The sequence below is a fragment of the Mustela putorius genome, unplaced genomic scaffold (genome assembly GCF_011764305.1).
Source record: "Mustela putorius furo isolate JIRA1106 unplaced genomic scaffold, ASM1176430v1.1 tig00000407_pilon_pilon_pilon, whole genome shotgun sequence".
NCBI classification, from domain to species: domain Eukaryota; kingdom Metazoa; phylum Chordata; class Mammalia; order Carnivora; family Mustelidae; genus Mustela; species Mustela putorius.
This window is the reverse complement of record NW_025421373.1, coordinates 4,525,813-4,597,901: the sequence shown is the minus strand read 5'-3', so window position 1 is coordinate 4,597,901 and position 72,089 is coordinate 4,525,813. Positions and strand designations below refer to the sequence as shown.

At 34.9% G+C, this 72,089-nt stretch overlaps 2 pseudogenes; one reads left to right on the top strand and one right to left on the bottom strand.

Moving 5' to 3' along the window:
• Window positions 1–18,165: 18,165 nt before the first annotated feature.
• LOC123391958 lies at window positions 18,166–18,270 on the top strand (annotated as a pseudogene).
• A 23,265-nt stretch (window positions 18,271–41,535) lies between these two features.
• On the bottom strand, window positions 41,536–61,187 carry LOC101674538 (annotated as a pseudogene).
• Window positions 61,188–72,089: the final 10,902 nt, after the last annotated feature.

The window sequence follows — 72,089 nt, the reverse complement described above, 5'->3', positions numbered from 1 at the left end:
TTTATTTTGTTTATTTAAGATTATTTCTTTGCTTATTGAAGTAGACCTGTATTGCTGTAAAATTCCATTTTAGAACAGCTGTTGTTACATCTCAAAGATTTTGGGCATTATATTTTCATTTTCATGTGTGTGTGTATGTGTGTTTATTTCTTTTTGATTTCCTGGTTGACCTATTCATTGTTTAGTAGCATGCTATTTAACCTTCATGTGTTTATACTATGTCCATATTTTTTCTTGTGGTTGGCTTCCAGTTTCATAACATTGTGGTCATAGAAGATGAATGGTATGACTTCACTCTTTTAAAATTTGTTGAGACTTGTGTTTGGCCTAATATGTGATATGTTCTTGAGACTCTTCTATTTGGACTTGAAAAGAATGTTTATTCTGCTATTTTATTATGGAATATTCTGAATGTATCTGTTAAATCCATCTGGTTCAGAGTGTCATTTAAAGTCATTGTTTCATTGTTGATTTTGTTTGGATGATTGTCTATTGATGTAAGTGGGCTGTTAAATTCCCCTACTATTATTGCATTGCTATTGATCACTTCCTTTATGTTTGTTATTAACTGCTTTAAGTATTTTGGTGCTCCCATACTGGCTGCATACATATTTACAATCACTATACTTTCTTGTTGGATTGTTTCCCTTTAATTACATAGTGTTCTTTGTCTCTAGTTACCATCTTTGTTTTAATGTCTATTTTGTGTGATATGAGTATTACTACCTGCACTTTCTTTTAACATCCATTGCATGATAAATATTCTCCATCCCTTCCCTTTTAATCTGCATCCTTCTTTAGGTCTGAAACGAATCTCTTGTAGGCAGCGTATAGATAGGTCTTGCTTTTTAATTCATTCCATCACCCTATGTCTTTTGATTAGAGCATTTAGTCCATTTACAATAAGGTAATTATTGATATGAATGTATTTATTGTCATTTTGTTACCTGGTTTATGGTTGTTTTGTAGTTTTTCTTTGTTTCTTTTCTTACTCTCCTTTCATGATTAGTTGGCTTCACATTCTTGGATTCCGCTCTTAAATTATTTTTGGCTCTCTATTACTGGTTTTTGATTTATGGTTATCATTCAGTTTGTATGTCACCTTCTGCATATAGAAGTCTACATTAAGTTGATGGCTGCTTAAGTTTGAATCCAGATTTTACTTCTCTTGCTTTCACATTTTAGATATATTTTGTATCCTTTATTTTGTGAGTTCCTTGACTGATTTTTACAGATATACGTATTTTTACTGCTTTTGTACTTCCTACTTTCCTTACTCTTGCTTATGGTCTTTCCTTTCCACTCAGAATCCCCTACAAAAGGCAGTTTTTATTATAATTATCATTCTTTATACCACTTTATATTTCTGCACATGTAAGGGAAATAATTCATCCTTTAGCATGATATCACCAAATCATTAGGAGCTACATCTAAACATGTTAAAGAGGACTGAACACTAACCACAGATCTTGTACTTCAGGTTTAACGCGGTAATTAACTTTGGATTCTCTCTACTTGAACAACCACTGAGACATATTTTATGTGGGTTTGAATATTTTAAAAAATATATTTGTAGAGGGACTTCTGGGTGGGCTTAGTCATTAAGCATCAGCCTTCCGCTCAGGTCATGATCCCAGGGTCTTGGGATCAAGCCACACATCAGGCTCCCTGATCAGCAGGAAGCCTGCTTCTCCCTCTTCCACTCCCCCTGCTTGTGTTCCCTCTCTCACTGTGTCTCTCTCTCTCTCTCTGTAAAACAAATGAATAAAATCCTAAAAAATATATATGTATTTATAGAATAAGTTCTTGGATAGCCAAAGAAATTTTAATATTGGATTTTGATTGTTGTTCGTCCATCCATATTCCATATCCCTCCTTTCCATTTTCCTACTAAAAACTGAACCATTTCCCCCAAATATCCACCTGTTTCTATGAAGCTTATATAACTTAGTAGAGACTTAATAGGCTGTGTTTAGCCTAAATTAGTCACAATATTTATGTTCCCACTTGTCAGTGATTGGTTAGAATAAAGACATGGGATTTATTCAGAATCAAAAGAATTGAGAAGTCCACTAAGGACTTTTGAAAAAGTTCTTCTTTGCTCTTCAACAAAGAACCTAGAAATAGGAGGAAGCTTCTAACACTGATTGCTGCTCTCAACCACCTTGTGACCCTAAGGGCAACCGATCTTAGCAGGAAGCCAACCCAGAGGACAAGTGTCAAAAGGCAGATAATATTAATGACTCTGATGACCTCATTAAGTCATCTATTCAGTAAGTTTAGAAATCTGCTGTAACTTCCAGTCCTATGAGATAATAAATGTTCTCATTATTTTAACAAGTTTATATAAGACTTCTAGTAATTAAGCCAAACACCTCCAAATACTGTAATCATGTTCCCCAATTATTCCTCTAAGGAAACGTAGAGGGTGCCTGTGAAGAGATTCTATATAGAATGATTTTCTAGGAGTGTTCACAGTTGTCCCACATGTCAAGCATCTGTGTGGTCTGTTCTTCCAGAAAACTAAGTGTTTTTTACTTTATTCTGTCCCCTTTGCTGATGACCCCCTATAAACAGGAAGATATGTACATGTCTGAACCTCACTTCTGAACTACTCAAATTTTAGCCATGTGACTTTAGGTTTCCTTGGAGAGTAAACCTTTAGATGGGAAATATATTTCATTGATTGGACCTCTTATGAGAGAATATTCTACTTTATTTTGTTTTGTCAGTAGGGAGGGCTCTGTGTTCAGAGAAATATAACCAAAAGAGTATAACATTTTCACATGGTTGATAATAATAATGCTGCTAAATATTTCTTTTAAAACATTGTATAATAAATAACTGGAATTCAATCCTCTGTGTTAACTTTATATTTCCCTAATTTTTATACTTTGATTTTTTTTTTTAAAATTGTCTTTTGCTACAGTAAGCAATGCTTGTGTTAATATTTTTATACAAAATCAGTATCATTTACTAACAATATCATTCAAATGTCTATTTTGAGCAAGATGCTTATGTATATCAGGTTTAGTATTGAGTATTCATTAAGGATTTGTTTCCTGTTATCATGAAACATACACTATTGAAGAGAGAAACATAAAATCTCACAATGACATATTTTTATAATAAAAACAGTATTTAATAAGAGAATAAAAGCTAGGGAACAAATGTAGTTTCCATTAAGATAAAAAAAGTCAGTTCTAATGAACTAATGTTTATACTGAAGTTTGACTGTGTTGTAGAGAAGAGTAGGCCTTTCAGGGAGAGGATACGTCTTACATGAATGACTAAACGTGGGAAAGAACTTTCTTTCCTACAGAAACTGAAAGAAAGGTACTGTGCTTAGAGGCAAGAAAATACACAAGATAAGGTGAAAAAGAAAGGAGGAACTAGAATGTGCAAAATCATGGATTATATCATAATGTAATGGTGACAGTTAAGATTTGGTTAGGAATAAATAACCACTTAACATATTGAAAAAAAGTGTTTGATATAGAGAATTAGAGTTTTACACAATGTTATTCTTGGTTACCAAAACACAGTGTGACTCAACATCACTTGTTTAATAAATTCATAAATAATGGATTGGCTGGATATTGACTACTTTGATAAGAGGTTGATATCCAAAATATGTAAGCAACTTATAAAACTCAATAACAAAACAAAATCAATAATAATAATTCAATTTAAAAATGGACAAAGGGCCTGATTAGACATTTCTCAAAAGAAGACATAAAGATGTCCAAAAGGTGTATAAAACAGTACTCAACATCACTAATCTTTAGGAAATTCAGATTAAAACAACAATGAGATATTACCTCATACCTGTTAGAAGGTAACAAGTGTGAAAGATAACAGGTGTGGACAGGACTATAGAAAAAAAAAGGACCTTTGAATACTATTGGTTGGAATGTAAATTTATATAGCTATTATGGAAAAGAGTATGGAGGTTCCTCAAAAATTAAAAATAGAAGTGTCTCATGAAACAGCAATCTCACTTTTGAATATATATCCAAAAGAAATGAAATCAGTTTCTTAAAAGGATACCTTCACTTTTATGTTCATTGCAGTATTATTCATAATAGCCACGATGAATACATAATATGTGGCTTTGTAAAATGGAATATAACTCAGTTTTTAAAAAGAAAGGAATCCTGATGTTTGTGACAACATAGGTAAACCTGGAGAACATTATGTTAAGAGAAAAAAGCCAGACATAGAAAGACACAGGAAGTATGATCTCACCTATGTATGAATCTAAAATAGTCAGACTCATAGAAGTAGAGAGTGGAATGGTGGTTTTGAGAGGTAGATCTGGAGAAGGAAGCAGGAAGATGTTCAAAGAGTACATAATTTCAGTTATGCAAAATGAAATAATATTTGGAGATCTAATATATAGCAGAGAAACTATACTGTCCTGTATGCTTGAAATTTGCTGACAGATTAAATCTTAAATGTTCTTATCATGAACACTCAAGCACAAAAGCAAATGGTACCTGTGTGAGGTGGTAGATCCATTAATTAGCTTGATTGTGGTGATTATTCCACAAAGTTTTCATACATAAAAATATCAATTTGTATTCCTGTAAGTATATGTAATTTTTACTTATCAGTTATGCCTCAATAAATAAGAACAAAATTTTAAAAAGATAGGTAAAGATATTTGTATAGTTAATTTCCCTATAATCCTTAAATAATAAGTAATTTTAATGATATCTAACCCAGTCCAGCCATGGAGTAAAATATAAAACTTCTTGATTTATTTTGCAAAATAAAAATATAACAAAGTGAAAAGGTTATGGTTAAAGCCCAGTCCTATATCATATATAACTGATATGTCTGTATATACTATATCATGCTATAATTGCATTGAGAGCATAGTGTGTTATGGCAAAGTAGGATTTATTGCAAAATTGCGAAGTTAGCTTAATAACATGAACACTATCAATATATCTCATTATATCCATAAAATAATACATCAATACTTTAATATGTAGGCAAATATTTTGGTATGATTTAAAAATAATTTGTGATAAAGTGTCTAAGCAAAGTAGTAATTGTAATCAAAATCATTTATCAAATTTTAATAGGAAGCACCATTTTAGATAATGAAACCTTAAAATCTTCACCAAGGAAAAATCAGGATTAAGACAGAGAGGAATGACATCCACATTATTATGCATTATCATTATAAGTTTTGTTATAATTAATAAGGTAACATGAAATAGTCTTTATAATTGTAAAAAATGAAGAGACAAAATATATATCCCTTTGATAACATGATTTTTATACCTAAAAAGCTAAAAGGCTCAGATAAATTCTTAGAAAATATAATGAAGGATCTAGAGAAATTGAACAGGTGCAAAAATAATTTATTACTCGGTTTCTCCTATTAGAAATAGTAATAGAATTTTAAAAAATCCATTAACATAGTAGAAAAGCTATAAGATTCTTTGGAATAAACCTAAAGGAAAAGTACCTGACTTTTATGAATAAACCGATACAGTTTTATTGAAGAATATATAACAAGACAAGATTGAAAGGAAGGAGCAAACTGTAGTATTTGATGGAAACATACCTGTTTATAAACATGTTAATATTTTCCATAGTTATATTAAAAATTCAATGGGATTCCAACTTGAAATCAATTTTTAGAATTATGCTGTAACCTTAAACCAATGGAAGAGTTTTCTTTCTTTGTTTTGTTTGTTTGTTTACAAACTGGGAACTGTTTATTTTCTGTGATGAGAAGCTTATGTACAAAAAGGTATGAGGAGAGGAAGGAATTACCGACTGCCAGCGCAGGTAGTGGTGGGCTGGAGAGTGAGCCTGATAAAGAGTCAAGAGAAGTTGTTCAAAAATTGGCTCAACTTTTACAATGTGCTTCATGGAAATTAGCCTCTGGGACACATGGGTAGAGCTGCAGACAAGGTTGGCTGTAAAAGTCAAAGACTTTACCTGCACACTCCCTGTCTTTAGTCTTTTCACTGGGGTCTGACCAGATTTGCTAGGGACCTATCTTCTGTGATCTATATTCAAGCATTGCTTACTCTGCGATCTTATATGGGTCGTGCAGTTCCTTGTTTGAGACCAGGATGTTGGTGGTAGGTCAGAGTGTCTACTGGCCACACAATTATTCTAAAAGAATGATTAGTTGGGAATTTTCTAGATTTTAACACGTAATACAGCTTTAAACAACTCACAAAGCTCAGAAAGCTATAGACAGAGAAAGTATCCAGTCATAATGAGGATAAATTAGAAATACATTCAGAAAAATAGAAACAGAGACTTTCTTGCCAGTGGAACTGTATTAAAGGAAATACTAAAGGTTATTCTTCAGATGGATGAGAAACACCACCCACTGGCACTCACATGTAAAGGAAGGAATGAGAGAAATAGAAATTATAATTATTTAAGTAAACATGCAAAAAAAATTTTTTCGTGCTCTTAATTTAGATGAAAACAACTGCTTGTATTAAGCCAAAATAATTACAGTATACTGTATAACTGTCCCCAGACAATAAAGAAATACTAAACAGTAGGAGTCAAAATATTGAAATAAACATATTCAATATAAATATAATTAACAAATGCTTTTTTGTGTGGAAAAGTTAACAAAATTGGTAGATTTTTAACATGAGTATTTAAGAAAAGGGAAGGGGGGGGACACCTGGGTGACTCAGTCTCTGACTCTTAATTGTGGCTCAGGTCATGATCTCAGAGTCTTGAGATCAAGCCCATTATTGGGCTTTACACCATGGAGACTGCTCAGGCTTCTGTCTCCCTATTCTACTGCCCCTCCACACTGTTCTCTCTCTCTCCAAAAAAAAAAAAAAAGGAAAGAGAATGGGAGTGTGAGTATGAGAACTCCGTAACTAGGAAGTAAAAGGATTTATTACTACAATTCTTCAGGCTGTTAGAGGGACGAGTAGTGTAGTTTGAGAAAGGTCAAGCAGTGAGATTTCTGATAAGGTATTTTCAGTGACATACTTGATCCTTAGATTGACAATGCAAGGTTTGTTGGGGTCCCAAACTTTTAGGAAAACAAGAGGAGCAATGCCAGATTGTAGTTAATTAGTTAAATGAACTGTCGTGCCGTGTCGATGGTTTGAAAAAGAAATTATATGCAGATAGCTTATTCATGAAGTTTGGCTCTGGAGTGGATGAGTTCAGTCTACCAGGAAAGGGATATATATAGTCCATATGAATTGTTTATCTCTTCCTTTTTTAAATTATTTTTTAATTGAAAAGTAGAGTGTGTACACACATCTGCAAAGAAATTGACTGGCCCATAGGACAATAGAACATTATTTCCCAGCTCTTTAAATAATACATGGAGATAAATGAAATGACATCAGTTTTTTTTAATCATCTGAAAACCTGGATGCGAAGAACCAAAATCTTGGTTAAATGTAAAATATAATGTTATTTTGTTTGTTTATGTTCACCTTCCTTTTAATAATAAGAGCTCTCATAAGGATTTATAATTGTGGCTTATTGAATATAGCATTCACAATGAAACTGACAGCCAGTTAGTCAAGGATCTGTCGAATTAAGTAAAACTGCAATTTCCATGTTATAAACAAAATGAAAGGGGGAAAAAAACCAGCATTAGTTATGAGATAAAAAGATTAGAAAATCTTGTAGGCTGCTGACCTTTGTTTCAGATGAATGCATTTATGGACATACAGATACATTTAAGAGTAGAAAATGTATCCCGAATTCAATGGATAAAATGGCCAAAAGTCTGTAATTATGTTGTTCATTGTGTTAGGCAATTATTGTCAGTTTTAATGCTTTGCCACTGTATCATGCCTTAGGCAAATACTCTCCGTGTTCATGAATATTGGAGAGAGCAAGTCATAAATCTGTAAACTGAACATAAGCATCTTTCAAGCTGTCTGGCCTCTTGCAGTGTTTGCAAAGCTTAACATATATTTTAATCTGTGCACTGCTGTTTTTATTTGCTGCCTTCCATCTTTCTGTCCATCTTCTTGCCTCCTGTCTTTCCATCGATCCATCATTTTTTCCAATTAAGGGCAAGCTAGATGATAGACATGACAGGCCCTCACGGTCCAATGCCACACACTCTAAGTAGAAGTAATTACTGTGCATGAGACGGAAGCAGTGCACCGTGCTGCCACCCTGGGTCCCCGTGACGGTAGCTGACTTGTTTGAGTAATAGGCATGTCGAAGGACTGAAGGGTGGGGAATTCTGAACGAGATCTCAGAAGTGATCCTGTAAGATTAATTCCTTTTGATTTGACCAACTGAACATAAAATTTAGGTTTCACTGAATTTATAATTGAGGAAATCATTTAATAATGGATGCTGGTATACTCTGAACAATTTAGCCCTGGAGGGAAAGATTTTTGGAAAAATGCTACAGGCTTTATGTGCAGAAATACCCTTGATTTTCTCTCGCTATAGGACTTGTCATTAGAAATAAGGAAACTGTAACTTGAGGCTGAGCCATAACAAAGATCTCTATTTTTTCAGCCATGAGTATGGAGTGAATTGTGTAGAAAACATTAGACAGATGATATACATCATTTGCTTATAATCACCATGTGTGATATATGTATTTTTAGTAAGCTTAGAAGATATTTTTCAGTTTGTAACCGTATTATAAAAGATGTATCAGCTTTTGAACCAATGTATTAATCCGTGGTTCTTTTAAATGAAAATACTGAGTTAGGTATCCAGTTAGAAATGTAAGATTTGTGAGATTCAGAAGAAAAATACATCCAAATTGTATTTGATAAAATAATACTTGAATAGACTATACACGATCATTTTATTTGTTATGGTATGATATAGTTCGAGATGTAATTTTTGTAAAAAAGCAGGAGATGTCAATTTCTTCCTACAATGATATAAAAACTGTCCCAATGCCAAAATGGTTGTCTTTAATACAATTTACCCAATTAAGGGGATTGAATTTGTCTTGGGGAAACAACTGGTTCTGTGCTTGGAGTATAAAAAGTATAAGATGAATCTGGCACATACTATTAACACTGGGGAGGGGTGTGGGAGGGGAGAATTGTCTGCTCAAAACTAACAGTCATGTCAAGAGGATTCAAGAGTCAGCTTTAACAGAATTTTATAGGCCAATATAAGATAGTTTGAAAAAAATTTCTTAAATGACTATATAATTGATTAAATCTCTTCAAATTGTAGAAAATGAGTTCATAAAGACTTTCATGAAGAGAAATAAGTAACACTAGAATGAGAGAAATAATTAGCATTTGCTAAAGCATCAACTCTTTACTCTGAAAATAGATAACAGTAAAGAAATACACATTTTACCATCTTTCTGGTAGAAGCTGCATTTTAGGATTATCAAAAAGCTATGAGAGTCCCTGTCCTTACATATGAAATCTACTTCAGAAATGAAGAAGAAATGATCAAATTTAAATATTTTTTTTGCATTTGTATTGAAATAACTGACTTGAGCAACAGCCATGATGGTTGATACCATTGTGTGAAGTATTAAAACAGAGGAGCTATGTCTGTATGGGAAAGCATTACTCAGTCCTAGTATCAGAAGCAGGTCAGCATGAAAGTAACAGCCTTAGCTTCAAATTCTCTTATTTGTGTTTATCCCTTCCAAGCTCTATGAGAAACCAGAACAATGTGCGATGTTTGAAGTAGTTAGGTGTTTTTGCATTTTAATTGTTTTGTGTGTGATTTCTTTACTATTTCTAACTGAATACTTATGTTAATTATTTTTTTAATAATTTTTATTTTGTGTTTGTTTGTTTGTTTGTTTGTTTGTAAACGAGGAGATTTCAGAGGGCACCTGGGTAGCTCAGTCAGTTTAGTGTTGGCCTTCTACTCCCATCATGATCTCAGGGTCTGGGTCCTAGAATAGAGTCCCTGCTGAGAGGGGAGTCTGCTTCTCCATCTCTCTCTGCTCCTCTCTCCACCCATGTGCACACACTCTCTCTCAAGTAAATAAATAAAATCTTAAAAAAGAGGAAATTTCAAGTTGTAAAAGCCTCAGGCCTCACACCATCTGGACTTATTCCTGCTTAGAGTCACTAGATTAATACAAACATGGTTCGCCATGTCATGCAATGAAACCATCTGAAACTCCAAAATTCTTGCCAACGTTTTTGAAGCTCAATATGCTGAAACCCTTTATATCTAAACAATGTTCAGAAACATTCAGAAAATATGGAGACAAAAGAGAAAATTAAACTATCCCATAAGGAAGCGATTCATAAAGTTAAATATGTGGAGTATGCTATAAAATAGTTGAGTACATTAAAAAAAATATCGATGGGATAAAAAAACGAAAAAGTAGATTGGAGAATTTTGCATGTTTTTATTTTATTCTGCTGTAGCAAACAAAAAAAAAACACAAAAATTTTTTTTAAGGGAATTAGGTAAATTTGTTATAGATTAAGTATTATATAATATCAATAAATCATTAAATGTATAACGTGATAACATGATTGTGTTTATGTAAGAAAGAAATGTTTTTATTATTATTTTTGAGATTCATCCTAATTTTAAAATTTTCTGGTTTGAAAAACAACTATTTGGGCATAGATTTAAAACATGTAGAAAAATGTGTTTGTTAAAGCTGAATGACAAATTCCTAAGAGTAACTGATCTTTCTTCTTTTGTGACTATTTGGAAATTTTTGTAATTTAAAAATATTTAAAACTTTTCCCACAAACGTTCTATCTCCTTTACACCATTACTGAGTGGTATTTACTTCTGGTATACAAGGATGGTTCTGCATATTAAAAAATGCAGGCAACAAGAGAAAAAAATAGATAAATCAGATTGCATCAACATTAAAATCTTTGGTGCATCCAAGGACGCTGTTAGAGTGAAAATGCAATCCACAGAATGGAAGAAAAATATTTGTAAATTATATAACCAATAAGGGATGGATATCCATGATACATGAAGATCTTCTACACCTCAATAATACAAATACAGGAAACCCAATTGAAGTATAAAGTACTCGAGTGGACACTTCTCCAGGGAGGATATACAGGTAGCTCATGAGCACATGAGATGTTACACATCACTAATCTTGGGGGAAATGTGGATCAAGACTGTGAAGGGACATACCACTTCAAACCCTGGAATGGCTGTTAGGACACATACAAACAACAAATGAAAAAAACAACCAAAACCAAACAAAGTGAGACAAAACAAAACAACACAGCAGGTGTAGACAAAGATATGGAGAGGTTGGAATGTGCTTTGCTGATGGGAACATGAAATTATGCAGTGACTCTGGAGGAAAGTAAGTCTATTCCTTAGAAAGTAAGTCTATTCCTTAGAAACTGTGTGATCCAGCAATTCAAGTCCTATGTATGTACCCAAAAGAGGTGGGAGTGATGACTTGAAAAGATGCTTGGACAGTTATGTTCACAGCAGCATTTTTTATAGTAGCCAGGGGATAGAGTCAACACAGACATGCATCCAAGGATAAGAAGGTAAACAAAATGCAGTCTACACGTACTGCAGACTATTGTTCAGACTTGGAACATCATGGACAAACCTTGCAGATGTTACACTGAATGGAATAGGCCAGTCACAGAAGGAGAAGGATTGTGTGATTCTATTTGTTTGGGACGGCTTATGGTGATTAGTTTCATAGAGACAGATAGACCGATGGTAGTAGAACAGTAGTTACTAGATAGGGGTTGCAGGGAGGGGGAAATCAGTTTGTATTTAATGGGTACAGAATCTCAGTTGAGGAGAATGGAGAGGTTCTAGAGGTTCTAGAGATGGACGTGATGGCTACACTGCAGTGTGGGTGTGCTTGATGCCACAAAGCTGTACACTTGGAAATGATGAGAAAGGTGGATTTTACATAGTGTATATTTTGTCACAATAGAAAAAAATCTAAAAAGTCTAATAAAATAAATTCTAAAAAAATTAAAATACACCAAATGTATATTAAAATGCTATGTTTCCAAGAAAAACACATTGGCATACATGGCTTCATATTTATCTTTTCACAGGAACTTTTGGTGGTAAATATGTAAATATGGGTTGCTGCTTTTCACACTCATTAATCAATAACATGGACTTCTTTGGCCCTCTTTGAATTTTCTCCTGCCCAATACTACATCAGAAATAAACACTACTAAAAGAAAAAAAATTTTTTAAAGAAACAGAAATAGAATTTATATCTGTCATGTATGCACTTTCGATAGTCAGCAAACTTTTTCTTTAAAATGCAAAAGTAAGTATTTTAGACTTCGCAGGCCATACGGACTTTGTTGCAACTATATAACTCTTCTGTGGAAGTATGACAGCAACCATAAACAACACATCAGTGAATAGGCATAGCTGATCCCAATAAAACTTTATTTATAGGAACAGTCACTGGCCAGCCCTGGATAATTTGCCGACTATCATCTTTACCATCTGGTATATTTGATTTTCAAGAGTTTCAGCTTTCCTTTTGCACTTAATTGAAGATAGTGGCTTGACTGTGTTTAACATAAGTGGGCGTGTGAAGTACACTGGGCCAGACTTCTCAGTGAATGGAGCACTCATGACTGGTGTTGGAAATCATTCCAGGTCAATTCCTCGTCCCTTATCTTATCTTTAAACTGAGCATTTTTAGGGCACCTGACTGGCTCAGTCAGAAGGACCATTGACTCTTGGTCTTGGGGTCGTGAGCTCGAACCTGATGTTAGCTGTAGAGATTCCTTAAATAAATAAAACTTTAAATTAAACATTGTCATGTGACTTGCTTTGGCCGGTAAAATGTGATCAGAGGCAGTATATGGATTTCACCTGGAGATTTTTGAAATCTAGGTGCGATCTTCCGTTTAGCCTTCTCCCTACTGCAATGACTGTAGAAATATATGTCACGATTGAGTCCCTATCACCTGAGATATCTGAATGACAGTTAAAAACAGGAAGTTCCTGCAATACCACAATAGACATGTGTAATTGGCTGCCAAAATCTGAAGCATGTTTAAAGGACTTATCTATTAAAAGGTTGTATCTGCATAAGTTTAGTGATGAAACATTTTGGAAATGTATGAAGTCTTTAAGAAGTGGGCGGTAAGCATTATGGCATAGGCTTTCTTTGCTCACATAACCCAAACTTGATTTTTATTTGGAGTACCATAAATCTATATCAATGTAATTCCTGTAAGCCCTATTTCAGTCTGAAACCATCTACTCTGAAAATTATGGATTGCAATGTATATTTTGTAATGCTGATTTTGATACAGAGGCATGTAAAAATAAAGTGATTTTCTTGTATGCAAGAAAACGAAAGATTAAAGAAAACAGAGGATCATAGGGGAAGAGAGGAAAAATGAAATAAGATGAAACCAGAGAGGGAGACAAACCCTAAGAGACTCAATCATAGGAAACAAACTGAGGGTTGGGGGAGGGAAAAGGGGAATAGGGTTGAGGTCGCTGGGTGACAGACAGTGGATATGTGTTGTAATGAGTACCGGGTATTAGAGAAGACTGAAGAATCACAGTCCTGTACCTCTGAAACCAATAATACATATATGTTAATTAAATGAATTTAAATAAAAAATGTTATTAAAAAAAGATAGAAAAAGAAAATGAAAGATGAGTCAAAGTCACTTTCCTTCTCTTTGCCTATATAGAAAGCTCGTCTTAATTTTAAAACAGTATTTTTTACTATAGCACTATTTAATTTTAACTTTATTCTGATAGAAAAGACCCCAAACTCATGTATAAATCTATAAACATAAAATGAATTCCAAAAAAAGTCAGGATAAAAAAAACAACTGTGTGGTACACATTGCTTATTCATGTAGTTCATTTCATTATACTGCATACTTGACTTTACAATATTTAACTTAAAGCCCTTTACCATTAACATTCTTTTAAAATATAATCCAAGCGTACTATTGAATATCCACAGCATGTCAGTTGGGTCTCTGAGTTTTGTGAATCTGATCATTCTGGGAAACACAGCATTCATCATTTTAGTCTATGTGTGAAAAGTGCTGGGAGGATCTTATTACGCATTCCCTGCCACCGGTGTAGACAAATGATGATGACAAGCTGTGAACCCGAAAACTGTATTTAACGGTCTATTAGAATAGGTTGTACATTGACAGTGAAAACATTTATTGGTAAAATTTCTAACTCACGCTGTGTGGGGAAGGGATGACAGAGGGAACGGACTCCTGACAATCACACACCGGGAAAATAGAGGCGACGAATGTCTCTGCAAACCTCCGTTGCCTCCGATGTGCTTTACATCTGCCATTGGTTTTAATGAACAAGAGGTCCGACAGACCTCTGCAGGGTTCCTCCGCTTCTCTCTGCTCTGCACTTCTGCAGCTCACCCATCTGCTGGAACCCATCAGCTAGGATACGTGCATGTTTTGAGTCTTAGCAGGATCTGCAGCTTGGGCACGGGCAAGACTGAAGCGGGGAACTTCCACAGTTTAAGACATTTTTCAAATCCCATTTTAGGGAAAATCTGTCCTTGAGAGCAGCGGATGCAGGGTCTTTAGAAAAGCCTGAAACATCTGCTTGAGACACTGGTGTTTCACAGACTTCAAAGGCAACAGATGTGACAATGGGGGGTTGGGGATGGGGGGTGGCATTGAGCCCTCCTGGAGTGAGAAGCCAGGCGATGGGTAATGCTGTGCTTTAGGTCAAGCGGATACGTTATCTGAGTTATTTTTTCTCAGTGAAGTGTCTGCTTATTAATTTTTAATTAATAAAAATTAATTTTTATTAATGCTCATTAGAGTTTATTTTGGCCTTCATTTTATAGTCTCCTTTCATTTCCAGAGTTACTTAGGTCAACACCTTTTTCTCCCTGGGCCCTTGTGAGATTGTTTCGTACATGTGCAGTATGGCTAGATTGGTCACATTCTGTATTCCATCGTGGGATTCTCCTGACATTCCAGATGATTTTTTTATTTGCATATGTTAAGGTTCACCCTTGATGCTATAAATTTCTATGGTTTTTACAAATGTGTAGTATCAGATGTTCACTAGAATAATATTATACAGAAAAGTTTCACTGCCCTAAAAAAATTCCCTAAAAAAAATTCCCTGTACTTTTCCAGAATGTCCTACAATTTTTTTTTTTTTTTTTTTTTTTTTTTTTTTTTATTTTTTATAAACATATATTTTTTATATACATATATTTTTATCCCCAGGTCCGTGAATCACCAGGTTTACACACTTCACAGCACTCACCAAAGCACATACCCTCCCCAATGTCCACAATCCCACCCCCTTCTCCATATGTTTTTGTGGCTTGCTATCTCATTCATTTTTATCACTGAATAACATCCCACCTTTTGGATATACCACAGATGGCTATTCACACCTGTTGAAGGAGATCTTGAAGGAGATTCTGGTTTTTGACCTTTGTGAGTAAGCAGGTATGTTTATTTGCATATAGTTCTTCTTCTTTTTTTTTTTTAAAGATTTTATTTATTTATTTGACAGACAGAGATCACAAGTAGGCAGAGAGGCAGGCAGAGAGAGAGAGAGGAGGACGCAGGCTCCCTGCGGAGCAGAGAGCCCGATGCGGGGCTCGATCCCAGGACTCTGGGATCATGACCCAAGCGAAGGCAGCGGCTTAACCACTGAGCCACCCAGGTGCCCCCGTTTTTCTTCTTTTTAGAATTGTTTCTTTATCTTTGACTTTCTGTAATTTCTATGACCTGCCTACATGTCGTCTTTTGGCATTTATTCTGCTTCATGTTCCCTGAGCTTCCTGGATCTGTGATTTGGGGTCTGACATTAATTGGGGCAGGGGGGGGGATTCTCGGTTATTATTGTTTTGAATATTTCTTCCGTTCCTTTCTCTCTTCTCCTGGTATTCTCATACATATGCTACTTTTGTGCTTGTCCCACAGTCTTGAGATATTCTCCTTTTTATTTTTTTTAACTTTGCTTTTCCATCTTGAAGGTTGTTTCTGAGATAGCTCAAGCTCAGAGATTTTTTTCTCAGCTGTGCCTCATCTTCTCATTATTCCATCAACGCAATAAGGCAATCTTCATTCTTGCTAGTGCTTTTGATCTCTAGCATTTCTTTTTGGTTCTTTCTTGGGATTTCTCTCTCTCTGCTTCCATTGTCCATCTGTTTCTGCACGCTAACTATTCTACAATTATGGCCCTTAGCATATTAATGTTCCTTAAAATCCTGGTATGATTATTCCCCCTCCCTTGTTGTATCTGGTTTTGATGCTTCCTCTGTCCCTTCAAATTAGGTGTTTTTTTTTTTTTTTCAGCATTTTAGTATGCCTTAGAATTTTTTTTTTCTTGATAGCTAGACATGAATATGGAACTTCTGTAAATTGGTTTATAGTAATGTGTTGGTAAGATCTTGGGTGAATGGAAGTATTCTCTGGTTCTATGGTTAGATCACAGTTTTTTTAAGTGAGCCTGAACTGTGAGCTTTACACGTATTTCTCATTTTGTGCCCCCTCTCCTCTTGGTGGATAAGGATGGCTAAATGAGCCAGAGCGATACTTCTCCCAGGTGAATTAGGGGCTGCTAACAACCAACAAATTAATCTATGGTTAATTTGTTTCTGCTGAGGGCAGGCTTCATTAAGGACAGAATGCTCTGGCATTTTTCAAAATGGTTCTGTCTCTGCTCCTGATGCTGGAAGCATGAAGGGATTTTCCCCCTCTTATGTACTGTGAGAATTTTGTTGAGCTCCTAGAGGAAATATTCACAACACTGTGGGAACCCCTGTGACAAGGTCCCCCTGGAGTTTTTAACTGTTGGTGTCCACACTGAGTCTCCAGTCCTTTATTGACTGTAGTTCGTGTTTTACTGATCTAGCACTGGTTCCCTCGGCATGTCCTGCTTCTGAGTCTCTGCTCAGGTTAAGTCCTGGCTCCTGTATTCACTTATCTGACTCTCCAATTTTGATGGGGGGTTTGGTTTGTGCTATGTCCTCTACTCTTTTATGGATTCAAGAAACGTAGTTGGTTTTTGTTTTTGTGTTTGTGGTTTTTTTAAAACTTAATTTTGTTTTCCAGTGTTGCAAGACTCATTGTTTATGTGCCACACCCAGTGCTCCATGCAATACATGCCCTCCTTAATGCCCACCACCAGGCTCGCCTGTCCCCCCCCAAACCCCTCTCCTCTCCCAAACCCTCAGTTTGTTTCTCAGAGTCCACAGTCTCTCATGCTTCGTCTCCCCCTCTGATTTCCCCCAATTCACATTTCATTTCCTTCTTCTAATGTCCTCTTTATTATTCCGTATGCTCCACAAGTAAGTGGGTTTTGTTTTGTTTTAAAGTATGTTCAGGTTTTTTCGTGTTAGGGTGGAACAGTAATTTCCAAACTCCTTACATGTAGAACCCAAACCCTAAAGCCTACAGGGTTTTTGTGAATATAAGTTTTTAGAAAGTTGGGTAAATAGCCAAGAACATGATTGCTAGATTGTATGATTAAGAGTATATATAGCTTTGTGAGAAATTGCCAAACTATGTTCCAAAGTGACTGAAATATTTTGCATCCCTATAATCAGTGAATGAGAGTTCCTCGTTCTCTGCATACATGCCAGCAATTGCAATTCAATTTCTGGGTTTTAGCCATTCTAATTGTGCACAGCAGTGTTCTTACTTGTTTTTATTTTCGACTTCCAAATGATAAATGCTTTTCAGCATATTTTCATATACTTATTTGCCATCTGTATGTCCCATTTGTAAGATATTCAGACATTTTACCCATTAAAAGTTTGTTTTTTAATTGCTGAATTTTTAAATTCCTCCTTATATTTAGCATACAAAATATGTTGGGTTTGTGTTCTTTAAAAAAGTTTATCTCAGTCTGTGGCTTGTATTTCTATTCTCCTAAAAGTTTCATGTAAATTTTTAGTTTTAATAAATCCCAACTGAAGTTTTTCTCTCATCAAAAGTGATTTGATGTTTTATCTCAAAACTTATCACCAAATTCAAGGTCACCTAAATTTTCCCTTTCTTTACTTTTGTAGTGATACATTTCAGCATCTTCTTTTTGCTAACTTTCTTTCTAATGATTGCAATTTACTAAAGCTTCATAATCTGTATCTTAGTTTCCTAGTTTAGTCTTCAGTTACTGATTTATCTGTCTGAACAAGAGAAAATCTAAATGTAAAGGACTTTCTAACAGCAAATTGCATGTATTTTAAAGACAAGTTGTCTTCAAGACTATACTTTCTTCAAGACTATACTTTCAGGGATCATTTCTATAGTTTGTTACAGAGGTTTTCTTCAAATGCGAAAGTATTTGACCCACAGTAACAGAGAAATTCATACACCATGTGGGAGCTCTTTCATTCTTTTTTCTTCTGCTGTTTTGTTTTCACATTAGTTTTGTTGCAAGAATTTATAGTCCATTTTAGTATATGTATAAAATATTTGTACATTTCAAGAACTCCATTTATTTTTTCCTCAGTTTTATTGAGAAATAATTGCCATACCTCAGTGTATACATTTAAGGTGTACAGCGTAATATAATGGTTTGATACACATATGTTGTGAAACGATCACAAGAGGATCAGCTAACTTCATTTTTCTCATATAGATACAATAAAAATAAAAGAAGAAAAGAAAGAAAGAGGTTTCTTCTTGTGATAAGAACTTAGTACTTGCTCTCTTAATTTCCTATATATTACACAGCATTGTTAACCTTTATTATTTATTATGCATTTGTCAACTGAGATAAAATTTTACAACTTCCTGAACACGAGGATATAACTTGGAATCCAGGTATATTTTACATGACCTCTCATTTACAAAGGGGTGTAGGATATGAACACATTCATATTTTTTGGTTTTGATATATATTGCTTTCAACATAGGTCACACACAATGTCACATTAGTTTCAGGAGTACAACACTGATTCAACAACTATATACATTATGCTCATAAGTATATCTACCATCTACCACCATGCATCCCTGTTTAATACCACTGACTGTATTCCCTATGCTGTACTTTTTACTCTCCTGACTTATACGGGAAACACATATCTCCCCGTTCCCTTCACCCATTTTGTCCATTCCTCCACTTCCTCCTCTCTGACAACCATCAGTTTCTTGTGTGTAGTTATAGGTTTGATTCTACCTTTTGTTTATTTATTCATTTGTATATGTGTGTTTTATAAGAGTCTGCATATAACTGAAACCCTATAATATTTGGGTTTTTCTGTATGACTTGTTTCACTTAGCATAATACCCTCCAGGTCCATCCATGTTGTCTCAGATGGCAGGATCTCATTCTTTTTTTTATGGCTGAGTAATATTCTGTTGGCTGTGTGTATCATCTTCTTTATTCATCTTCTTTATTTATCTATTGATGGACACTTAGGTTGATTCCATATCTTGGTTATTGTAGATAATACAGCAATAAACATAGAGGTGCATATATCTTTTTGAATTACTGTTTTCATTTTCTTGAGTACTCCACAGTGGAATTATTGGATCCTATGATATTTTTATTTTTAATATTTTGAAGAACCTCCATACTGTTTGCATAGTGGTTGTACCAATTTACCTTCCCACTAACTTTGTATGAGAGTTCCTTTTCCCCCCACATCCCTGACAATACTTGTTTCTCATGTTTTTTATTTTAGCCATTCTGACAGATGGGAGGTGATATTTCGCTGTGGTTTTGATTTGTATTTCCCTAATGATTGCTGATGTTGAACACCTTTTCATGTGTCTGTTGGCCATCTATAGGTCTTCTTTGGAAAAATGTCTATCTGCCCATTTTAATCAGATCATTTGTGGGTTTTTGTGGGGTTTTTTTTTTTTTTTTTTTTTTGGTATTGTTTTTGGTGTTGAGTTGAATAAGTTCTTATGTTTTGGTTATTAAATCCCTATTGAATGGTTTTGATATTTTTAATACATAAATTACCAAAAAATAGATGTAGTAGATATTTTTTATAAAAATTGAAGAATCAAAGAAACGGGTTTGTTCAGTATGTTAGAAATCGCAAACTAAAAGGAAATAGTGAACATGACCACAAAGAGAGTTAATATGAAGGAAAACACAGATATTTGTTAATAGTCCTAGAATCATCTCCTCTTACACCTTTAATTTTAATATCATCTTATCTATATATATCAGCTTTTTTCAGTAATTATAGAAAATACTATAAGTGATTTAGGATTCAAATTTACTAATCTGGATAAGAGTTTTTATTTATATAACAGGATAGTTCCATGTGAAATAATCTAAGTTAAGAGGAGAAAATGTGGGAAGATCCTACCATGTAGAAACCTGGCACAATGAATTTAAAATGTTTGTTGAATTAAGTGATAAAATGATTATGAAAAGTTGGCGCAGCAAAAGATGAATAGATTAGATCAATATTTTTTTTCCATTGTGAAGTTAATTTATTTCAGCATGGAGGCATATAATTTAATATTGCTTTTTTTAACACCTTAATTTAGTTTTTTTTTTTTTCCAATGTTCCAAGATACCAATGTACCACACCCAGTACTCCATGCAATATGTGCCCTCCTTAATACCCATGACCAGGCTCACCTAACCTCCCTCACTCCTCCCCTCTAAAACCTTCAGTTTCTCAGAGTCCATAGTCTCTCAGGTTCATCTCCTCCCTTCAATATCCCCCAACTCACTTCTCCTATCCTCCTCCCAATGTCCTCCACGTCATTCCATAGGCTCCACAAGTAAGTGAAACCATATGACAATTGACACTCTCAGTTTGGCTTATTTCACTCAGCATAATATCTTCTAATCTTGCCCATGTTGACACAAAAGTTGGTTATTAATCCTTTCTGATGGCTGCGTAATATTCCATTCTATATATGTACCATCTTTTCTTTATCCATTCATCTGTTGAAGAGCATCTTGGCTCTTTTCACAGTTTGGCAATTGTGGCCATTGCTATGAACATTGGGGTACAGGTGGCCCTTCTTTTCACTACATCTGTATCTTTGTGGTAAATACTCAGTAGTACAATTGCAGGGTCATAGGGTCACTCGATTTTTAACTTTTTGAGGAATCTCCACACTGTTTTCCAAAGTGGCTGCACCAACTTGCATTCCCATCAATAGTGTAAGAGGGTTCCCCTTTCTCATATCCTCTCCAACACATGTTGTTTACTGTCTTATTAATTTTGGCCATTGCAGCTGGTATAAGGTGGTATCTCAGTGTGGTTTTGATTTGGATTTCCCTGATAGCTAATGATGATGAACTTTTTTCATGTGACTGTTATCCATTTATATATCTTCTTTGAAGAAGTGTCTGTTTATGTCTTCTGCCCATTTTTTGACGTGATTATCTGTTTTGTGTGTGTTGAGTTTGAGGGGTTCTTTACAGAACTTGGATATCAGCCATTTGTCTGTAGTGTCATTTGGGAATATCTTCTCCCATTCTGTGGGTTGCCTCTCTGTTTTGTTGACTGTTTCCTTTGCTGTGCAGAAGCTTTTGATCTTGATGAAGTCCCAAAAGTTCATTTTCACTTTTGTTTCCTTTGCCTTTGGAGATCTGTCTTGAAAAAAGTTTCTCTGGCCGATGTTGAAGAGGTTACTGCCTATGTTCTTCTCTAGGATTTTGATAGATTCCTGCCTCACATTGAGGTCTTTTACCCATTTTGAGTTTACCTTTGTATATGGTGTGAGAGAATGAGTCAAGTTTCATTCTTCTATACTTAACTGTCCCATTTTCCCAGCACCATTTATTGAAGAGACTGTCTTTTTTCCACTGTATGGTTTTTTTCCGTCCTTTGTCAAAGATTAGTTGACCATACAGTTGTGGGTCCATATCTGTATTCTCTATTGTGTTTCTCTGGTCTATGTGTCTGCTTTTGTGCCTGTACCATGCTGTCTTGGTGATCACAGCTTTGTAGTAAACCTTGAAACAAGGCAATGTGATTTCCCCAGCTTTGCTTTTCTTTTTTAACATTTCCTTAGTGATTTGGGGTCTTTTCTGGTTCCATACAAATTTTAGGATTGTTTGTTCCAGCTCTTTGAAAAATGCCTGTGGAATTTTGATCAGGATGGCATTGAAAGTCTAGATTGCTCTGGGTAGCATAGACATTTTAACAATGTTTATTCTTCTGATCCGTGAGCATGGAATGCTTTTCCATCTTTATGTGTCTTCTTCACTTTCTTTCATGAGTATTCTGTAGTTTGTTGTGTACAGATCCTTTACCTCTTTGGTTAGGTTTATTCCCAGGTATCTTATGGCTCTTGGTGCTATAGTAAATGGAATCGATTCTCTAACTTTCCTTTCTATATTTTCATTGTTAGTGCATAAGAAAGCAACTGATTTCTGTGCATTGTTTTTGTATGAAGCCACATTTCAGAATTGCTGTATGAGTTCTAGTCATTTAGGGGTGGAGTCTTCTGGGTTTTCCATATAAAGTATCATGTCATCTGCAAAGAGAAAGAGTTTGACTTCTTTGCCAATTTGAATACATTTTATTTCTTTGTGTTGTCTGGTTGCTGTTGCTAATACTTCTAGTAGTATGTTGAAAAACAGTAGTTAGAGTTGGCATTGATGTTGTGATTCTGATCTCAAAGGGAAGGCTGTCTGCTTTTCCCCAATGAGAATGATATTGGCTGTGGGTTTTTCATAGATAGACTTTATGAAGTTGAGGAATGTTCTCTCTATCCCTATACTTGGAAGCATTTTAGTCAGGAATGGATGTTGTATCTTGTCAAATGCTTCTCTCCATTATTGAGAGGACCATGTGGTTCTTCTCTCTTCTCTTATTGATTTGTTCTATCACATTGATTAATTTGTGAAAGTTGAGCCACCCTTGCATTCTGGGGATAAATCCCACCTGGTCATAGTGGATAATCTTTTTAATGTACTGTTGGATCCTATTAGTTAGGATCTTATTGAGAATCTTGGCATCCATATTCCCTGGGGATATTGGTCTGAGATTTTCCTTTTTGTTGGGTCTTTGCCTAGTTTGGAGATCAACGTAATGCTGGTTTCATAGAACAAGTCTGGATGTTTTCCTTCTGTTTCTATTTTTTGAAACAGCTTCAGGGGAATACCTATTATTTCTTCTTTGAATGTTTGGTGAAATTCCCCAGGGAATCTGTCAGGTCATGGACTCTTGTTTTTTGGGAGTTTTTTTCATTTCTTCAATCTCATTACTAGATCTTGGTCTATTCAAGTTGTTGGTCTCTTCCTGAATCAATTTTGGAAATTTATAGTTTTCAGGGATGTATCTACTTCTTCTATGTTGCTTAACTCTTGCATATAACTGTTGATAATAATTTCTGATGATTGTTTCTATTTCCTTGGTGTTAGTTGTGATCTCTCCCCTTTCATTCATAATTTTATTAATTTGAGTCCTCTCTATTTTCTTTTGGATTAGTTTGGCCAGTGGCTTATTGATCTTATTAATTCTTTCAAAGAACAAGCTTCTGGTTTCGTTGATGTCTTCTACTGTATTTCTAGTTTCTAACTCCTCAATCTCTGCTCTAATCTTAAATATTTCCTTTCTTGTGCATGGGGTTGGCTTAATTTGCAGTTATTTTAGAAATTATTATAAAATAATTTTCAGTTATTTAATGTGTAAATAGAGTTGGTTTATTTGGGTTTTTTCCATTTTTTTTGAGGGAGGCTTGAATGGCTATGTATTTCCCCCTTTGGACTGCCTTTGCCATATCCCATAGGTTTTGGACCAATGTGTCTTCATTCTTGTTGTTTTCCATGAATTGTTTAGGTTCTTATTTGATTTCCTGGTGGATCCAAACATTCTTGAGCAGGATGGTCTTTAGCTTCCTAAAGCTAATTTTGAATTAGCTTCCAAACTTTTTGAATTCCTTCCGAATTTTTTCTTGTGGTTGAGTTCCAGTTTCAAAGCATTGTGGTCTGAAAATATGCAGGGAATAATCTCGGTCTTTTGTTATCAGTTGAGCCCTGATTTGTGACCCAGTATGTGGTCTATTCTGGAGGAAACCATGTGTGCTCGAAAAGAATGAATATTCTGTGTTTTAGGGTGGAATATTCTGTATATATCTATGAGGTTCATCTGGTCCAATGTGCCATTCAAAGCTCTTGTTTCTTTTTTGATTTTCTGCTTAAATTATCTATTACTGAGAGTGAATGCTAAGTTCCCCTACAATCAATGTATTCATATCAATAGGACTCTTTATTTTGTTTAAGAGTGGGTTATGTAGTTGGCTGCTCCTGTATTGGGGGCATAAATATTTACAATTGTTAGATCTTCTTGGTGGATAGATCCTTTAAGAATGGTGTGGTATCCTTCTGTATTTCTGATTACAGTCTCTAGCTTAAAATCTAATTTATATGATATGAGAATTGCTACCCCAGTTTTCTTTTGAGTCCTGTTGGCATGAAAGATGCTTCTCCATCCTTTCACTTTCAGTCTGGATGTATCTTTAGGTTCCAACTGTGTCTCTTGTAGACAGCATATGGACAGGTCCTGTTGTTTTATCCAGTCTGCAACTCTGTGCTGTTTTATGGGAGCATTTAGGCCATTCACGTTGAGAGTGATCATTAAAAGATAAGTTTTTATTGACATCATGTTGCCTGAGAAGTCCTTGTTTCTATAGATTGTCTCTGTAAATTTTCTGTTCTATGTCCCTCTTGGGTTCTTTCTTCTTTTATAGAACCCCTCTTAATATTTCTTGCAGTGCCAGCTTTGTGGTCACATACTCTTTTAAACCTTGCCGGTCTCAGAAGCTCTTTATCTCTCCATCCATTTTTGCTGGATAAAATATTTTGGGTGCATGTTCTTCTTATTTAGTGCCCTGAATATGTCTTGCCAGCCCTTTCTGGCTTGCCATGTTTCTGTGGACAGGTCTGATGTTATTCTGATTGTTCTTCCTCTGTATGTAAGGAATCTCTTCCCCCTAGGTGTCCTTAAGAACTCCTGTCTGAATTTTTGATTCATGAATTTCACAATTAAGTGCCTGGATATCTTTCTAGACTCATTAATCTTGGGGGATATTCTCTTTGCCTCTAGGGTATGAACACTTGTTCTGTTCCCCAGATTAGGGAAATTTTCATCCAGTATTTGTTCAGCTGTCTCTTCCACTCTTCTCTCTTTTTTTACCCCCTTAGGGATCCTAATAATTCTGACATTGGAGTGTCTCAAGACATCATTTATTTGCCTAATTCTGTTTTCATGGCTTCTAAGCCGTTTGTTCCAGACCTCTTCCTGATCCTTCTTTTCTATCATTTTGTCTTCTAGATCACTAAGTCAATCTTCTGCCTCAGTTACCCTAGCTGTTAGATATTTAGATTAGATTGGATCTCACTGATAGCATTTTGAAATTTTGCCAAATCAGCTCTCACTTCCCCCCTTAGAGATTCTATGTTGCCACTATTGGTCTTCTCGAACCTAGCCATTGACTGGATAATCATTGCCCTGAATTCCATTTCTGACATACTGTTTATGTCCATATCCAACAGTTTTGATGGAGAGGGCACATTCTCTGAATTTTTCTCTGTTGGGTTTTCCTCTTCCTCTTCATTTTGGTGAGAGGTGGTTGAAGGGATGTATAGCTGAATATATCAACCACAATCCAGGCAAGGTGCCCCTTCGCAAAGTTACAGAGCAATCAGAAGTAGGCACCAAAATGGGGGGGGGGGGAGAGAGAAAAAGAGAGGAAAAAAAAAGAAAAAAAAAAACAGCCAAAATAATCCCCCAAAGTAATATTTATAAGGTACCTAAACAAAAATGAACAAACAGAAAGATTGACAAAAGTAAAAGACAAGGAAAAAAAAGGGGGGGGACCCAGAGCCAAAATGAACCTTAAGAATAAGATTTATATAGTACAAAACCAAAAACAAATACACACAAACACAGAAGAATAAGATGGGAGGGTCGTTATAAATCCTTAATGTGTGCGTGGAAGGTTATTTTGATTCTTCCTGGGTGAAAATTAATATCTTTGTTAAAGGACGCAACTTTCCTGAGTTACAGAGAAATTATAACTGGTTTATATACAGGGGTAGTGTTGAATAGGGAAAAAGGATTACCTTGAAGCTTACATCTATGTATATTTTTTAAAAAAGAAAAAGAAAAAGAAATGGGTATACGTATGTGAAAAGTTCAAGTTAAAAAGCTATTATGTGATATGTTGTATTAAACATCTAGTTGTAGTGGTAAGTAGGTTAAAAAAAATAAGAATCGTGAGAACACACTAAAGAGAAAAAGTTGCATTTATGAAATCTACAGGCTTTGGGGCAATACAAGGTGCTTAATATATTGTTTTGCCCTGATGTTGGAGTTTTACAGTTTTAGGGGGACCCTGTGGTTATTGTTCTCTTGTTCTTTTGGCTTGTCTTCTGGGGGATGGTCCTACCACATTTTTTTTCAGTCAGTCTTGCCTGAGCTGAGTTGCCCTGCTCCTATCAAGGGGCTGGGCTCTGTGGAAACCCATTTTTTAAGCTTTTTTTTTTTTTTTTTTTTTTTTCCTCTAGAGGTTTTTGTTCTTTGGCAGCTTTTAGTGGCTTTTCACAAGGTTAGAGCAAAGTAAACTGTCAACACCCAGATCTCTGCCTCAGAGAGAATTCTTAGTCTGCTTCCCTCTGGATGATCCAGAACACACAGACTCCCTCTGTGCAAACTCTGCTGAACACTGCAACCTCCCACAGGTGATGTGCACTCCCAGCCACTGTCTCAGTGGTGGTCACCCATGAACCCTGCTTGTCTCTGCACTTCTGCACCATGTAAACTGGGAGTGATATCGTTCCCCGTGGCTGCTGTTGCCAGGACTGTTGTCTGGAGACCACGCCCAGGTTGGTTCTGTTCAGACCTGGCTACTGGTCCAGGGACCTTGGGCAGGAGCCTGCACATGGGCGGGATGCACAAAGCCCCAGCGCTGGTGCAAACAGCAGAAATCCATGGGCTCAGGGACCATGGGGCCACCACAGTCTCTCTCAGACATGAGTGGGTGCCAGTTGTGACTGCCCCAGGACAGTGAGCTTAGGTTCTTGCTTGTGGCCACCCGATCCCACCACTTGCCCCTTAATAGCCTTTGTTCTTTTTGAGTGCTTTTAACCAGACTTCAAGTTAATGATGGTCCCCAAACATAGAGCACTTTCGTATTGGGGTATTACTTTCCAATGGGTTGCTTCTGGTGGCTCCTTCCCCCTTCTGTTTATCCTCTGATATCAGTCCAATCATTCCCAGTATGCTTTACCTCTTCACTGGACTCTTCTGCCCCCATAGATATCCAGAAGTTTATAATCTTACATCTCAGGGTGTTCAGAGTGTCTGGTAGATATTTAGCTCACTTCTGGGGACTGGTTGAAACACAGTCAACTACTTCTCTGCCATCTTGTCCCTCCAAATTAGATCAATATTTTTTAGTCTAGTTTTCCAAGGATATTGATATTTGCTAAATATCATTACTTGATATATTTGAGTATTTATTCTACTTATTTGACATGCATTAATTTATTTATTTCTCCCAGTTGTCTTGTGAGATGGCGGCTGTACTTTATAAGAGATTTGACACTTCTGGGTTACCTGGGTGTCTCAGTTGGTTAAGCATCTGACTTTGGCTTAGGTAATGTTCTCAGAGTCTTGGGATCAAGCCCCACATTGGGCTCTGTACTCAGTAGAGAGTTTGCTTGTCCCTTTTCTCTCCCTCTCCCACTGCTCACACTCTCTCTGTATCTTTCTCAAATAAATAAAATCTTAAAAAGAGATATTTTCCATTTCTAGTTCATTTTTGGTTTATATAAAATAGGTATCTATGTCTAAGTTTGATTACAAGCCTATATATAATTATACCCATTGCATTGAATTAAAGGACTTGGAGGGCTGATCAAGGCAAGATGTATGCCATGAGGTGGCAGTAGCACACAGAGAGCTTTGTTTGGGCAGCCTTTGAACAGGTTGCCTGTGAGGGGGAAAATCTCTCTTAACAAAAGACCTTTTAGACACTCTAGGAGGATCACCATCCAGAAAGGGAAGAGGACAAAGGAAATACTTGGAAGGAGAATTGAAGAGGAGACTTATTGTCTACATGATATCACTCTGCAGCAAGATAGAGAGTTCTAGGGTTCCAGAGCAGTGGCTTGGGACCTTTAATGGGCCCAGGTTTATCTTATTTACTACTAGCAGATGTTAGGTACAGTTTCACAGGGTATGCAGAGCAGGCCAACTTCTAAATAGCTAAATATATGTTTATTTGGGTTATATTGAAAGAATTGGATGTATTACAATTGGATTTTGTTATACCAGCAGACTTTTGACCTAATAGTCTTAGATGGCTATTGAGAAGTAAACCATCAAGGGGCCGTATTTGGCTCATTTGTATAACATCTATCAAGTAGTCTCTATTCATTCTTGACTATACACAATAAATAAGAATACATTTTGCTGATTTCAAGCTACTTGGCATACGTATATGTACTATTACATGAGCTTACTCTTAAATACACACATGCTCATAAATATTAGGAAAATAAATCTTTCACATGTGCTATCATTCAACAAGATTTGCTTGGGGATTTCTTTTTTTTTTTTTTTTTTTTTTTTTTTTTTGCTTTTTAGGTTTAGACAATTGTATTAGTCAGTTAGGTCTGCTATAACAAAATGCCATACATTGGTGGATTTAAACCAAAGAAATTCATTTCCTTATAGTTTTAAAGATTTATTCATTTATTTTAAGAGAGAGAGTGCTCAAGTTGGGAGGGAGGGACAGAAGGAGAGGGAAAAAGAGTCTTAAGCAGACTCCGCATAGAGCATGGAACCCAACCCAATTCAGCGCTCAGTCTCACAACCCTGAGATCACTACCTGAGCTGAAACCAAGCGTCCGACACTCAATCAAGTGAGCTTTTCTTACAGTTTTAGAGGCTGGAAGTCCACACTCAAGGTGTTGTCAAGTTTTGTTTTTTCTCCCTAAGACTTCTTTCCTTGGCTTGCTGTCTTCTTGCTGTGTCCTCATATGACCTTTCCATGGCGTCTCTTCTAATAAGAATACTAGACCTATTATTGGATTATGACACCACTCTTAATGACCTGTTGAACCTGAATTACTTCCTTAAGGACCCTATTTTCTTTTGGGGGTTAGGACTTCAACATATGACTTCTGGGAGACATAAGACGGCCCATAACATTTTACCTCTGGTTTATTATTACACATATTATATATGTATATATTTATATATATAAATGTTTCCATTTACATATAATATATGCCACAAACTGTTTCACTATTTTAATTGTGGGTATGTATATGTGTGTGCTGTATGCTACATATCTACTCTACTTGAAGAAGAATTGCAGATTCATTTGGCTTATGAAATTCAGTTCATTTATAATCAGTTTCACACAGCACTTCAGTGAGAACAGAAAATTAACTTTCCTAGCTGAGTAAAACCAAGATGGGAACAAATTTTTAGTTCCTAAAAGAGCTTTGTAAATGATTTTGTATCACACATTTCATTTAATTTATTCCAGCAGACATTAAAATATCTGCTAAATACTCTTTTTCCATGAAGATGTTTACAACAACTAAATGGAGTAGGCATCATTTTCTTAGGAACTCAACATAATTATTAAGATTATACTGTATTAAGATCAACCAGTTCCATTAGAATATCATTAAAATGAATAAATTGAAAGGATTCTCAGAGAAATGAAAAAGAATGGTTGTGAGTTACTGAAATTTGAGCTCTATGATGGTAGTATTTTGTTGCCATGGTTTTTGTTCATATATACAAATAGGAACAAATGCTAGTAGCATTGCATTTTAAAGTGATTCTATATTAAATGTATGCTTACCCACAAATATTTGGCAATTTTCAAAATTATATCTCTATCAGAGATACTTTTCTGGGATTTAGGACTAGATTTTGGAATAAAACAAACTCCTGCCCTCACAGAACTTCATTCTAGTATAGAGATGACAATAATCAAACATTTTCTTTAATTTCATTTCCCCCTTTAGGACTATCCAATGACTTTGACAAAGTTGATTAGTATTCAACACATAGAAGTGTGTCTATAATCTCTAAATGATCAAGTATACATATGATAATTGTACCTGTAACTATTTCAGAGTGCTATCATGGCCTACCCAATCTGTATGTCTAAAATAATCAGCAAAGACAATTCTGCTTTAATTTCTAAGTTTGTGAACAGTGGGCCAAAATGCAAGAGGCCATATAAAGGAATGATTAAGAAATTAGCCTTTTGCTCTTTTTGACTCAGTTCTCTGCTACTTAATATCTCTGTGATATTAGGTAACGTATTCTATCTCCACAAAAATCAGATGTCTTCAGTGTAAAATGAAGGAAATAGTAACTATATTAAAGGATATCTCTGAGTATTGTGGAAGATAATATGTATATCATGTTTAACATGATGCCTAACATGTAAGACTCATTCAGATTTGTGGTAAATATTATTACTGCTGAAATGTAGATGTGCTAAAGAGGGCAAGCAGTTTCTGTCTAGAGCAAATTTCTTAAAGTTCATATAGATTTTTAATAAAACTCATGCCATAGTGTATGGAAAATGTTCCATGGATGGCTATTATAATAGCACTGCCCTAGAAAACTGAAAATTATTTCTTAGCTGTATATGTTCAGATAAAATTCAAGAACATTTTCGTGTGTTGCTTGTGAGATTATTTTCAGCAATTTCAATTTTCTTTTTGATATGTTTGTATTCTCCAGGTTTTGTATGTATTATTTTTGAAAAGTGAAAAATATAATCAGTTTTTCACTGTTAGAGTGGCAATTTATAGATAAGAAATGAGAAGAGGCACAGAGTAAGCCATACAGTAATATTGGGCTATGTGTGTGTGTGTGTGTGTGTGTGTGTGTGTGTGTGTAGTTGTTGTTCACAAACTTAGAAATTAAAGCTGAATTGTCTTTGCTGATTTTAGACATACAGATTAGGTGTGGATACATACATATAAATGATTATATATAGATTTTTTATAGATATGTGTATATACACATGCTGGTATACACACACATTTTACCTTGTATTTCAACTGAGAGGACCTAGGTATAGGTAACTTTCCAGTTACCTATATCTATATATGTTGAGGTAACTCTCAACATAACAACTCTCCAGTAGCAATGTGTACATTTAGTGAACTTATTTTAGTTTCTAATTCCATTCTTCAGTAAAAGGAGCCAGTGTTCCCTGCAGAAAAGGCTGCTTCTAGCATCAGAGGAGGATATATACCATATGAACCCAGAGGATCATGTAGTGCCAGAAAGAAAGGAAGTGCAAGAAAGCAAAACAGAACACACACATAATGATGGAAGTATGTTGAAGAAACAGAGGAATCAACTGAAAGAGGTCCCAATGACCAAGGTTGGAGCAATTTGAGCATCAGGATAAATTAAGGGTACTGAGTTATAACATAAAGTATAGAATTAATGTTAATGAGGTCATATTGATATATAAGTGATGGTTGAATTGCAAATAAGGTAGATACTCCACACTAAAGATATGGAGCTTTTCATAAGTGTGAATTTTGCAGTGATTTCCTTCCAATGAGTGCAATACAGGAAGAGGGTACAGGAAAAATAATAAGAAAACTTCATAGTGGGGGAAAAAGAAAAGACAAACATTACTTCAGCTAGGTGGTCAAGATCAACAACACTGCTAATTTCATGTTGATAGTATTCACCCTTGATATGATGAAATGAAAATGTTATGTGACTTCTACAATTTTCCTTCCCCAAATACCAGCCTCCTATGTAAGAAGAAAATATGCAACTCTCAATTTAGGGATATTTTAAAAAGATACTTGAACATTTCTCAAACTGTCAAAATCATCAAAATCAATAAAGGTATTAGAATCTGTCAACAGCCAAGAAGAGCCTACAGTGACAAGACAACTAAACATAATGTAGTATCCTCGATGAGTTTCTGGAAAGAAGACATTAGATAAAAATTAAATCTGAATAAAGTATGGACTTTTGTTGATAATTAGTTAATAATAGAGCAATTTTGGCTCATTAACTGTGACAAATTTATCACACTAATGCATGATGTCGGAGGCTACTAGATATAAAATATGAGAAATTTCTGTATTGTCTTCACATTTTTTGTTAGTCTAAAACTAAGTTTACTAATAAATAAAACTAAGTTTACTAATAAATATATCATCAGCAATTTTTTTTAAAATTCATCTGGTTTAGATGGCTCAATAATAGAAGTAAATAATAGAATTCAAAGGACGAGTTCTGGAAATAAACACACCCCAAATTAAAACTCTATGTACAGAGTCAATGTGACTATGCCTGTTTTTCATTTTCTTTTTAAAATTATCTAATTTTTGACACATTACATAATGAATCAAAATAAAAAGGTAAACCCCTGGGGATAAAAATATATGTTTATAAAAAATTAAAAAAAAAAGTGATGCATTTGACTCATATCACATTCCTATCAAGAGAAAACTATTGTTTACACTTGGCCAAAATTTTGTAAGAAAATGACTTTCTTTATTTACTTTGTGAATTTTAAAATAGGTGTTGGCTTGTAGAGTAAAGAACTGACAATCAGAGCAGATATTGGTAGTAAAGACACTCATACCTATATAACACCTAAATATTAGACTGGCATTCCTAAAATGTAGAATGTCAACCCATCCCCAAAGACAAAATACTTAGATTGAGTACCTGAAGTTTTCTTGTGTTTTACCATGGGAAGAAAATTGTATTATAGAAACAAGTATAAATACAAGTTTCCCAAACCAGAACACCTCAAGCCCAAAAGCTATAGGAAGAAAGGAAGAAGCATTATTGCTCTTTCTGACCTCACTGTTCCACTTCCTATTACTCAGGTGCCCCACTGCTTTTTGACTATAAAATTTGGTACATATCTCCTCTTTTGGACAGATTCCTATCCATCCTTCAAGAACTGGCTCAAAAATCACTTTTTCATGAAGTCTTCCATGAAACTTCCAGAAAAAGTTAACTGCCTTCATCTGTGACCCTATATAGTATTGCTATTTCTTTAAATATTTACCAAATAGCTACTACATTCTAAGTCCATATTCATATCTCTAAACTGTCATTCCTTGAACTGTATGAGGGCTATATCTGATAACCCTACTAGACTCAAGACAACTGTTTGGTGATCTCCTTATAAAATGAAGGACAGAAAGGAGTCAATACCTACTCACAGCAGCTGTTTCAAAAAAATCCTTTATTAACCACATTTTACAAATGTGAAAAATGAGACCCCAGAATGGAAGGTAACATGTTTGAGGTAAAACTTTCTTCTTCATCTTTTTGGTTCAATTGAATACATTGATTACTGAATGAGTAGCCAATTTTGATTACTTGAGATAAATCCTACCTGATCTAGTATATAATTCTTATACACTTTGGGTTTGGTGTGCTGTAACTTTTTTTGCATCTACTTAGATGCTGGTTTCTATTTTTCTTGTAATGTCTTTATCTGGCTGATATTAGGGTAATTCTGGTATCCTACAATGAGTGAGGAAGTATTCCCTCTGTCTCTATTTTCTGGAGGAGATTAAAGAGATTTAGAGTTATTTCTTTCTTAAATACTTGGTAGAGTTCGCCAGAGGAAAAATCTGGGCCTGGTGCTTTCTCTTCTGGAAGGATACTTCTTAATGGAATTTAGCAGAGAGGAATAGATTCCTATTCAGATTACATTACAGTAGTGTAAATTTTGGTGGGTTGTGTCTTTCAAGTCTTAGTCCATTTCCTTCAAAGTGTCAAATTTGTGATCTTACAATTTTACGTAATATGTTATCTTTTACATTGATGGTACTCTTTCATTTCTGATATTGGTAGCTGTGTCTTCTCTCCATTTTTGTTCCTAGCCTAGCTAGAAGTTTATCAATTATATTACTGTTTTCAAAGGACCCTATTTTTGGTTTCACAGATCTTCTCCTTTTATCTATTGATTTTTCTCTACTTCTTATTTTAAACTTCATTGATTTCTACTTGTAGAAAGCTTATTTATTTCCTCCTTTTTTTTTTTTTTTTTTCATTTTAGGCTTACATTGCTCTTCTTTCTCTAGTATCCTAAGATGAAACCTTACATTTTTTTTTGTTTTTAGAGATTTCTTCTGCTATACTATAGGCAATCAGTGCTATAAATTTTCCTTTAAGCACTGCTTTCCCTACATACCACAAATTTTGAGAAGTATTTTCATTAAATGTAGATTATTTAAAAATATCTTTTGGCATTTGTTCTTTTCTGTTATTGATTTCTGGTTTAGTTCCATTGTTTTCCAAAAGTATGCTTTGGATGACTTCAACTTTTTGAAATTTGCTGAAATGTTTTTCATGTACTTGAATATGACAGGTCTTGGTGAATATTCCATGTGAGCTTGAGAATTATGTATGTTCTCTGTTGTTGAGTAACTATTCTGTAAATGTCAGTTAGAGCCATTTGATTGATGGTGCTTCAGTTCAACTACTCCTAACTGATACTCTGTCAGCAGGATCTGTCAATTACTGATAGAAGTCTGTTGAAGCCTCCAGATCTAGTAATAGAATTATTTACCTCATCTTGCTGTTCTATCCGTTTTTTGCCTTATCTATTTTGGTATGTTGCTGTTAAGCATATATACATTAGGAATTTCGAATTCTTCTTAGAAAATTGACCCCTTTATCACTATGTAATGCCTCTTTTGCCCCTGATAATTTTCCTTGGCTGAAGTCCACTTTTCCTAGCACTAATATAGTTACTTTAGTTTTCTCTTTGTTAGTGTTAACATGTTCCCTTTTTCCATCAGTCCCTTCACACATTAATCATAGTCGTTATCTGTTCTCAACCTAAAAATTTCAAAATGTCTGCCATTTCTGAGTTTGGTTCCGTTACCTGATTTGGCTTAGACTATAGTTTTTCTTGCCTGTTAGTACTCCTTGTACTCTTTGTTACATGTTAGACATTATATTTGGAATAAGAATAAGGTGAATCGGCTTTTAGTGTGAAGTTTTATGTTTATCCAGCTGTGAGTTAAGCTGTTTTTACTGTCTGGTGTAACTATAGGTGTCAGAGGTTACACTTTCCTCTAGTGTCCTTGATTTTTTTGTTTGTTTTGTTAGTTTCCTATATTGTCTTTTGATTTTGTATGTTAAGATTCTCCAGAGAAAAAGGACCAATGGGTTGGAGATACATATATATGTGTGTGTGTGTGTGTGTGTGTGTGTGTGTGTGTGTGTGTGTGTAATATATATATATATATAGAGAGAGAGAGAGAGAAGACAACAGAGACAGAAACAGAGACAAAAAGAGTGAAAGCAATGTCTAAGGAAGTTGCTTCAGAGGTTTTTGTTTGTTTTAAGGCATTGGCTTATGCAGTTGTAGAAATTAGCAAATCCAAAATCTGTGTGGAGTGCCTGCAGCATGAACTGAACTTTGCAGTCTGAGTCCAAAGGTTGGTGACTAAGGTAGAATTTCTACATCTAGACTCAGAATCCCCCCACTTTTTTTTGAGACCCCAGTCTTAGTATCATAGCTCTTAAGTCTTCTGGATGATTGTATGATATCATTGTCACTATGAGGATGGGCTATTTGCTTTTTTAAAAGTCTACTGATTTAAATGTTAATAATCTAAACTTTACCCTCAGAGCAATATCTAGAATGGTGTTTGACCAGGTAGCTGGTTGTCGTAGCCTACCCTAGTTGACGTAAATATAAAACATCACAGATTTCCCTACAAATTTCTTCTTAATTAGAGTCTTAAGCTTGTAGTTCTGCCTGCTGTAATATCCTGTCATTTTTAATGAGGCCATTGTTTTCACAAGTGCTTCTCAGTTTACTCCCGTTCTCCAACCCTGCCAGTTAGGTGGGACAAGAATTCTAGACTTGGGTAGAGTTGAGTATTTCTTTTCCTTTCTGTAGGTTGGGTTCCAGTGAAATAGTTCTCCTGAGGGAGGTTAAGGAAAACAGGATGCTGACAGTGTTTTGATATGGTTACTTTTCTTTTACCTAAATTCCCAGATTTCAAAATGCACTAGCAAATTAAAGTTTCTCATCAGATTTGATGAGCTTTTGGCCATTATTTCCTTGAATATTATATTTATCATCTTTTTTGATCTTCTCATTACATATATGTTGGTATATTAGGTGGTATTCCACATCTATCTGACACTGTCATTTTTCTTTTCCTTTTTTTTTTTTTTTCTTGTTCCTCAGACTGGTGATTGTTGTTCATCTGTCTTCAAATCCATTGTTTCTTTCTTCTGCCAGCTCATGACTGATGTTGAGCCACTCTAGTAAAACTTATTTCAATTATTGAATTTTTCAAATCCAGGATGTATTTTTCATTGTTTTTTTTAATTTTATGTATTTTGATCATTTCTATTTGGTGATGTATCTGTCTTGGATTTCCTTTTGGTCCTTTAGTCATGATTTCTGTTGGTTTTTTTGAACATATCTAAAATAGCTGATTCAAAGTTATTTTCCTAGTAAATCCAATGTTTGACTTTCCTTATGAACAGTTTCCATTGACTGCTTTTTGCCTGTGTATGGTCTAAAAATTGTGTGTTTTATATATTTTTTATTCTGGGAAACAGTATAAAAACTATATAATGTGTCAACTCTGAAAATTATATTCTTTATCCAGTTTTCTTATTGTTGCTATTTGCTGTTTGTCTTGTTTTATTTTTTAAAAAATTTAATTGAATATAATTGACATAGAACATTAGTTTCATGTGTACAACAAACTGATTTGACAATTATATACATTATGAAATGTTCACTATGGTAAATGTAGTTACTGTCACCATATAAAATTATTACAGTATTGACTGTATTCCCTATACTGTTCTTTTCATCAACATGAGATATTGTGAATATCAGTTGCCTATAGCCCTTTAGCTCTGCCATAGTTAAGTTCTACTGATTTTCGAAGCCCGATGTTATGATGGCTCTTTTCCCCATGCCAGCCTCCAGGGCCAAGATACCCAATATGGGACCTGATCCCCTCATTCCTCAGGGAGAATCTCATGCCCATGATATCCTTCTCACTTGTGGGTTGCTGCACCAGGAGTTTGGTTCCTGACTCTGTCTCTGGCCCTCCCCCTTTGCTTCTCAATGTGACTTTTTCTTTATATCCCTTGCTGTGGAAGAATTGTTTGGATGGTCCTCAGGTTGGTGAATTGCTTTTTTGTAGTTGCATCCTTGGTGTGTACATGGAAGGAAATGAGCTCAGTATCTTCCTACTCTGCCATCATCCCTACAATCCTTTTTTGTTGCTGTTTGTTTAAGACTTTTCTGGACTAATTCTATGATATTTGTATTCTCTGCTGGTCTCTACTTGGTTAATTTCATAGAAGGGAGATAAACTGAAATACCTTTTAACTAATGGGTTTCTAGGACTCTGCTGAGTGGCTCTGTGGGTAGGGGTGTGTGTATATGTTGGGGTACATATTCAGTGCTTTAACCAATAGATTAATACTGTGTTATAACCTTCCCTTACTACTTACCTTAATTTAAGCCTGCAGGTTAAATTAAGCAGAGTTTAGAGCACTTTTCATGTCTCTTCTGGGCATGTGCATAGTCCAACACATGAACACAGCCTCCTAGATTCCCAGAAATATTATGGATCTTTTCAAAGTATTTTAGTTCCCTCCTCCTCCCCTTTCCTGTGGAGCAGCCACTAAACTAATGACACATTTTATTAATGATTCTGTTTGATTCCATAGCCTCTGACAATGTTTTTCTGTTTTTTAAAAAAAAAAACCTTTTAAACTTCATTCCTATTAATAGAATATGTGATGTCTCCACTTTTTTAATAATGGTACAGATAGCTATGTACTTAAATTCCAATGCTCCTAATTAATTGAATTATTAATCAATAAAAAGAACATAATTATATATCAATTATTAATACATTTTTGAAAGTCCTTATTTTATGTTCTTGAGCTTGTTTTTAATCATAATAGTGAGCTTCTTTTTAATCTACTTAAACTTAGCTTTTTGTATTGATTTAAATTTTTATTAGCTTTAGTAGAAAGTTTTGTTTTAAATAATGACAATTTAAACAATTTTCTAATACTTCACCAAAGTAGCTATAGGCATCTTGTTTTGTTATGAAATTAAGTTTTAAGTGTCATGCACAATGCCCAAGGAAAAAGTAATGAATATATTTGAGTATTATTCCTGATTAAATTTGTATATTTTATTAGATTAGAAACAAAACTTTGCCAGTGGGAGTATATCATGGGTGCATAGAATGGCCCTCATTTCATGGAAAAATTAGTTTTGTGTTGAAGTTGCATTTCTTTTTCTTTAGATCACTCTTTTGCTCTATTTTTTGAAAGATTTCAGCAATTATGGGTTTACTGAATAAAGTGTTTAACATATGAGAAATAATTAAACATAATAAATTGTTTAACCCTTCATATTCATGTTATCTAGATCTCTTGTTAAGTAATACAGCATTCTTAAAATTTCTCACATAAACCAACCTATATTATGACTCTCTTATAAGTGGCAAATTGAGAATTTTCCAGATTCTTGTCTTTTTACTTATAAATATGGGCTTAAAAATAGTTTAATAAGTAATCTAAAATGAAACATTGGGATATTGATTCTGAAGTATATTAATAGGTGTAATGATAGAAAAAAAAATCATGGTAATCAAATGCATCTTAGAAGTGTTGGGTTAAAAAATGTTGAGGTTTATTGCAGAAATTCTCAGTGCATTTGTGAAGATTAAAAAAATATGTTATTTTATCAACCTGACAATTTTCACCTTGATGAAAATGACATCATAAAATATTTTTATTACTGTTCTGGAATATTGTTAATTACTAGAAGCCTGAAGAACCACTTTTAATGTTTACCCAACCAATTCACAAAAACTACTTAAATCAACAATTATAAAATATATTTTAAAATAAGCCATTTAGGCATACCTGGGTGGCTTAGTGGGTTATAAGATTCTGCCTTAGGTTCAGGTCATGATCTCAGGATCCTGGGATCAAACCGCTCATCAGGCTCTCTGCTCAGCGGGGATCCTGCTTTCTCCACCTGCCTCTCTGCCTACTTGTGATCTCTGTCTGTCAAATAAATAAATAAAATCTTAAAAAAATATATAAGCCATTTAAGGGACATCTGGGTGGCTCAGTGGGTTAAGTCTCTGCCTTCAGTTTGGCCATGGTCTCAGGGTTCTGGGATCGAGGCCTATATTGGGCTCTCTGCTTGGTGGGGAGCCTGCTTTCTCCTCTCTCTCTGCCTGCCTCTCTGCCTACTTGTTATCTCTTTCTCTGTCAAATAAATAAATAAAATCTTTTAAAAAAATAAGCCATTTAGTATAACAAAGAATGCAGTGTTATATACTGAATATTACCAGTTTCCATTTACCCCACCAGCCTGTCTAGGGCAAAAACCAGCTTTCTTGACCTTAGGCGAACATAGTAAAATATTTTGAACAATGATTTAACCATACTAAGTTTCTTCCAGGGCTTTTAATAATATTCAAGTTATCAAGTTATGTGGGCCTTATGTAAATGTAGGTTTTGATCACCTCTGTCTCATCTTGTGAATGCAACCTCTATTTTTTGTTTTTCCTTCTTTTTCTAAATCATTCCGTACTCTTCTAATAATCTATTCATTATCATAGACTAGCCACCTTAATAACTCTTCTAAGTCTACTTCTGCTGAGGTCATTATGTCAAAGTGGGAGCTAGTCTCAAAATGTTTTTTCCTTTTTTTTTTTTTTTGCAAAGAGCTGAGTAGGGAGAAATTTAGCTGTAATTGGATCAACTGTGTCTTTCATATAGCATGTAAAATATTTAATTGCCAAAACACATGTATATGGTGACTATATATACTATATATATAATGTTATGAGGGGAGAATGAGGCAAGGTTTTCCTCTTACTATAGCTTTTTTCTTTCATTTTCTTTTTTACCATTCTAAATTATTTAAGTAAACTCTGGTCACAAGCAAAGGGTTAGAAGATCAGTCTACAGGTCATCATTTGGTACAAGTAAAGAAATAAGCTTCAAGTCCCATACATTTGACTGGTCCATGCACAGAGTAATGGTCCAAAGTGGTGTTGTGGTCCACAGTGTCAGGGAAGAGGTCCAGATTTTCTTTATTCATATCATTGTGGGTTGGAAGTGGCTTTGCATGAAGGTTATGGGATAAAGTATTGTTGCCATATTTATGGAGAAAGAGCTTAAATCTGATGCAGGGATGAGTATAGGTAGAGAGCATGTGCTTTCCCTGGTGTGACTTCAGGAAAACAGTCAGCATATTGTCTTCAACCCCAGGGAGAATGATGAAGTAGATGAGGAACTTCTATATGAGCTGAGCTCTCTGCCCTTTGGGTGTCTTAACATAGGCTTCTCGAGTTGTGACTGGAACCTATGTAGTTGTCCAGAAATCAGGAAATCACACACCCTCCATTTTTTACCTGAAGCTATCATTACCTTTTAGTTCACATAATTATTCCAGAGATTAGAAATAAAATATGTATTCCTGATTAAAAGAAAAATTATCAAATTTAAAATTGTGATGGCAAGTTATATTCCTTAGAAAATCTATGCAATGAAACACATTCAGTCCATTTGTTCAGAATTCAGAAGAAAATCATAGCAACTAGATATGATGAGAGAAACATAGAAGTGGAAAGTAAAATCATATCTACATAAAATGGCAATGTCATGAAGCAGAACTGATATAAAATTTTGATTGAAAAACTACCATGTTAATGTGAAAGAAGAGTCTTGTCGACAAATTTAAAAATTTTTGTTTGTAAAGCTCCAAAAACAAGTAGCAAAATTAGTAAGGCATCACATTAGTTATGTTTGTAACTTACAGAGGTTTTTTTTATTAATTTTTATATTTATTTATTTAGTTTGGTTTTGTTCTATTTATTTTTGGTGGGGAGGGGAGATAAAAAATTTTTGATTTTTGCATTTTAAGAAAGGAGATTTCCGAAGAGTGGCAATTCATTCATTACACATTCCCCTAGATGAACACTGTTTTCTTGGCTTTCATGACAGTTTGAATTCAAGGTAATGTGCACAGAAAGTATTTTACTGAAATTCAGTGTATTCACTTGGACACACATGGGATGACTTGTTTTCCCATTCCCTTACAAAAGGTATTGGCACTTTCGCTTCAAGAACAAAAAATAAAGTGTCATAAATACAACTTGTGTTTTAGATCTGGGCTAATGACTAAGGAACTATTCAGCTATAATGGTCTCAGATATTCCAGTGCCCTGTGAACTTACAATTAATAGAGACTACTGATTCTAAGAACTATGAAACCAACAAGAGAATAAAGGAAGAGTTATAAGTCTGATGCAAAGTTCATAATAAAATATCAACCAACAATCTCTCACTTTTGTTAAATCTATAATTAGAGAATGAGGATAAGAATCATATGAATAATGATAAATAAGTGTCTACAGAAATGGGAAAATATGTTTCATTTATTTGTTACTTATTCTATTTCAATAAGATGCTTGTTAGGAAAGGAACTAAGACAGGAAACTGGTTATGTTGTATAGAACTTCTACCAATCAACTTGGTTTAATATTAATTGTCTTAAAACATGTTATTTTGTGACCTGAACAACTATGTTATGCCTTGAAAATTCAAAGCAAAAAATAAAATCACATAGAAAGCCAGAAACATCATCAATACATCTGCACAGATGTTTGCTTGTAGTTTTTGGTATCCAGAACTTTTTTTTCCCACACATTGCACAGATGCCCTTTTTGTAGGCATAACCCTGGCAGTAGGGAGAACCCAGTTGGTGCACAGAACTTTTTACAAATTTTACAAGTGGAGAACTTATTCTTTCCATATGGATTGAATATGCTTTTTTTGAAGTCAAAGCTTTATTTTCGTTCAGCTTTCTTCCGCCATTTTCTGTGATATTCCTGCGCCGTCTCTCCGTGTGTCTGGAGTGATAGCAATACCAAGTTTCTTTTCACCCAATTAGCTTCTTTTAGCCTCCTTCTCCCAAATATGTGGCCCCTTCACTCACGTTTTTCACTCAGTATCATTCCCAGACGGTTCCCTTGGCTGCAGAAACAGGAGCAGCTTGAAAATACCAACACAGCAGCCAGAAAGGATCTTTTCCTTTTTCTTAAAAATCCAGACAGTAACATAATAAGTTATCAGTTACTAGGTCCCGCATCCTTGCAGTATTTCTGAAGACACGAGTCAAGATGAAACTGATAGCTACCAAACATTCGATCTGATAAAAAATGTGTTGCTACTAATGGAGGAGGGATTTCCTCTGCTGAATGAGAAGAAGAGGTGGACTGAGTGGGAGTAAAGACATTTTAAAAAAAGAAAAAAAGTTTTTACTTTGAGAAACTGAGAATGCATGAAACAAGGATCATAAAATTCTAATTAACCACACATAGTGGCAAATTGAGTTTTAAATAAATATGGTTTTCCAAAGCAACCAAAGCAGCAGCTCATCTTCACAAGGCTAGTAGTGAGGACTAAAACCTTTTAATATACCCCATCCCCTACTACTGTGATAAATTATATATGCAGGGCTTGACATTCTTAAGAATATTGGTTAAAGAGAAAGACTAGAACATAGAAATGTGTTTTCTTTTGCTTTGCAAGTTAATATCTTCTGTATGTTTTCTGTTTTCCCTTTGAGGACCTATTTGATGATAGGCATTCCCTTTAAGAGACAGTCCGGCACCCTACTCAGTACAATAGTATATTTTATTCTATGACTTCTGTAGGGCACAAATACATGATAATGTAAAATATGTATGTACATATGTATGTATGTATGTACACTTTTTTATTTCAAGTTTTTATTTAAATTTAGTTAACATATACTGTAAGATTGGTTTCAGTAAACTTTAGTGCTTCATCACTTACATATGACGAGTGCTCCTCACAAATGCCCTCCTTAATACTCATCACCCATTTAACCCATTAGCTCGCTCGCCTCCCCTCCAGCAAACCTCAGTTTGTTCTCTGTAATGAACATCTGTGATTGCAATACTATTGACAATATACCCTATGCTGTAATTCATCTCCATGACTGTTATTTTATAACTAGATGTTTGAATTTTTTAATCTTTTGTATCTGTGTTGCCCACCTCCCATCCACTTCCCTCTGGCAACCACCAGTTTGTTCTCCATATTTATAGGTCTGATTCTGTTTTTTGTTTATTTATTTGTTTTTTAAGAATCTGCATGTAAGTGAAATCATATGGTATATGTCTTTATCCATCTGACTCATTTCACTTAACATAATACCCTCTTAGGTCCATCTGTGTAGTTGCAAATGGCAAGAATGAGATATTCTTCTTTTATGGCTTAGTAGTATTTCAGTGTGTGTGTGTGTGTGTGTGTGTGTGTGTGTGTGTGTGTACACCATATCTTCTTTATTGATTCATCCATCAATGGGCATTTTTTGGGTTATTTCAGTATCACAGGGTGAGCTACTTAACATGCAGGCTCTCTAAGGGCAGGGACCCCATTTTCTATTGCTGTTTGTCTTGCATGGTGTTAAGCTCACTGATTTTTAAAGCTCCTTATGTTAAGTTCCACTGCTTTTTAAAGACAATTGTTATAGATACTTGTCTTCCAAGTGCAGTTCCCCAGGGCTAGGGCAGCCTGGTCTGGGGTCTGATACTTGTGCTTTCTCCATGCTGGTGGTGCCCCTCCGTTTTGAGGTGTCCCACAAGGAGTTTAGTTCCCAACTTCACCTCTACCCTTCTTACTCTTCTTGATGTGGCCTCTTCTCCATGATTAACCATGAAAGGTCTGTTCTGCCAATTTTTAGGTCATTTTCAGAGTTAGGTGTATAGCTGTCCCCTAGACACACCAAAATAATAGCTACAGGGTGAGCTTAGTATCCTTTCAGTCTGCCATCTTCCAAGAAATCCGATCTCTGCTACTTTTTATTACAACATCACATTAAGAATATTTTCCATGAAACTGAATAATTTTTGAAAGTATGTTAGTATCACAAAACATTCTATCTTAGGACTACCACATTAACTTACTATGCTTTTATTCCTTGACATTAAATGTGTTTCTAGTTTTTCCTATCCCAAAGCATTTTATCACTATTCTTATACATTAATTTTTTTCAGTTATTTTATTTCTTTAAAATGAATAATTATTATAATGCCATATAAAGTATATTCTGATCACTCAAAGCCATGAAGGTAACAGTACATCTAAATGCATTAGTGTTTAAAAATCATAGCATGCTAGAGGAATTTTAGGTTAATGAACCTGGTGAACGAAATTTAAGAACAAAACTTGACACAACCAGATATTATGTGCCACCTAATGTAAAGAAATAGGAAGTACAACACATTAACTTTGAAGTAAACGTAACAATCAAATCTAAATCTAATTGAATCCCTTGTTCAGTTACTAATTTATAGGAAAAATAAAATTAAAGAAATATGTTAAAAATAAAACCTATAGGAATACAAACAAAAATCCAAATTTGTTAATTGTAGAAAGCAAATGAATTCCTACAAGAAAAAAAACAAACTTCATGGAAAAAGAGAGAGGGAAAAATACCCTATAAAGACAAGAAAATCATCAACCATGCTATCAATATTTTGTCCCTTATTGGAATCCTGATTTCAATAAACCAAGTTTGAAAGAGATATCATGGAAATATTTCCAGAATTACATTTTTATAATATTAAGGGTTTGTTATTAAATTTCCAGGCTAAAACCTGGAAGATGTTTTGTTTAGTTCTAATGCTGACATTTTTTCTTTTTGTTTCTTTCTTTCTTTTCTTTTTTTTTTTTTTTTAATGAAACATGCTGCCTAGGATTTGCTTCTATATTATTCAAGGATTGTCTGAAATTGACTGGTGTGAACCAAAACAGGATTAGACCTGTGTTGATGATTGCTGATGCTGTTTATCTTTGCTATATTCTTATATTTTGACTTTTAAAATGCCCTAAATGAGCACAGTAGTAAATAAGCTTAATGTTTAAGTAGGTCACATATAATATAGTCTTGTACCATTTGTGTGTGTGTGTGTGTGTGTGTGTACAATGAAAGAGATTTGGGGAAAGGAATTAAATGATCAGATTCATAAGTTAGAGCACAGTATTTTGAATATAGACATGAATTAGTCCATAAGTAAGGAGACCGTTAAGACCTTCCTCATTTTCTATAATACCATTTGTCATATTGACACACTCTTATGTGCTATAATTTCTCTACAGAATGTAAGGGAAATAATTATTAAAAAATGAAATGTGGCAGGCAAAGGGGCTTCTTAGAGGCATGGAAGCCCTCATGTCTTGAGTAGGAGTGCAGAGAAAGTCAAGCATGAAGCCTGAGATTTATTGTCTTGTATAATTAACTTCAAAGGGAAGTAAACTCAAAGAATGCAGATTTATTATACCAAAGACATTGTCCCCTTTGGGAAAATCTGGGGCAAAGAATCTAGACATGCAGATGATTGTTTCTGAAGATTTGACTCCTCTAATTCTGTGGAAACTTATAAGCTTGAAGAATTGTTTCCCTTCTTCTTAAGAGCAATAATCTCAAAAATCCTAAAAGGCAACGTACATAGCACTTAACATGTGACCTCACTTTCCCTCCTGGTTATTTGGCCTATACCTAGGTTTAGCTCAATAAAGAAAGTAAGTACTATAATTTAACAAAACTACAAACATATCTGACTTATGTTTGTAGCTACTCGGGCAGTATGAGTGGCACTTGATTAAAAGATAATTTGTCAAAGGACTAGAAGATGAAATAGGGAAGGGTTTATTTATTTGAGAATACTCTGTGGAGATAAAGGCTTTAGCATCCTGGAAAGAAGCCCAAGAGATTGCGCAAATTAACTAATAAGATGGCTCTCTGTGGCATGATACACATGATGACCAAACTGAGCAAAATCACAATGTGTAAATTGCCATGTCGGATGATGGATGAAGACATTAAAAAGTTCAAGCAAATGGACATGTCAAAATGGACATAATATTTACAATCGGAAGGTGAGCATGATGATTATGTTCTTTGGGAAAGCCCAAAGATCACAGGGAAGGCCACATGAATCACCTGGTAAGAAAAGCTGGAGCATCAAAAACATTCAGTGTGGCTCAACTTTTCAGTCTAGAGCTAGGGATAGAAGAACTGCTTTTTATCTTGTCTAGGGCCATGTATGGGCTTTGAAACTGTACAGACCAGAGGCATCACTTAACTGCCGACAACAGGTGGTGCATAACCACAGAGACTATGATAACTAGCAGAATTGGAGTAGCAGCCTTGGGAACCCAATCCAAAGTCCAGAGGGACTTAGGATGGTTAATACTTCTCTGTAGGCAAAATAGACTGGTAGCAGACAAATGTACTACTCAGTTTAAACCAGCAGAATAAAGCAAGGTTGGGTGTTTGGGAACCTGAAGGTGGCTACCCTGATAAAAATATCATCCCTTCTAGAGTTTCCAGAACTGAGCTCATTGTTCAGATTTAGAAACCAGTGAATATTTGTTTTTAGAATGGAACAACATCATAGCGTGTACACACAGTAGTGATTTACCAGTTTTTCCCCAAATGGAATTATACCATTTACTCAGTTAATATAAATTAAGAAATGGGGGCCACCCACATATTTCTAGAACTAATTCATACTGAGTTCCAGTGACATTGAATTATGGGTACTTTACAGCATTATTATGGCCTTTCTATTTTTATGAGTGGGTGCATATGGAAGACAGGAAATAAATGACTTACACTGACCCCCTGGTGGTCATTTCCCTGGCCTTGAATGTTTAACTGATATTTCATACTTAGAAGTTCCACAACTTCCACATTGGGTCCTTGGTTGTAGGTAACTACCAAAATAGAGAAGGCCAAGTGGAAGCCTCTGAAACTATCCTTCCATGACCAACTTATTAAAAAGAAATTTTTTTAAAAATTAAAAAATAAAAAAAAAAGAAAGAAATAAAATTTACCTCTGTATGTATTGCAGAATTTGGGTGATTTCTGCCAGCTTTATGTTTCTGATAGATGCAAAGATGGTAATTTCATCAAATCCCCAGTTAAGTTATTAACATTGCCCCTGTAGAAACAGGTGGGTCCTGGGGGATGACTAGGCCAGTGCAAGCTCAATCCAGTAGTTACCTGATCAAAGCTTCTATGATAGATGTGGTGAGTTTGTTAGAATAGATAGAGCCTTGAGTTCATAGTATGCGGATACTGACTTGGCGTGTACATTATTTTTATTTCTAATAAGGAAAAAGGATCAGAAAATTTTTTTGCTCACTTAAAATGTATAATAAGTTCTCAAAATTTGCCCTTGAATAGTAACTCCCTTTTCTTTTATAATACAGTCAAAAAGATCTGGACTATCTAAAGATTGCAGAGAGCAGCACATGAATCCATTGTTTTGAGGCTAGCATATTGATCTGTTTAACTGGCTTTCACCCTGAAAGCTTTTGTAAGACACATCTACTCTAGAAGATGGAGTAATCATGGTGGCAGAGATAGAGACCAAGAGCATGGGTTCTCATTTACTAGAGCTGACCTCGCTATTACTGCTGCCAAATGTCTGGCCTATAAGCAACAAAATCAAAACCAATCTTTTAAATGCTGTAATTTCTTGAGATACAGTATCTATGTGGTAGGCATTTGATTACTTTGAACCTCTTTCATAACTGGAATAGATTCACATTCTAGATAAGGGCTTCCCTTTCAGGGCATCTGGGTGGCTCAGTTGGTTAAGTGTCTGCCTTCAGCTTAGGTCATGATCTAGAGTCCTGAGATGGAGCCCTGCATTAGGCTCTGCATTCAGCAGGGATCCTGCTTCTCCCTCTCTGTCTACCAGCTGCTCCCCCTGCTTGTGCTCTCTTTGTCTCTCTCTCTCTCTCTGTGTCAAATAAAATCTTAAAAAAAAAAAATTCCATTTCTAATCTAATGAACCCCAGCAGAAAGACCTACTATCTCATGTTTTCCCAAATATTTGGTCCATCAGTGTTAGGGTCTGTAATTAATTGCTCCAGATTTCACAGCAAGGGAAGTTTGAGTGTTGGTGCATGGCCAAGTGGTCCACTGTTCTTTCCAAATACTGCATCTCCCAGAGGTGACCAGATTGACAGAGCATCTGAACATCCTGCTGGAGACACAGATGAAGTTTTACCCCAATAGCTACACTCTGCAAGCTCTAAGCAGGGTTAGAGTTTATGGAGCCCAAGGAGGTTGCTTTAGTATTTTAGGCTATTACAAGAAAATACTGTAAACTCACAGACTCACTGGCTTAGAAGACACAAATTTATTTCTCATAATTCTGGAGACTGAGACGTCCAATATCAAAGGGACAGCAGATTCAATTCCTGATGAGAATCCTTTTCTTTGCTTGTGAATACATAGAGAGAATGTGTATGTCACATACACATTCTCTCTATGTTCTCACATAGCTGGGAGAAAGAGGAAGAAAGAGAATACACTCTGGCTTTTCCTCTACTTAGGTTGGCACTAATTCCATTATAGGGATTCTACCTTTATGATCTTATCTAAATCTAATTACCATCCCATATCCCCAGCTCAAAATACCATCACACTTGATGTTCAAGCCTCAACATATAAATTTGCAGGGTGAGGGGGTACAAATGCTTAGTCCATAACAGATGTATATTATTTCCCAAGAGATATTCAAAAATGAATTTACTCTGTATCTGTTTACATCTAGCATCATAACAATCTTTCTGTGGGATTTTTAGTGGTCCTGTCTTCTTAGCACAAATTATGTTCCCACCAGTTTTCCCGCAAGATAGGTCTTTGCCTTTATAAAACATATCTGTGGCATGTACAGTGATGCCTGGGGATTTATACTGTCATGTGCGATCTTCTCCTTGCCCCAGTGTATTTCCTTGGGTCTTTTTTTTTTTTTTTTTTTTTTTTTTTTTTTTTGCCATGTCTCTGAAACCTGAAACCTGCAGTTCTTACAGTATTTCAGATTGTTCTTATAGTATTTTGGATTGTTCTAGATACTTTTGCAATCAAGTGTTTGGGTCCCATGAGAAGATGTCTCTTCTCATCTACCACTGGGCAACATCTGACGCAGCATGGATCTGGTGCTGTGAAGTTATTTGACTACACCACTCCTCCTCAGAGGTTCTTGGACAATTTCCTGCCATGTAGGTTCAGTGAATATGTCCTCTGTGAATTATTTAACTCGCCATCTCTTGTGTCTGTGTGGTTTTTATGAAGCAGTTTGGGGAGACTTAAAGAAATTACTGTTGTCATGATCCTGTTGTTAGTGGGTTAGAAATAATGTTTATCTTTATTCATAATATTAAAGTTATTTACTCATTCTAAAGAACTAATTTAATCTATTAAGTACTTCTACAACTTACAGACAAACTCTTAGGTATGTATCATATGTTAATAAATTTTGTCATATATTATAAATTCTGCTTATGTGATATACAGTATGGATTGTTCACTATATAATATATTCACTTATAACATATGCCAAATACTTTAAATATGATCATTTTGTACAATTTTATGTTGACCTTATGATAAGGGGATATATTTAATTTGTATACTCTCTTCTTCATCAGAACATAGTCATTTGAAATTATATTTTATAAATATTTATAACTTAAGTGACTAAAAACAATTCCTGTCGTGTATTTTAGCAATTAACAATATAATTTAAGAGGTACTATAGTCATATTTGAAACATTATACTACTTAAACATTGGTTATTTTCAACTCTCAATCTGAAACCTGAGAATATTCCACAAAATCAAGAAATCTTGTGCCAGAAAAATGAGAAGAAAAAAAAATTATAGGTAGCCTCAAAACCATACTGCATAAATATATACTAAAATTTCATGTGGAGGGGCACCTGGGTAACTCAGTGGGTTACGCCTCTGCCTTGTCTCAGGACATGATTCCAGGGTCCTGGGATGGAGCCCCTCATCGGGCTCTTTGCTCTGTGAGGAGCCTGCTTCCCCCTCTCTCTCTCTGCCTGCCTCTCTGCCTACTTGTGATCTCTCTCTGTGTCAAGTAAATAAATAAAATCTTAAAAAAAAAAGTTAAAAAAATTTCATGTGGAAATTTAATTAATTTAATTTAATTTATTTTATTTATATGTCCTTAACACCTTATTCATTCTTATATATAACACTAAAGTTTCCTAAAGAATTTCTGAAATTGAATTTCACAGACCTGTACCCCTGAAACAAATAATAAATTATATGTTAATTTGAAAAAACTTAAAAAATTGAATGAGATCACAATACCTAAACATTTATAAAGTAATTTTTTAAGATTCATTTACTTGCCAAAACACAGTAGCAGAACAACTTTGACACCATTGTTCTTCTTGAAATTTTATTTTAAATTATTTTTGGTAGGTGGTGGGAAATTGTTAGATATTAAAATATTTTTTTACTGGACATTATCCTACATCCATAAAATTATAACACATTAGCAGAAACTTCCTTAATAGAATGCAGTTTGGGAAGATATTTTGGTAGAAATAACATCCTTATGTTATACAAAAGTTTTTTCTTTTCTTCTTCCCTATTACTAATTTTCTTTTTTTCTCAATGGATAAACAAATGTATAATAAATCAATTCTTTAAATCCAATAATCCATAATAAATGTTTTTCCCTATGGAAAATTATACTTTATATCACTGTTTTGATGTGGTCCGTCGCAGCTTTGAAAGTATATCAGACTTGAGTTTCCAGTTTTATAGTTCCCCATCATCCTATGGCTTTTTTTTTTTTTTTCCCCCTGCATCACATCATATTATTCTAATCCTGAATGTTTGAAAGAAACACTTATTAGACATATCTTGAAAGTGTTTGCAGTGTTTAGCACTTTTGAAATTTACAGATAAAAAGATCTGTAGACAAGTCTTTCCCATTTTTGGAAGACAAACCCCGGCACATTTTCAACAATTTTTTTGACTTTCACTGCCGATGTCTTCCAAGCAATCAATTTATCTTTCTCTGCAGAGTCTGTGAGCAGGACTGCATTTCCAATTGACAGGTGCAGGGATTTCCCTGGTTAGCTGCCCCTTTGCTCTTTTTCCTGTGCTGTCACCAGAGAGAAATGACTGTAGGCCTTGGCAATGAAAACATTTTCTGACATATAGTGCTATGTAGAAAGAGGACAACACATGTCCAAATGCAAACCACTATTCAACTTCCTTCTTTCTAATAGGGCTTGTGCTTTCTATGACTGCGCAGATCATTCTAGTATTCACTAAATATTTAAAAAAGAAAGAATTTACAGGAAGAAAATCAATGGCCTTTGGCTTCTACTTGTGAAATTTGTTAGGCAGATAAAGATCATCTTTGGTAACCTGCTGTTCACTTTTTTCCAAGTTATACTTGTAGAACTTTTTTTTTCCTTTTCCTTTCTATTTCATGTTTAAATGTCTAAGTAATTTGAAAAAGTTATCCTAAAGAAAAAGGTAATATGAAAAAGGTAGCAATAGTTACCTACTAGAGACCCCAGTTTGAAAGAAAGGGCCTTTGGCCTGTTTTGTTCATAGCTAAGGTTTAAATGTGACTCTCCGTGTCTCTCTTGCTTTCTTTCTTACCTTCTCGAAGGTTTACCTATCTTGAATGAGCACTGTGCATGCTTAGGGTGAACACATTACTCGAAGGTTTACCTATCTTTGACAGAATGAGCAGAGGCTGTCTCTGCTCATGCTTAGGGAGATGAAGCACATGGTAACCCACTGTGTAACCTCTCCTGGTGGATTTTTATTTCATATATCATTTTAAGTGGGCAATAAAATATATTGCTACTTAAGACATTAAGAACAGTGACTTTACAATGTGGCACTTGCAAAAGAAGATGGCATTAATTTTCCAAACAGTTCTGCCTAGAAAATCTCTTTATAAGGACAGCCTTGATAATGGAAATAAATCAGAGGTTCTTGCTACTTGTGGAGCTGGTCTTTTTAGTAGAATTCCATGATCTTGGTTTCACATCAGTGTCTTTTATCCCTTGATAGGTCACAAGAAAAATCATAAATCGTTGTCTAAACACCTTATCCCTGCTTCAGATTAATTCTACTCAATTTTCCATTGCTAAGATTAAATTTTCTGGGCTTTCTCCCATGGTGGAAGGTGGTTACTTTGTGCTTCTTAAATTTATATAGAGCATCTAAAATGAATTCTTTTGATATTATTGTCTGATTTTTGTATCTATCACTATCATAACAAAAATAGCATATTATAACTATATAATAACTTACCTGTGATTTTGTCTTATGGTGTTTGTTTTGCTATGTAGAGTTTTAAGATCTAAAATGCTTTGAGAAAAGGGTAGATTTTCTTGTTTGATGGTTACCATTAAGGTGTGATGGTTATCAGCAGAGCAAACTTCATATTATAAATGGTCTTGAAAAATGACAAAAAAAAAAAGCTCACAAATTCAGTGTAATCAATTCTTGTCTTAAAGCAATACTACTATCAACTAGTTAACAAATATGCTACTAAACACCCTCATAAAACTCTGTATTCATTATTCCGCCTAGAAAACATTGGGTGGTATTCATTTGGTGGATTTAAATTTTACTTATATGATATTTTTTTAAGTCAGAAACTTTTATTTTGTTAAAAAATGTTATTAGTAGAATAATAAAAGTCATTCAGGCCCTATAATGGTAAATGCAGATATCAAATAACAGTTTTAATGGGGAAAAAAAATCTGTAGAATACCTGTGGACCCAAGAATCTTATTTTTATGTATCAAAAGAAGGTCTAATTACTTCTCCTTGTTTACTACAAGAGGCATGATACCTTCCACGTATGTCTATATTAAAGGGATCTATTTTGGGGTATAAATTGACAGTCAACCCATTTATCCAGTTTAAATTCTAAAAAGAAGGGGCGCCTGGGTGGCTCAGTGGGTTAAGCCGCTGCCTTCGGCTCAGGTCATGATCTCAGGGTCCTGGGATCGAGTCCCGCATCGGGCTCTCTGCTCAGCTCAGCAGGGAGCCTGCTTCCTCCTCTTTCTCTCTGCCTGCCTCTCTGCCTACTTGTGATCTCTCTCTGTCAAATAAATAAATAAAATCTTAAAATAAATAAATCCTAAAAAGAAAATGCCCTCATTCAACCTAATTCAATCTAATTCAACTAATACAGAAAGAACCTATATGTCCTTGATAGTTAATTCATATTCAATCTTTCTTCTATCTTAAAAACATTAAGATGGCTAGAAATAAGACAGGTAAAAGTGTCCATTAATCCAGCAAGACTCTTGGAACAATCTAGACAGTGGTCTATGAACTTGAATCAGTCTGCTGAGTTTAAATTTTGGTTTTTTCTATTATTAAGTGTGTCACCTTGGAAAAGTTTAAACTCCTTAAAATATCATAAAATCTTCCTCATGTATAGAATAATTCTACCACTTAATTGCTGGGTTATTGTGAAGGCTAAATGTACTAAATACTTACTAAATGTAAATATACTCTATCATATATAAGGTTATTAGAACAAACCTAGGTACCTAGAAAACACAAATTAAACGGTGGTTAATTTGTGAGCCAGCCCAAAGTATTAGCTGTGCTTTTTCTTCCAGGAACAAGGCAGTCGCTAAATAGCACTCAAAGTTCTGGTCTTTTTTAAAGCTTAAAAAAAGAAAGTTGATTTTTGCTGAAGAGATAGCATCAGAATCTCTCATTTTACCATTTTGGCATCATTTCTTTGGCACAAGAAAGTTGATTCTTTCCTAATGTGCCCCTAATATACCTTGTTTGCCTTTTGAAAATTTATGCTGCTATTAAACATCAAAACTTGTGTCACATGGAAATGCCTTCCTGGGAAGGAGTGCAGTTACTGTGGAGTCATCGGTTTGCGCTATCATTAGGTACAAAAGCTTTGAAGTAAGACCTGAAGCCAAAATTCTCACAGATGTTGCATGGAAATAAACTTCAAAAAGGATGCACAGTGCTCATTCACAGACAGGTAAACATCTGTGAGAGAGAGAAAGGAAAGTAAGAGACAGAGAGGCTCACTTACAGGCTTAGCTTTGAACAAAACAGGCCCCAGGCCTTTTCTTTCAAATTGATGTCTCTATTTATATGGCTTCCTGCCTCTGACTAGGTAACTATTGAAGCCTCTGTCTTTGAACTAATTTACATTGACCTCTTCCTTAACTCCCACTAGTTTCTTTTAAAGTAAGGTTTGTTTTCCCTAATGAGGATCGGCTGTGAGCAGGGGTGACCAAAAGAAAATAAATTCCCTTTTAACAAGCTATGACTCTCCAGAGGCTGATATTTGGGGAAGAGAAGAGGCCAAGAATACAGACAAGATCTTGAGTCTGCAGGTTTAAAACTAGAGTTCCTATAAATACAAGGCATGTGGACTCGCCACACCTTTTTTTTAAGGAATTATTATATTCCAGACACTAAGGCTATGAAATAAGGACAAGCAAAGCCATAAAAAGAATGACAATTTTTAATAACTCTTGGGCCATCAGTTAAATTCTATTTTTAATAAATGTACAAAATTTAGGACAAGTTTTATTTCAACAAAATTGTTCTTTCTCTGTTCATTTTATCGGATGATGGCTTGGAAGTACTGATGCCCTCACAGAGTGAACAGCAAGAACACAGAACTACCCATTAGAAAGGGTCGATCTATCAGGATGATAACTTGATCTCTCGAAGCCTACAGCTTACTCAAAACCGCAAAATAATTTTATCAAACAACATTGTAACGAGATAAACAGCCCGGCTCCCTTTGGTTTTCAGGTCTCTTGTCTTCTATTATTAGTATATCAAATGATTTATTTTTCAAAAAACAAGGATCTGACAAATTTGTGCCACTAAATCTCTTCACTACTTTGATCTTCATTTATGCTTTAGGGCAAAACAACTTACGTGATGCTCAGCTTTATGGAATGTAGATTCTTTGCCCCTTCATGTACAAGCCAAGTTTCCTTCACCTCCAAGCATTCTGGAACTGATCGATGGCAAGCCTGCCTCAAAAAGTCTTTTCTCTTCTTATCCTGGGTGAGAATATATCAATAAATAGGAAGAGATGATGAGGCTACCAAAGCCTGTGAACACACCTTCTCATTTCAGCAGCTCTGCTGATGTTACCCCTGGCTCAGAGGTTCCATTTCCTCTGTCTCTATGGGATGGGTCACGATTGCTTTTACAGCAAGCCCCAAAGGCGTATGGCGGAAAGTTTCTTGCTTCTTTTTTTTTTTTTTTTAATTTTTTATTTTTGATAAACATATATTTTTATCCCCAGGGGTACAGGTCTGTGAATCACCAGGTTTACACACTTCACAGCACTCACCAAATCACATACCCTCCCCAATGTCCATAATCCCACCCCCTTCTCCCAAACCCCCTCCCCCCGGCAACCCTCAGTTTGTTTTGTGAAATTAAGAGTCACTTATGGTTTGTCTCCCTCCCAATCCCATCTTGTTTCATTTATTCTTCTTCTACCCACTTAAGCCTCCATGTTGTATCACCACTTCCTCATATCAGGGAGATCATATGATAGTTGTCTTTCTCTGCTTGACTTATTTCGCTAAGCATGATACGCTCTAGTTCCATCCACGTTGTTGCAAATGGCACCCGAATGTTTATAGTTTCTTGCTTCTTAAGACTGTTTTTACTGGCTCACCGGTTCAATGCAGTAGCGGCTCTAATAATAGTAGCTGGTAAGATGGAAATCCAAATAGGGCTGTCCTTAGATTCTGAATTAATAAAAAAAGCAAACTCATTTGAGTAGATATACCTTATTATGAAGATAAAAAGAAAAAAGGATATTTGGCTAACACTCATTATGTTATTTTTATTATTAAAATATTTTTATATTCTTTTTCTTAAAGGTTCATAGGTTTTTTTTTTGTTTTTTTTTGTTTTTTTTTTAGATTTTATTTATTTATTTGGCAGACAGAGATCACGGGTAGGCAGAGAGGCAGGTAGAGATAGAGAGGGGGAAGCAGGCTCCCCGCTGAGCAGAGAGCCCGATGCGGGACTCGATCCCAGGACTCTGAGATCATGACCTGAGCCGAAGGCAGAGGCTTAACCCACTGAGCCACCCAGGCGCCCCAAGGGTCATATGTTTTATGTCATAAAAATGTGGGTAGAAATCCTGATTTTATCACTTGTGAACACCATGACTGGAAAAATTAGATTAACCCTATAATCTCCTTGAAATTGTCATCCTACCTATATATCAGTTTGAACTGAGCTATAAATCAATTAAGATAATATGTTGGTTGAGGTTTTGTGATGCTTATTTTTTTCCAAGATTTTATTTATCAGGAAGAGAGCAGAAGCAGAGCGAGCAGGCAGAGGGAGAGGGAGAAGCAGGCTCCCCGCTGAACAGAGGGCCTGATGTCAGGCTTGATTCCAGAACCCTGGGATCATGACTTGAGCCGAGGGCAGACATTTAACTGACTGAGCCCATCAGGTGTCCCAGTTTTGTGATGTTTAAATAACATAATATGTGTTCATGTTTAAGATTATGATAGACATGGAGTCATCACTTAGCATGGATTGTTTTTGTCCTAAAAAACAAAAACAAAAATAAAAAACCAAAAACTTAAAACTCTTTCTCTCTGCCAGGTTAAATATACCTACCTCAAGAGCAGGAATTCCCTGGGCGCCTGGGTGGCTCAGTGGGTTAAGGCGCTGCCTTCGGCTCAGGTCGTGATCTCAGGGTCCTGGGATCGAGTCCTGCATCGGGCTCTCTGCTCGGGCAGGGAGCCTGCTTCCCTCTCTCTCTCTCTGCCTGCCTCTCTGCCTACTTATGATCTCTCTCTGTCAAATAAATAAATAAAATCTTAAAAAAAAAAAAAAAAAAGCAAGAATTCCCTGACTTCGTTCTCTATTCCTATAGTTTTTAGTGTTACATGGGTCATGATGAATTGAATCATGGCCTCCAAAAGATATGTTCATACCCAGTTACCCAGGACTCTATTGTATGGCATAAGATATGATTAAATTAAGGATCTTGAGAGGAACAGTTTATCCTAGATTATCCAGACTGGCTTTAAATGCAATCGCATTTATCTTTGTGAGAGGAAAAACAAGAGAAGCCAGAGGGATTAGAGCAAGGCACCCACAAGCCAAAAATCACTTGATGTCACCAAAAGCTGGAAGTGGTAAAACCCAATACTCCGTCTAGCTCTTGGAAGGAACGTAGCCCTGCCAATGCCTTGATTTAGCACTTTTGGCCTGTATAACCATGAGAGAATAAATTTCTACAGATTTAAACCATCCGGTTTATGATAATTCTTAATAGCAACCACAGGAAGCTAATGTACTGCCATTTTATCACTTAACGTTCTCTGTGTGATTAGGAAATCTTATCAGTAGAATGCTAGGACCTTCAAAGTAAAAATCATATCTCACTCCTTTGTGTTGGACTCAGTACTTAGTACAAGTTTTTATACATAGCAGGGGCTAGAAGAAAATTCCTAAATGCATTATTGAATGCTGCATTAGTGAGAATTATTCTGGACACAGACCCTAAATACAAAGATTAAGAATAGGTTGGTAAAAAATCAATAAGGTTAACCAATTACTGGGGCACCTGGGTGGCTCAGTCAGTTAAGCGTCCACCTTTGGCTCTGGTCATGATCTCAGGGTCTTGAGATTGAGTCTCCCAGGTCAGGCTCTCTTGTCAGTGGGAGCCCATTTCACCCTCTCACTACTGCTGCCCTTGCTTGTGCTCTCTTGGTCAAATAAATAAATAAATAAAATATTTTTTAAAAATGGTTGACAAGTTATTAAGAGAAATCTCTTAAATCAAAAAATCTTAAAAAAAGATATATCCTCAGTAGAAAGGATAAAATGGAGCATTCATTTTTACACTGAATAAATTAAAAATGGCATAGTAAATAACTGTGATTGAAAAATCTAAGAGATTGACAATCTAAGAGAATAATTAACAGAATTTTTATATATTTATTATACTTCTGGTGTCCAGTGCAAATTACAGGGCGCTTGGAAGGGGTCATTCTCTTTCTCACAATAAGAAAAAAGATGAATAAACTGAAAATCTCTAACTCTGTTTAGTCATCAGAGAATCAAAGCCACAAGGCAAACTGTTTTCCCCAAAACTGGAGAGAGAAGTGAATACAGAGAAGCACAGTTTATTGGGTGAGTAAGCCCTGAAGTGGAACAGAGTCTTGTCACTAGTAGCAATGTTGGTAGGAACACAAACTGGAATTGACAACTTGCTAGAGGCCCAGTGTCCACTAGCTTGAGAATTAAAATTCTCATGTGGGCACAGACTTGCATGAGTTTTATCTCCAGGAGCCCATCAGAGTCTTGCTGTGAAGATTTGGAAAAAAAAAAAAAAAAAAAAATCTCCTCCTTCTAACAGGAGGAGGACAAAAGTCATGATCTTGAAGTCTTTGTTCTTCTTCACAAGGCCTGCCCTCAAGGGAAACTATTTTAGCAGAGCCTGTTTGGAATTTATCTGAGTCCAACATACGTGACAGAAGGGAAATTTCTAATTCCAGCCTTCCAGCTCTTTGAAAGAGAAAAAAATATAGCAGATGATATATTAGAATACATGTTTAGTTAATAGAAGTGTAATAAAAGAAGAATAATTCCTTTAAATTAATAAATTAATGAAAAATAGGAAAGCACGAAGATCAGAAAACAAGAGATGTTACACAGTAGAGGAAGTCCTACGTTGAAGATGAAAGTCCAGGGAGAAAACAGTGCAGCAGGTCTAGGGGCAACTAGTCCCAGCTGGGATAGAAGAAACCACCTGTAAGAAAATACTATCGTTAAGAAAAAGTAGAGTAGATCTGCAAGATCATCTGAGGAAAACAAGGCAAAGGAAACACTGAAATAATTGTTATCTCTAGGAAAACACGAGTATACGGACAGGACATTTAATAATATGCACAACTGGGTCATGCAGTGAATGCACTTTACGTAATTTTTTCCTCTATGTGTATATTTATCAATTTAAGTAAGGAGAAAAAAAGAGATGTGTGTTTCATATAGGTCAATTAGTTTTTTTTAACGAATATTTGTAAAAATACATATTGCAGGGAAGAGGTTTCAGCTTGATGGTGATCAGCAGGTATATCACCAATCTACTGAACAATCTCCATTCGTAAAGTTGTACTTGCTGAAAAACATTTTATGTAAAGTGGCACTTATGTAAATTTTGGTTTTTAGCTACTTTTTGGGTTGTGCAGCAAAATTACCTGGTTAACATATTATAATACAGTTATATTTTTTCTTCTTCATTTCTCTTCACCTAATCTTGTTTAACTTTTATTTTTCCTTCAATTTTTCTTCTACCTCATTACATGTTCCTTCTTTTACAATCTCATCCCTTCTTAGAATATAGAGCTGATTCTCTTCTAAAGGATAACAATGAGTATATGCATGGAACTAATTGGGATTCTGTGCACCTAGATTTTATATAATTTCAAACCCTTTTTTTTTTTGGCACCTTATCTTCCAACATATTGTCATTTTGTTGTTCTTCAACTGATTAGTTATATCTCCTTGGATCTCACTTCATTTTTCCTTCGGTAAGAAACAAAAACACTTGAAGAAATCTATCATTGTGCTCTTAGAATGGATTTCTTTAGGCATTGTTCAGAGTGTTTAGTTTAATATGGAAATAAATTATATAAGTTATGCACTTTTCTTGTCTGAAAAATGCAAAATAAAGGTGGACTAGTATATATCTTCTATCTTCAGAATTCTTAGCTCAATCATATAACATTTATAAAGATCTTATATATCAAACTTTCTTATAAATTGTATGGTATAAGAAGTTCAACATCAATAATTATTTATCATTGGGGTCCCTGGGTGGCTCAGTGGGTTGAGCCTCTCCCTTCGGCTCAGGTCATGATCTCAGGATTCTGGGATCGAGCCCTGCATCAGGCTCTCTGCTCAGGAAGGAGCCTACTTCCCCTCTCTCTGCCTGCCTCACTGCCTACTTGTGATCTCTGTCTGTCAAATAAATAAATAAAATCTCAAAAAAAAATAGTTTATCGGGCGCCTGGGTGGCTCAGTGGGTTAAGCCGCTGCCTTCGGCTCAGGTCATGATCCCAGGTCCTGGGATCGAGTCCCACATCGGGCTCTCTGCTCAGCAGGGAGCCTGCTTCCTCCTCTCTCTCTGCCTGCCTCTCTGCCTACTTGTGATCTCTCTCTGTCAAATAAATAAATAAAATCTTTAAAAAAAAATAGTTTATCACTAATTTATTGCTGACAAATACAACTCCTCTTTGAGGCCTATATTGTGTAATTTGCACTTAGGAAATGGAGATATATATGAGTAGTTGCTCAAGATGACATTGTTAATAAGTAAGAAATGATGCTAAAAGTTAAAAACACAGGTATTTAAACCCATATATGTATTATACATAAACACATATATTTAAACCCATTTAAATCCAAATTTGGTATATAAAATATTGATAGATATTATAAATATTGATAGATATTGGTGGCACTCTATTATATTTCACAATCATTTATATTGTACAATATTTACTTGATTTTGACTATTTTTTAGCCTCAGTATAGCCTAGCCAAAAGGAAATAAAGAAGACAACTCTTCTGTAAGAATTAAGTTTTTTTTTTAATATAACTGTGATGTGGCATTAATAACTAAAATTCAAAAGTTCAATAATGTATACATAATAATGGATGGTATTGACTTCTTAAATTGTCAAAAAGTAAATATGTAGGCATCAGCCTGTGCAAGATTTAATTATAGGCTTAAATAGACAGATCCATCCCTACCAGCAGTGTAAAGCATTTTCACTGACAGGCCATGGAGTCCCTCTTATTGAATTCTGCTCAATAGCTAAAGAAACAGTCATCAATTTGGTGACTTAAACATTTAATTTTCTAGCGACATCAGAGTAAACACCCGGTGGAATGAGAATTATGCACACAACTGCAATTTGTATTAGAAACAACAATCAACACAGCCAAGTGACATAAAATAGGTTTGCATAAACTGAGACACTTAACATGTTCTTGACTAAGAAAGCCCAACACTGTAAATATAATATTCCCTTGTGAATGTACATATATAGTAAAATTTAATAAAAATCTCATATTTAGTTTAAAAATTAGTCTGGAAAAGAAATTGAGAATCATTTACCACACTTTCTTTTGTATAAGTTTGTACTTCCTTTTGCTTATTTTACTTTTATAGCCTTGGTCTAATTGCACTTACTTCTAGCCATAGTCTCTAACCTGCCAACTCCAAGTCTATGCCCCAGTTGGGATTATGTGAAGAAATCACAGATCCAGTCCTGCGGATGGCCTTGCCAATCAGTTGCCTCCAACCACCTGGTAAACCTGCCCTTTCCTTCTCATTCATTTTACAGGGGAAGGGCAAGATCTAAGTTTTTCATACTTTTCAGGCTTTCAAGGGCCTCATGTTTCTCTTTACTTCAGAGAGACGAGATTTTTCACCTGCAGCACAGAAAAATAGAACAGATTAGGATATAACCTCTTCAAATTCATAACAACAGGAGTGCCTAGGTGGCTCAGTTCTTTAGCCTCTGACTCTCGATTTTGGCTCAGGTCATGATCTCTGTCATGATATTGAGTCCCTCATGGGGCTACATGCTGAGTGGGGATCAGCTTGAGATTCTTCTCTCCTCCTCTGCCCCTGCCTCCCACTTGCACGTTTTATCTCTCCCTCCAAAAAAAAGAAAAATTATATATATATATATATATATATATATATATATATAATAAATCAATCTTCAAATTCATAACATCAATTTAGACATTCTTGTGTAGGAACACATATTCTTTTTCTCTCTTCCCCTTTATTTATATATCCAAGGCCATCTTCTCTACTAGTACCCTGAATGAGACTATACTTGTTTATTCATCACTTATTATCTTATGAATCACATAACACCTGTTTACTGGATATCTGCAACAGCTCATGTGTTCTCCATGTATCGCTCATAAGGAACATATTAAAAAAATAACCTTCAAACTATATATGGGGACCCTCTGTCCTATCTTTGCCACTATTCTTTAAAAACCTAAATTATTTCAGAATAAAAACTTGAAGACCCTAGAATTATTCCTCCTTTTACCAACATTAGCCTAAGGTTCCATTGTTTTTCATAAACAAACTTATAAAAAAAAGTTTGTTTCTCAACTCTTTTCATTTCCAAACCATATGGATGTTATGGTTAATGCCCTAAAGGACCACACCAGTGATTTCCACCCAATAAATTTGATCAGCAACTTTAGACCCCACTTTTTTATTTAGCAGCAATTTCACACAGTCCAGAACACCTTTTTTTGAAATAGGACTATTGTCACGTTTTTTGGTCACACTCTAAGTAAAGGTTTTAGAGTTCCTTTTCTTTGTGGACTCCTTCACGTATAAATTCTAAGCATCATCTGGGACTCTCAATTAGGCCCTCTTCTTTCATCTGGCTTTTATTGCGATGTACATGAAATACTTCCCAATCAAAACCTCTAGTTCAGACAACTCTATTGCTATTTATAATGAACCCCATATTTAATAGTTCCCATTGGGTATTTAAAAATACGTCTCAAAGTTAATACAATCAACTGTCATTTTACCAAATTTTCTTTCATCTAGACTCTTTAGTTTCAGTGAATGGGCAGCCATCCGGCTGTATTTAAACTACACATCTTTGAATCATCCGTAAATCACTCTGGCACATTCTCTTATCAATTTATTACTACATCTTCTTTCTAAAAACTCCTTAGTCTTAATTTTTTGTATTACTTCTTCATCTACACTTAGCTACGTTAACTTAATACTTGCTCCACATTTGTTTCTGCTTCTAGAATCTGTTTCACATGCTATAACAAAGTGCTCTTTAGCAATACAAATCTAACCACATTCTAATGTTTATAATCTTCTCTTATGGCATAAAATCTACAATCTAATGCATGGAAAAATACATATAACCCCTAGCACAGGTTCCCATCCTTCTTTAACTCTAGATTCTATTGACCCAATATTCCTGCCCTCCCTTTATTTCCTCAGGATAAGTATGCCTCCTTTTCTAAGAGATTTTCACACATGGTTTTACCTTTGCTTGGAGAATTCTGTCATCAACTTGTCCAGGATCCATTTACATCTCAGTCTGAATATCCTCTGATAGTCTTTACATTACCTACTCTTTGCATTTATTGTTCTAAGTTTCCAGACAACCTAAGGGGTCCTCCTCAGAGTCCCTTGCATAGGGACAGATTTCTTAGCAGGACATAACAGACATGTACATACATACCAGTCATTACATTTCCTCCTGGTAATGGTGAGAATTATATTTTATTTAATTTTAACAATTATATTAAATTTAACAATTAAATTTTAACAATTAATTAACAATTGCTTGTTACCTGCATATCTCTGCAACCTTGCACACAGAGTGGAAGTTTTCCTTTTACCTCCACTCAATAACCATGAACTTGTATTGCAATTTGGGGTACACCAAATATTTATTGGCTTGGGCTGCCATAACAAAAGATCATAGTGTACGTGGCTTAAACAACAAAAATTTATTTTCTCACTGTTCTGGAGACTAGAAAGATCAAGATCAATTTCTGGCAGAATTCATTTTTTGGTGAGAACCCTCTTGGTTTGCAGTTATCAGTTTTCTTGCTATGTCATCACATGGTAGGGAGAAAAAGAGATGAGAGAGAGACAGACAAACAGGAGAGATGGGGAAAAATTGAGCGAGAAGGGAAGAGAGGAGAGAGAGAGCAAGATCTCTGTGTCTCTCCTTTATTGGACACTAATCCTATCATATCAGAACCTCACTCTTATAACATCATTTAAACTTAATTATCTCTTTATAGGCCTCTATGTGTCTTCTTAGGAATAATGTCTATTCATGTCCTCTGCTCAGAGAAGGAGTATATTTATAAGGAAGTCTAAAACAAAGAGGCAACGAGGGGTGGTTTGGAGGTCTTTAGCATCTGCCCCATTTCTATCATTTTTCTATACAATTTTTTTTGATATGGACAGTGCATATATTCTGATTCTTATATGTGCATTCTACAGCCATAATATCAAGACAAGTTCTAGAGCCCATATCCAGAATCAGTTTTAGTGCTAAAGTTCTACATGTGTGTTTGGAAATTTGGAAAAGGCTGTGAGCATAGGGTTGCAAAATTGTCTGAAGGTCAAATATATTTTACATGTTTTATTATATTTTAATGCAGAAACTGTATTCTTTGCATTTTGCCCTCTGGGAGCAGATGAAAGCATTTTTTTAACAATAAATTTTAACAATTTTTGTAGGAAATTTATATATTTTGAAGTTAACCTATTTTTATTAACACAAATGTCTTATTTTCTTATGTGTATTAAATATTGTTGGTGATTTTAGTATTTTGTGACACTTTTTTGGTGAGTCTTAGGCTCATTTGTAAATATTGAATGAAATTATGCAGTAGAAGACTTGACACCTTTATTGTAATATTATATGTATTTCTGATGATGAGCGTGATATAACAAGGTTACATTTTAAAAATATATTGTTATTGTTTTGTTTTCCTTACTTTCTGGTCTGTCATTGATACCTTGTCAGAAAATTTTTCACTTGTCTAAATAGCACCCAAAAAGGCACAAACATTCTATGAAAACTTTGATTTATAGGCAACACATGCTTTCTCTAAAAGTCAAGTCTTGTAGTTTCTGAAGACCAGACAAATAATGAGGCTGGGAGATGGGTTTAGAGCAGTAGAGACATTGTTCTGGTAGAAAGAACATATCAGAGTAAAAGAAATTCAGAAGATGAATTGCCCTCAAATCCTCTATCCAGCTTCCTTTGGATAACTTATAGTTTGCCATCTATGACAGCTGAAATGCTGTTTAAAAAGGAGAGAAGGAACTTGGATTTGTTCGATGAGGAAGGGGAGGAGGAGGTGTTTAAAGTTAATTCTCTGACTCATTTTGAGCCATTGGGAATTTACCTAGGATTAGGTCTAGGCTTTTCATTATTTTTTAATTGAAACTTAAAAAAAAAAAAGTATATTCCCCTTTTCCATAGAGAAGTTAAAGAAAACAAGAGCCCTTGACTAAGAAATTAATGAAGATGTTATTAGCATACTAAGAATGAGAGTGATGTCACATTCTCTTTTATGAGATCTCTTTAAGTATATAATTTAATAGAAATGTATTTTTTCCAGTATTTCATTAGGGAAAATGCATGGGAACATACATTTTTGCTAATTCCATACCATCCAAAATACACACCTTTTTTGGTCTTCCCCTTATTTCATTTTCTCACATATGTGCGTTACCACCCACACTTCGTTTCTTTTCTTTCCTTCACACTCCATAGCAACTTTCCCTAAACTCCTAGTCTCCTAAGTTGATCTTAAAGAATTTCACACTTTTTACCCCTTCATTATTAAGAGTGCATTAGGATTTAGCTGTGTGCCTTTTCAGCATTTCTTGGAGCCTAGGTACTCTGCTCGAATGGCTTATCAAATATTTCTCTCTGGTGAATAACAGAAAAGCCACATTAAATTTTCTCTTTATATAAATATGAATTATTTCTTATAAATAACATCATTTCAAACCTGCAGAATAATTTGCAAGTTGAGAAAAAGAACTAAACATTTTTATAATAATATGGCTTGATCTCTGAATTATAAGATATAGGAAATATATATGATGATAAATTATATACATACATATAATTTGAGGTGTGAAAGATAAGAATTAGTGGTTTTAACAAGAAACCCTCCAAAAATATCATCATAATAAATGGTGAAGACTTGAACGAAGGACATTTCCTTCAAAGAGGGAGTTTAGTTTTCTAAGACAATGGATGGTTAATAGTATTAACAAGTATTACTAGGGGATGGACAGGTTTTCTACTATTTGCCTATTTCAGCAATCCATACCAAGTGTAAGTGCTGAGAAAAAGAAAATATGATGTTATATTCACCATCAGCTCTCTTAAGAGTGCTATTAAAAAACAAATGAGTCTATTCCATAGCCTGATTGTCTCCAAACTTTTCCAGTGAGTATTTTCATATGTTAATATTGCTGTAATTTGAATGATTCTAATAATCTTTATACACCACCAGTATTGTCATTATCAAAATTAACTATTACTTTGTATATCTTTATTTGTACAATTAATCACTTATGAGATTCTGATGTTTAATACATAATCAAATTACTAATTAAATAGTCAAATAACTTAATAAAATGATCTGACTTAAATTGAGTCAAATAATTAACTATAAGTAAAAATAAAATAACCATAAATTGATAATCAAAATAATTATATCATAATAATGGAATAATTAAAATAGTAATCCATCATTCATGAATTATTTTATCATTAATTTTCATCCATAGAAGAAGAAATTAAACAACAGGGATATTGTTTCTATATTTTTAAGTTTCTACACTCATATTTGTTTATCTGAAATTGTATTTAGGCTTTGTGAATTTATGGTCAACACCCTTTACCTGATACTTTCCATATCAGTAGAAATGGGCCCCACTTAGAAAATCTGCTATCGTATTAATAGAAAGGTGGGTTGAGATTTATCAGATAACTTAAAAATATATACAACATTTGGAAGACCTACATATATATTTCTTTATTTGTTATTAAAGTATTTATTTTATAGGAAATTATTTATTTGTTTATTTATTTATATTTACTTATGATTTTATTTATTTGACAGCTCAAACATGGAGAGCAGCAGGAAGAGGGAGAAGTAGGATCCCTGTTGAGCAGCGAGCAGATGCAGGGCTTGATCCTAGGACCCTGGGATCATGAACTGAGCTGAAGGCAGATGCTTAACTGACTGAGCCACCCAGAAGTCCCTTTAGGAAATAATATTTAAAACTAAAAAAAAATTTTTCTATGTTTTCCATTAAATGGAAATGCTACTTTTTAAACTTTTAAAAATTATGATTTCAAAAAATTTTTTAAATTATGATTTCAAAAAATTCAAAGCTTATTGAACTTTTAAAACAGTGAATCTACTTTAATATCCTTATACTGACTTGAAAATGTACAACTTTTGTATGCGTAAATTCTGTCTTTTGTAAAACAAATACATATACATAATATATATAATATAACATATAATAATACAATAGAACAGCCCAGTATTATGAAGAATGATTATTTTAATTAAATTAACTAATTAAACTTCATGTATTTTTTAAATGCTGAAGGATATTGTAATTTTTATTAATTTCATATTCTTAAAAATATATTAAATGTGTTTTGTATTTTAAGTACATTTTTTGATACAATGATGAATAAAAATTCTAGAAGCTCTCATATCAGTGAAAAATCAGACAAAAATAGATAAATAACAGAACAGTGTGGTACTCACCACATGGAATAATTATGAAAGGTATAGCTCTAGTATTAAGAAAAAAAGGGGCTTGCAAAAAAGAGACTAATTATTGGTGTTAGATAAAAATCAGAAAACCCTTTGAGGTAGAAATAACATCTAAAGGAAATTTAGAATAAAGTAGAGTTTAACACGAGATTAAAGATGTACAATTAATTATCTAGGAGGAAGTAGATTTTTATAAAAGAGGGAAGTGTTTTTGTCCACAAATTAGACACATAGCATAGGAATATGAGAATTAATAGCACCAGAGGATTAATAATTCTATAAATCAAGATTGTCAATAGTGACAGCAAACACTTTGACACATTTTATAGTCAAAAATGTCATTCTCTACGAATGTTTTAGACAAAAGGAAAGAAAAAACTTTTAAGTACATTTAAAGAGATATTATTCTGGTTTCTTTTCCTGGGATAAATGCAAAGATTCATAATAAAGGCAACTTAGAACCCAGTGTCTTCTTCTCAACAGTATTTATTCTTTAAAGAATGCATGAAAACAACGTGAATTAGAGAAAGAAACAAAGTTAAATAAACACAAAGCCTTATAAAAGTCTGTTGTCTTCACATCTGATTATGGACGCATTGTAAAAAAACATTGGCAAAGACAATAGTGATTTAAAAAAATAATTGAAGGTAATACTTTCTGAATGAACTTAATTCTCAGAAATTATCAAAGATACGAAATAAAAATATTTTTATCTGTTGAGAATGAGAAAAGTTAAAAACAAGTACAAAGCTTAGGGTTGGTTCAAATTCCTCCAAGTATTTTAGCTGAGAATTTAAATTTGTATAGTATTTCTAGAACACATACCTTTTCTCTATTCTAGCTTCAGAAATTGACATTGAATATATTATCTCACATATATATTTGTATGCTAAACTTTAAACAATTTTTTAAAGTGCTTTAATTTGTATCATACTAAATCTATCTATTTATTTATTTATTTTTAATTTTTTTTTTCAGTATTCCAAGATTCATTGTTTATGCAGCACATCCAGTGCTCCATGCAATATGTGCACTCCTTAATACCCGCCACCTGCCCTCTGAGCCCCCCACACTCCTCCCCTCCAAAATCATCAGTTTGTTTCTCGGTGTTCATTATCTCATGGTTTGTCTCCCCTTCTGATTTACCCCAACTCCCTTCTCTTCTCTCCTAATGTCTGTGTGTTATTCCTCATGCTCCACAAGTAAGTGAAATCATGTGATAATTGACTCTCTCTGCTTGACTTCCTTCACTCAGCATAATCCCATCTAGTCCTAGCCACATAGATAGATAAGTTGGGTATTCATCCTTTCTGATGGAGGTATAGTACTCCATTGTATATATATATGGACCATATCTTCTTTATCCATTCATCCGTTGAAGGGCATCTTGGCTCTTTCCACAGTTTGGCAACTGTGGTCATTGCTGCTATGAATACTGGGGTACAGATGGCCATTCTTTTCACTACATCAGTATCTTTAGGGTAAATATCCAGTAGTACAATTGCAGGGTCATAGGGAATCTCTATTTTCAATTTCTTAAGGCATCTTCACACTCTTTCCCAAAGTGGCTACACCAACTTGCATTCGCACCAGCAGTGTAAGAGGGTTTCCCTTTCTCCACATCCTCTCCAACACATGTTTTTTACTGTCTTATTGATTTTGGCCATTGTAACTGGTGCAAGATGGTATCTCAATGTGGTTTTGATTTAAATCTCCCTGATGGCTAATGATGATGAAGATTTTTTCATGTGTTTCTTAGCCATTTGTATGTCTTTTTTTGGAGAAATGTCTGTTCATGTCTTCTGCCAATTTTTTCATGTGATTATCTGTTCTGTGTGTGTTGAGTTTGAGGTGTTATTTATAGATCTTGGATATCAGTCCTTAGTAATGTCATTTACAAATATCTTCTCCCATTCTATGGGTTGCCTCTTTGTTTTGTTGACTGTTTCCTTTGCTGTGCAGAAGCTTTTGATCTTGATGAAATCCCAAAAGTTCATTTTTGCTTTTGTTTCCTTTGCCTTTAGAGACATGTTTTGAAAGAAGTTGCTGTGGCTGATGTCAAAGAGGTTACTGCCTATGTTCTTCCTTAGGATTTCCCTATAGATTCCTGAGCCAAACTATGGAAAGAACCTAGATGTCCATCAACAGATGAATGGACATTGAGGTCTTTTATCCATTTTGACTTTATCTTTGTGAATGGTGTAAGAGAATGGTCAAGTTTCATTCTTCTACACATAAGTGCCCCATTTTCCCAGTACCATTTATTGAAGAGACTGTCTTTTTTCCACTGTATATATTTTTTCCTGCTTTGTTGAAGAGTATTTGACCATAGAGTTGAGGGTCCATATCTGGGTTCTCTACTCTGTTCTACTGGTCCATGTGTCTGTTTTTGTGTCAGCACCATGCTGTCTTGGTGATCACAGCTTTGTAGTAAAGCTTGAAATCAGGCAATGTAATGCCCCCAGTTTTGTTTTTCTTTTTCAACATTTCCTTAGAAATTCAGGGTCTCTTCTAGTTCCATACAAATTTTAGGGTTCTTTGTTCCAGCTCTTTGAAAATTGCTGATGGAATTTTGATTGGGATGGCATTGAAAGTATAGATTGCTCTATGCAGTATAGACATTTTAACAATGTTTATTCTTCTGATCCATGAGCATGGAATGGTTTCCATCTTTTTGTGTCTTCTTCAATTTCTTTTATGAGTATTCTGTATTTCATTGAGTACAGATCCTTTACCTCCTTGGTTAGGTTTATTCCCAGGTATCTTATAGTTTTTTGTTCTATAGTAAATGGAATCGATTCTCTCATTTTCCTATCTATCTTTTCATTGTTAGTGTATAAGAAAGCAACTGATTTCTGTACATTGATTTTATATCCTGCCACATTATTGCATTGCTGTATGGGTTCTAGTAGTTTAGGGGTGGAGTCTTCAGAAATATTGGGATCCCTGAGGGAGTGGAAAAAGAGATAACACTAGAAGATATAGTGGAACACATTCTGGATGATTTTTGTTTGTTTTGAGGCCTGTTGGCATGAAAGATGCTTCTCCATCCTTTCACTTCCAGTCTGGATATATCGTTAGGTTCCAAATGGGTCACTTGTAGATAGCGTATGATGGGTCCTGTGGTTTTATGCAGTCTGCAACACCGTGCCATTTTATCGGAGCACTTAGGCCATTCACATTGATCGTGATCATTGAAAGATATTTCTTGCAGTGATGGCTTTGTGGTCACATACTCTTTTAAACCTTGCGAGTCTTGTAAGCTCTTTATCTCTCCATCAATTCTGAATGTCAGCCTTACTGGGTTAAGTATTCTTGGGTGCATGTTCTTCTTATTTAGTGCCCTGAATATGTCTTGCCAACTCTTTCTGGTTTGCCATGTTTCTGTGGACAGGTCTGACATTATTCTGATGGACTTTCCTCTGTACATAAGGAATCTCTTCCCCTTAGCTGCCCTCAGAAGCTCTTGTCTAAAATTATGATTCAGTAGTCTCACAATCAAGTGTCTCAGGGTCTTTCTAGACTCGTTGATCTTGGGGGGTGTTCTTTATGCCTCTAGGAAATGAACACTAGTTCCATTTCCCAAATCCAGAATGTGTTTAACTATATCTTCTAGTGTTATATCTTTTTTCCACTCCCTCAGGGATCCCATTATTTCTAATGTTGGAGCCTTTCATGGCATCATTTATTTCCCTAATTCTGTTTTTGTGGCGTCTAAGCTGTTTCTTCCATGCCTCCTCCTGATCCTTTTTCTCTGTCATTTTGTCCTCTAGATCACTAATTCAATCTTCTGTCTCCATTACCCTAGTTGTTAGAGTATTTAGATTAGATTGGCTCTCATTGATAGCATTTTTAACTTCTTCCCAGGTCGCTTTCACTTCTGCCCTTGGAGATTTTATATTTTCACTTATGGTTTTCTCCAACCTAGCCATTGCCTGGATAATTTTTACCTTGAATTCCTTTTCTGACATACTGTTTATGTCCATATCCAAGAGTTCTGATGGAGAGGGCATAGTCTCTGAATTTTTTCTGTCATTTTGGTGAGAGGTGGTTGAGGGGATGTATAGTTGAATATATACTACAGTCCAGCAAGGTACACGTTGGAAGACTTCTAAGCAATAAGAAGTCACCACCAAACAGAAAAGCAAAAAGAGAGAGAGAGAGAGAGAGAGAGAGAGAGAGAGAGAGAAACCAGCCAGAATGAGCTCCAAAAGTAATATTTATAAGTATACAAACAAAAATGGACAAACAAAAAGATTAACAAGAGTAAATGACAAGAAAAAAAAAAAAAAAGACCCCGCCAAAACGGACCCAAAGGATAAGATTTATATAATGCCAGAACAAAAACAAATACATAGAAACACTGACAGAAGAAAAAGATGGGAGGGTGGTTATAAATCCTTCATGTTGGCGAGGAGGTTATTTTGATTCTTCCTGTGAATATCTTGATATCTTTGTTAAAGAACTCAACTTTCCAGAGATAAAAGGAGATTAAAATTGGTTTATTTAAAGAGGTAGTATTGATTATGGAAAGAGGGTTACCTTGAACCTTATATCTATGTTTATATTAAAAAATGAGAAGAAAAAGAAAAACAGGGATATATATTAAAAAAAGTTCAAGTTAAAAGTTTATTATGGAATATGTTGTATTAAACCTCTAGTTGTAATGCTAAGTAGGTTAAAAAATTTAAAAGAACAAGAATAATGAGAATGAATTAAAAATAAAAGTTGTATTTATGAAATATACAGGTTTTAGGGGAATACTGGAAGCTTAATATTTTACTTTCACCTGATATTGGGATTTTACAGTTTTAGGGGGACCCTGTGGTGGTTGTCCTCTCATTTTCTTGGCTTGCTTTCTGGGGGAAAGGCCTGCTATGTTGTTTCTCAG